Here is a 69,533-nt window from a genome sequence, read left to right as displayed (position 1 = left end):
GGGAGCCCAGGGGCCCCAGGAGGAGCAGGGACACTGTCTGCTCAGGGGCCAGGTGGGAGCAAAGATGCATGAGGTGGCCCCAGCAACAGAGGGGCTGAGAGGGTCGGTGGGAAATGGAACTCTATGCCTGGCCCCAGATCATTCACAGTGAAAACAAAAACAGAGCAGAAGATGAGGCCAGCCCCCAGAGCAGGTGCGGAGCCTATTGCTTCAGAGGAAGAACGGAAAGATCCGGAGGCTGTGCAGCTTGAGCTGAAAGGGTTTTGAGGTGGAGCCTCATTTTACAGATGGGCAAACTGAGGCCCCAGAAGGGGGACTGCCCAGGACACGGTCTCTGGACTCCCAGTCAAGTGCTTTGAAATCTGCCGACAGCCAGAGCTCAGGGGAGGGGGTGGCTCGTTCCCATTTTGGGGGAGTGAGAGGAGCCTGCAGGCCTGGGAGGAGGGGGAGCAGCTGGGGGAGCGGGCTCATCCCCAGGCCGGGCCCTGCCAGGAAGAGCTGAGGGAGGAGGGGGCAGGGCTGGGGGCATTAGGATTCCAGGCAGCTCCCGACACCCAATTTTCCAGCTGGGTGCCCTGGCCTGCTCTCTGAGCATCCTGCCAGAGTCAGTCTAATTGACAGGGAGAGAGGAGGCTGCTGGGGGGAGGTAGGGGTTGAAGGGAGGAGAGGGACAGAGGAAGGGTGGGCAGAGAGAGGGGAGCAGGGAGAGAAGAGAAGGGGGTGGAGGTGAGGGGGGAGGAGATGAGGGGAGAAGTGGGGGGAAGGACAGGAAAGAGGGGGCAGAGGAGGCAGCTGGGCTCCTTGGGGGCAGGCAGGTGGACGCTGGCACTGGTGGCTGCTAGGGAGGAGAGTTTGCAGGAAGATGCAGCCAGAAGGGAGTTGAGAAATGCCCGCCCCTGGTTTAGGAGAGGAGGAAACAGGCCCAGAGAGAAGCAGCGACTTGCCTGGGGTAACACAGCCAACGGGAGGCAGGGGCAGGAGGAGAAGAGCCTCGTTTCCTGCCTCTCAGGCCTCAGGAGAGAGAGAGAGTCCTGAGAGGGGAGGGGAGGGGGCTTTTGGGGCGATTGGAGGTGAGAGGAGGCTGTCTGGGGGCAGACCTGGCCCCAGTCTCATGGGAAAATGCTTGGGCACTGTCCGCCTGCCCCCTGCGTCTGTCCCCACAGGCCCTCTCCGCCGACGGGACGGGACGGCAGGAGTGGCAGGGTGCAGGTATAAGTGGCATTTCTAACAGTGGCTGGATGGCTGGGGCGGGCCCTCTGTCCCCCACGGTGCTGACTGGAGTAATTAGCGCTAATGACAGGACTGGGGGCTCTGTTATCACACAAGCACTCAGCCCCCGCTGGGGTGCCATCCAAGGGAGGGTGGGAGGCAGAAGGCAGGTGGACTTAGGGAGAGGCTTGAGGTGGGAAGGGGGAGGGCAGCTGGAGGGGAAACCCCTCAAGGGAACCTGGGTCTGCCTCAAGGTGCTCCCCAGCAGCGTGGTCGGCAGGGCGCAGGGTCCACGTTCCCCTCCTCTTCCTGCCTCCGCCTGCCCTGAGTGAGGCCGCCGGATCCCCTGCCCCGCCTGGTGCTGTCTGCTCACTGAGCTGCACCCTGCCTGGCAGGAGGGAAATTCTTGAGGTCACAAATTCTGGTGGAATTTACAGGAACTAAACTTCATCTTTTCTGCCTCCCACCTCCTGCTTTTTAATGTGTCTTTTCTGCCTGGCTCCTTCTAGACAAACTCAGCCCAAATGGGGATTTCACTGTGTGAGTTGGTTGGCATCCCCTGGCAGGGGCAGGACGTCACGAGGTCGGCACTGCCAGGCCCCCTCCGGGGCCAAGCAGCCCTCCCTGTCCCACGGGCTGGCAGCACCCGTAACAGGAACACCTGTGGCTTCTGGGTGCTGCCCCTGTGGGAAGAGCTGGGGGCTCCGCCTCATCCTGTGGGATCCCAGAACCCCCAGGGGCATCTCTTGGAAGCAGGAGCCACACAGTCACTTAACTCTCAGCTGCCCTTCCTCCTCCACCCAATCCTGTGTCTCGGAGAAAGTTGGCTTCCCCGGTGTGGCTGGAATAGCCTTCCTTTCAGTGCTGCTCTCGGATCCAAGTTTCAGATTTTTATTTAGGAACTCAAAGCTGAGCCTTAACTTCTGTAGGCACAATCCACCCTGAAGGCAGTGAGCCTGGCATGCTCTGGGCTGGAGGAAGCAGGCAGTGCATGTTGGCTGTGGTGAGAGTGGGGTGCAAGCACAGCCTGGGTTGACACGTGTGCTCTGCAGAGCCCCACGTGCATTAGTGACCCCAAATGCTGGCTGATACTCTGAGAGAGGAGGGGAGGGCGCTGACACATCCGACGCCCGTGGGAGGGAGGAAGGTCTGCGAAGGGGGTCCTAGTGCCGGGGGTTTACCTTGTGCCAAGCTGGGAGTCAGCTGTGTGGGTCTAGGATGGAGTTGAGGCTGGAGGTGGGGATGGGTGTGTCCCCTGGGAGCTTCTGAGGAACCTCCAAGTATCCTTGAGCAGAAGTAGGCCGGCCCGTCAAACTGGGGCAGGTGCAGGGAATCTGGGCCGATGGCCTGGCTGGTCCCTAGGGCTGTGCCTCGTGGCTGGCGCCTCTCTGCTGCCTGCGCCTGCTGGGGGAGTCCCTGGCAGGGCTGCCTGTCCACCCACGGGCTGGTCCCTGCCCTCGACGAGTGCACAGCTCTTTGCGGTCCCTGGCTCCATCATGAAGTAACCGAGGCCCAGGGTGGCAAGGTAGCCCACCTCTGACCCCATGAGAGCTGAGTGGTGGAGCTGGAGGTCCGTGTCCAGGCCTCCTCGACTTAGGGCTTGGCCTTTCCCAGGCCATCACACTGCTGAGGGGAAGCCAGAGACCCAGGACTTCCCACTGGAATCACCAGCATCCCAGGCCAGTGCCTGGCACATAGTAGGTACTCCACAGATATCTGGGGACTGACTGAGTTGTGTAAAGCACTCAGTGTGTAATAAATGCTCAACAAATGGAAAGTAAGCCAGGGGGTAAGTGTGTACCAAGTGTGGACATGAAGGCTCTCAGGAGCGGGGGACCAACTGTGGTCTTCCCTGAGCCCCAGTGCCCTGCCCCCTCCACTCTGGCCTCACCTCCTTCGGGGTCTGACTGCATCCTCTCCTGGTCTCCCCTCCCCAGGACCCCCTTGGTGGAGGAGGGCTGTCCATTCCTCAGACAGCAGGCAGAGGGAGGGCCTAGGAAGGTCTCTGCGGATCTTCCCTGAGGCGGACTGTCCTTAAGGAGAGAGGCCCAGATCATGGGCAGGGGCGCTGAGAAGCAGGGTCCCGCTCCATCCAGCCCTCTGGATCCTCGCTGTCCCCTGCATCGCAGGCTTGGACTGACAGCCCTGTGACTCCCCAGGAAGGCTGCCCCCTCCTCAGTCAGGGCCCTTGTGCTCATCCCAGCCCCCTTCCTCCCCTTCTTGTCTCACGAAGCCCTTCGTCCCTTCCCCCCTCAATACAGGGCCCCAGTCCATCACCTCCGCAAAGACCCCCCATGCGTGTCTCTGCTGAATGTGGAAAGCCCTAGTTAGGACACTTGAGGGCCCGTGTCCTTGTGTCCTTCCTCTTTGCACAATGACCCCAGGGGCTGCCCACCCCCAAGAGGATAGCCCCTGCTCACATTCAGCCTGAAGGCTATACGCTTTGTGTGTGTGTGTGTGTGGCCTAGGGAAGTTTTCTGCCCTTGGCCCATAGGCCTGGAAGAGGAGAGGCACCTCTGCAGGTCCTCTGAGGCTGACAGCAGCCAGAAAAGGAGAGGGTTTGGAGCCCCAGGAGAAGATCCAAGACCCAAGGTGGGGAGAAACCTTGGAGGCCAGAGTCCAGCTCAGCCTAAGGAGAGCCTCAACCTTCACAGGAGATGGGAATGAGCAGGTAGGAGTAAGCTCCCCAGTTCTGGAGGTGTGCAAATACAGACCCAATAGCAGTAGGCAAGGATATTGTAAAGGAAGTCTGAATATCAGAGGGGTTGGACTAGATGGAATTTCGGGTCTCTTCTGGCCCTAGATTTAAGGAATTTGGACGTTCCCGGACTTACAGTATCAGACATTAAGCCTTTCTCAGGAGAATCTGCATCTTCAGAGAGGAACCTTTACAATTTTCCAGATGCAGAAGAATGGGTTGATAATGGTAGGTTAGAGGCCAAGTGTGTGTGTGTGTGTGTGTGTGTGTACTGTGACCTATGAGCTGTGCAACCTTGGGTGAATGCCTCAACCTCTCTGAGCTCAGTGTATTTATCTACAACACTGGAAGCTGCAGTTCCAGGACTGCTTGGTCTGCCAGGGGCTGCCTGGGGAGATGTGATATCGAGTACAGATATGCTTCAGTGGCAGGAGGTGAGGATTATTATGGGCATGGTTTGGTGTGATCTTTGTCTAACTGGGTAATAGGGAGCCCATGAATGTTAATGAATGAGGCAGTGATATCTGATTATGAGTACCTGCCGCTTCAGATCTGGAATGAATCTTTGGAACAGGCAAGGAAACTAACTCCTCCCAGAAATAATGAAGGTGAGGTTGGTCCCTCCCAGAGCAGGATGCACTGGGGTGCTGGGAGATGGATGTGGTCCAGCCATGCCCTGTCTCTGCCCTGCTGAGGGTGACTGGGGATCCCTGAGGAGTGGGTACAGGCTGCACTGAGGGCAGGCTGTGTGTGTTTTTGTGTGCTGTGTGTGACTGTGTGTGGTACATACGTGTGTGTGCACGTGGAGTGTGTGCTGATGTGTACACATGCATGTTGGGTCCCTGTGCCTTCCGGTGTACACCTGTTTTCTGCTGTCACAGAGAGAGATGCGCACAGGCCCTGCAATCTCTGGCCAAGAGCAGAGGATCCTTCTTTATTTCCATGGCCTTCCACGGTCATTAAGCCTCAAACTTCTCCTTTACCATCATGTCTTCAAAATGAAAAACCTAACTGCATCTCCAAGCAGCTTGGAAATCAATTTCTTTCAAAACGAATTTTTGGAGACGCGATTCCAAAGAGAAATAAGAGGAAGAAGGTGGGAGGGGGCATCGGGTGGGGACAGAGCCCCTGGCAGGGCCTTGGAGGCCAGCGGGTGGTGAGAAGGGGCTGGGCACTCTGGGTCCCTGGCTGGGTGACTTGTTCCTCCGCAGCCTCAGCCGGAACCATCTCAGCTGCTTCTGCCCCTCCAGCCCCTCAGTTCCGATCCTTCACAAGCCACCTGGTGCAGGAGGCTGCGGAGAGCATCCACCTCATGCCCTGGCCTGAGGTCTTCCGCGGTGGACTCAGGTCTCAACTACAAACCCAGGAATAACGGCGGCCACTATATTTTCATTTAATCCTCATATCAGTTCTGGGTTCGTATTACCATTCCATTTTTTAAAAATTTATTTTAAATTTTTCTAAAAATTTTTTTTTCTTTTTTTTGGGGGGGGCAGGGGAGTTAATTAGGTTTATTTATTTATTTATTTTTACTTTTTGTTTTTTTTCAATGGAAGTCCCGGGGATTGAATCCAGGAGCTCGTGCTAAGCAGGGGCTCTACCAAGGAGCTAGACCCTCCCTGCTGATTCCATTTCAGTGACAAAGAAACTGGTCCAGAGAGGTTGGTGGGATTTGTTTGAGTGGGTAGTGGAGAGGACTCGGGTGAGAACATATGGGAAGGGCTGCACTAGGATCCATACAGGGTCAACAGGTGTGGGGGGCCCGTGTCATGGGGGAGTTACAGCCAAGTCCAGGAAGGCCCTGCATGGGGGGAAAGGTCAGTGTCTCAGGATTAGTTGAGCACCTACTAACCTAAATGTGTCATTAGCACCATTTTGCACATAAGGAATTCAGGCTCAGACAGGAGGAGCAATTTGCCTGAGGTCACAGAGACAGGGAGAGAACCCAGCTCATCCCTGAGGCCAAAGCCTGTATACCACCCAGAGTCACCTTGAAGAGCATATGGGGAGGGCTTCCTGGAGGAGGTGGCTTATGAGGAGATGGGAGGGAGCAGCAGAGAGGGTGTTCCTGGCAGAGGAAACGTCACAGTGACAGACAAAGAGGGTGGAAAGAGTGGGGATGGCAAGGAGGAGGTGCGGAGTCTGGTGGGGGCAGGGAGGGGGCAGACAGGTCACAGGCCGATTCAACTCCTGTGATGGGGGTACTGCTGAGGTGGAGAGAGGCCCAGAAGAGAGAGGCAGATCCCTGGGGAGATGCACCTGGGCCAGCCCCTGATGGGAGAGTGGTGCTCAGCAGGCAGAGAAAGGGACCAAGGAGGACCACCTGGCAGAGCGCACAGAGGAGGGGGCAAGGGGTGGTAAAGATGGTTCACATTAATTGGGTGCTTACTAGGTGCTAGGTGCCATTCTAAGAGTCTCACATTAAGGAATCCAACAACCTGATGGAGTGGGTACCATGACCTTCCCACTTCACAGATGAGGAAACTGAGGCACAGAGAAGAGAACCCTGCCTGCTGCTGTGCTGCTGGAGAGAGCAGGGTGAGAGCAGGGGTGGGCGGGAGGGCAGGGTGCCTGCTGGCTGAGGGAACAGAGGAAGAAGGCAGCGGAGGCAGGTGTCTGAGGATCCTGGAAGACCATGAAGGAGTTTGAGCTTCCCCTGAAGGCTGGGATATGGGAGTCTTCAGGTAAGGGGTGGGGTGTGTGTGTGTGTGTGTGTGTGTGTGTGTGTGATAATGTGACCAGGGCCATAGTGACATTATTACACCCCCTGTCACCAGCAGAGGCACCAGGGTGAGGAGCAGGGGAGGAAGGTAGCTGGTTTGAGGGCAGCAGAGGTGGGCTGTGAGGCAGAATCTTCTAGGGTGTGACAAGAGGCACACAAGACCAGGCCTTGTCTGCTCCCAGCGCTCTGTCCACCTGGCCCCTGAGAGCCGGGAGTCCCGGGGCTTCTGTGGGGGGTCGGAGCTGCTGGGGGAGTGGTGTGTGTGAGGTTTGTGTGAGTTTGAGTTGTCTGTGGGGTAGTGTGTGTATGTGTGTTGGGGGGCTGTGTGTGTGTCTGTGGCGTTTCATGCCTGTGTGTGTGCGTGTGTGAGGTGGTGGTGGTGGTGGGTGTGGACACGGTACAGCCAGCCCAGTGCAAGAGGGTGTCTGTCACTTTGTATCTAGAGAGGGTGGTGGGCCCTGGTGACTGGGCAGTGGGAGGGGTGGTGGCTGGTGTCACTGCAGTGTAGGAACTGCTGGTCCTGTTGGTCTGGGAGACAGAAAGGCAGGTGCATGAGCGATGCTCAGCCCCTCCACCCTTTCTCCCCGCTCCCCACCGCTCTACCCACCCCAATATTTGACAGGCCCAAGGGATCAAGTGGCAGAGGCAGAGGGGCTTAGGAGATTGGGGGTGACTAGGAGCAGGAGGGTTGGGGCAATCCAGAGGGGTCTGGAGAGGGCTGAGGGATTGGAAGGGTCTAGGGGTGGGAGACTAGAAAGGGTGAGGGGCCAGGGAGCTGGAGGGGCCTGAGGGTTTGGAAGGGGGCTAGGGGCTGGAGGAGACTGGTGACTGGACTGAGTTCAGGGCCAGGAGGGTTCTGGGTGTTTGGAGGGGGCTGGTAGGGATAGAAGAGGGTGGGGTGCTGGAGAGAGGGAGGGAGGGAGAGAGGGAGAGGCTGAGTGGGTAGGGGGCCACGGAGGTCTCTGAGCCAAGATGAAAAGTGCCATCAAGTCTGCTCTCTGCCGCCTCTCCCTCCCTCAACGGTTGGCAGCTGGGGTTTTGATCATCTTCACGGCACTGAGCAGCGGGAGCCCTGGGGAGGGGGCAAGGCGGGTTAGCAGCTGGGAGGGAAGCCCGCCAAGGTGGAGGTGGAGGAGGCAGGAAACACAGCCAGTGGAGCCTTGGGGGCTGAGAGGGAGACAGACAGAAATCTCCGACTGGAGGCGGCCTGCTGGGGGAGAGGCGGGCTGCGGCCGGCCGGGCTTCTCTCTGCGCCAGGCACCTGTCTACTGGTCCTTCCAGCAGACCAAGAAATGGGTTGATGTGGTACCCAGTTTCCCTGGGGAAACTGAGGCTTGGGGAAGGCAGCTAATGGGGCAGCCCTCCAGTAGGAACTGGGATTACAGTGCCCATGGTTTTGTGGAGGGAGGGAGAGCGAAGGGAGAGGGTGGGGGCATATGTGGCCTAGACCTTTGGGCTGGGGACAGCTACTGGCCTCACTACACGGGATTCTTGGACAGAGGAAGGAGGTTGGCCTGAGGGCAGAAGCCTTAGTTCTAGTCTCCGCCCTGCCAGTGCCTCACTGTGTGTCTTTGGCAAGTCCCTGCCCCTCCGTGGGGCTCAGTCTCTCTGTCTGTGAAATGGAGGCCTTGGACCAGACCATCTGCCATATTTCTTTCAGCTTTTGTGACCTGAACCCCACAAGACCCATCTTGCCTGCATTAATGGGGTGTTGAGTGAGCACAGTTAAGCTCCCTAGCCAAGACTGTCCCTTAGCTGCTGTGGGACCTTTGGTAGATCTCTCAAGATCTCTGTGCCTCAGTTTCTCCTTGCTCCAGTGGTGGAGAGGGGCTTGAAACAGACCTGTCCGCTCAGCTAGGCACGGAGTAGGCTGATAAATGTGGCTCCCTTGTCCTCCCCTCCCCACCTCTCCCTCTCCAGCTCTTCAAGCCTCTGCAGGGGCCCAAGGCTGGCTCTGATGAAAGGTTCATTTTCCTTTCATTGTGCAGGTGACAAATTCTGCCGCCAATAATCACTTGTGAAAAATCAACAGTGAAGCCCAACGGCTCCCAGGCCCCCGGAGAAATTTGAGTGGGATTTCCAGAGGAGCAGGGTAGAAAAAAAAACCCCGGGGTGGCTGTGGGATCTGGGAGTAGGGGGGCCTGGGAGGGGCAGCCACACTCAATCGTGTCTCTAGGGTCCCCGCCCTTCTCATCACAACCAGGAGACTTTGCACAGGCCGGTCCCTTCCAGCCAGAATGGAGCGAGTAAACTAGGGTGGTGTGGTGGGTGCTCTCCGAGGGGGATGTGGGGGATGCAGGCCCCGCTGGAGGGGAGGGTGGAGCCAGGGAAGTGATAGTGGCAGAGAAAGACAGAAGGGAAGTGAAATCCCATTCTGAAAGGCCTGGAAGCCCAGACGAGTCTATCTCACTTGGAGGACAATGAGGAGCCACGGAAGGTTTGGGAGGAGGAGCCCGATGTGAAGAAATGTCTGTTTCTCCCATCTTCTCTGCAGCCCTTCAGGATGGGGGCCTTCCTGGGAAGACTCAGCCTCCGAGGACACAAGCCTGCATCCTCTCCGATACAGACAAGCCATGTTATCTCAGGGCTTTCTACAGGGTAACACAAGTGGTACGTGGCCAGCCTGCCTTTGTGCTGAGGTCTGCCAGAAAATAGAGCCCTGGCAGGAAGAGGCTGTCAGCAGTGATCTGAAATTCCCCTCAGTGGTCTCGTTGGTGCCTCTTTCTTGTTCAGAGGGCAGGGCGCTGCCCGCACCAGCCTGTTCTATAGGTGAGGAAACCAAGGTTCAGAACGGTTAAGGGTTAGAGGTCACCAAAGAAACCAGTATTTCAGTATTTCCAGTCTTTCTGGACCAGCACTTGGCACATAGCAGGTGCTTAAGGAATGGACAAGAGTCAGGATTTGAACCCCGTCTCTGGACTCCAGAATCAGTGCTCCCCAGATGGCATCCAATGCCAGACAGCATTTCTCTGAGCTGTTGTCAGATAGCATGAACAACCCCAGAAATAAAATCATCTGGAAAATGTTTCATCATCTTGGAAACGTGGCCCAGGGAGGGAAAGTGACTTACCCAAGGCCACCCAGTAGCAGAGTAGGGATCGAGACCCAGATCTTCGGATTTCTTTCCCCACTCTGGGCCCAGGCGGGTGAGCACCCGGAACTCAGCCCTGAGCTGGGCGGGAAGGCTGGGCACGGCCCAGCTGTGGTGAGCACTCCCTGGCTCGGAAGCAGGACGGGAGGGCCTGGATGGGCAGGGAGGGAGGGCAAGTGTCATGGCAATCAGCCACGAGATGGGCAGTAGGTTACAAAGTGGACAGAAATGGTGGGGGAGGCACTGAGCCCCCTGCAGCTCCTGGGCACCCCCTGGCCAATTCGAGTCCTTCTCTGCCACTCAGCATGTAATTTCCATTTGTATAGTGGCCCCCATGGCTGCTGGTGAGGACAGTGGATTTCTCTCCTCGTGGTCCCTCTCACTTGCTCTTTCCCCCTCTCTCCCTTCCTCCCTCCCTCTCTCCATCTCTCTCTCTCTCTCCATCTGTCCTTGCCTCTTTCAGACTTCAGCTTCAGACAGAGGTGGTTCCCAAGTCCCAGCTAGCATTTTTCAGCTGTGTGACCTTGGTGGAGCCATGCCCATTTGTCCATTGCCTTGCCAGGGCCTCAGTTTTCTCATCTGTACAATGGGTTTAATATCTGTGATGCCAGCTTCTCCAGGTTTACTGTGTCTGCAGAGGCCTCTGAGCATTCAGCAGGTGCCGCCAGACAGTGATGGGGATTTGTGATTGAATTCATTGGACTCCAAGCGCCTCACCGCCTACTCGCCACCTGACACCCGTCTTCCGTCTCTCCATCACTGCGGGGGAGGCTGGGCAAGCTCCCCACTCCCTGCTATTTCTCCTCTGGAGCTTCCCAGGAGGTTAACAGCAGCTTCTCACTGGGATGTTTGGCTGTTTTCGGAGCCTCCTCTGCCTCTTTCTTCTCTTTGAGGATATTCCCAGGGTGGCCACTGGAGAAGGGGAGGAAGGGAGACTGTTGAGGCATTTGCCGACTAAGGGGAACACTTAGGGATGGGAGGGGGATCTGGTTTGAACAGGGCGTGGACCAGGCAGTGCTTATTTCCAAAAATAGCTCCCAGATGCTGGGCTGGGTTTAAATGTAGCAGAAGAGGCTCCAGGGTGGGTTCGCAGTTTCCACCTGCCATAGCCCAGGCTGTTGGATTGTGGGTGGCTTTGAGCCTGTTGGGGCCTCAGTCTCCTCTCCTGGAAAATGGGCCTGATGATCCATGCCCTGCCTTCTACGGAAGGCACAGAGCTTTCCTGAGATGCCAGTAGAGGTGCAGACCAGGTGATGGTGATGGGGTTGGCCAGCAGAGCCTGCAGCATCTCCCTGGCTCATCACTGGGTCCTCGGGCTCCTGCTCTCCACCTACCCTGAGCTCAGGGCTGGTTCCAGGCCCGAGGAGGAAGACAGAGCTCTGGGCTGCCCTTCCATGGCCCCTAGCTCAACACAGTCCCTCAGAGCTCATGCCCCCACACCCATACCTGGTGGGGGCCCAGCCAGCCTTGTGGGGTAAAGGCCGACCACTTCCTTATTTTTTTTGGTATTTTTAAATAACTGTGGTAAAATATACGTAACATAAAACTTACCATCTTAACCATGTTAAAGTGTACAGTTCCGTGGCACTAAGCGCGTTCATGATGCTGCACAAGCATCACCCTTATCCAGCCCCAGAACTTCTTCATCTTCCAAACAGAAACTCTACCCCTTAGACAATACTTCCCATTCTCCCTCCCTCCCTGAGCCCCTGGTAACCTCTGTTCTACTTTCGGTTTGTATGAATTTGCCTATTTGAGGTAACTGACATATGTGGAATTAGGCAATATTTATCCTTTAGTGTCTGGCTTACTTCACTTAGGAGATTCAGATAGCCTCTTTTAACAGATGAGTAAACTGAGGCACAGAGAGACCACAGGGCTTGCCCAAGCTGTGCCCTATCCCATATCCTTTCCGCCTCCTCTTTCCTGTTCCTCTCCATCCTTGTCAGTGTCCCAGTTTGTGTGGCATGCCCGCATTTCACGGAGGAAGAGAAACTATGAGCTCTGAGGGTTGAGAGACTCCAAGTGCAGTGCTCACATAGTCAGGGCAGCCTCCCAGCTCTGCCCAGGGCAGGGTCAGGGGCTGGTTCAGTCCCAGGGTCTGATGGGGGAACATGCCAGGGACTGCCATGTCTCTGTGCAGGTCCCAGCATCTCTTTTCTGAGACCGACCTGGTGACCAGACCCTGTGGATTGCCTTGGGCTGTGCTGACATCACCCCTCCCTGGGGCTCTCTGGGTAAGGGAGGGGACAGGCAAGCAAAGAGACATGGCCTGAGGGGCCACCTGAGGCAAAGAAGAGCCTGATCTGGGGCTCTGGCCTCCTGGTGATCCACACTGCCTGACAGTCCCCTCCTCCTGGCCCTCAAACTCAGCATGTGTGTGCTTGGAGAGAGCCAGGGTGGCTGGAAAGCTTTTAAGAATTGCAAAATATATTTATTGTGCTCTCACTGTGAGCTTGGGGACATAAGCAAGTGAGGCATATGAGGAAAGGGAAGGTAGAAAGACTTTCCCTAGGCCCCATTCACCTCCTTAGTCTAACACTTAAGGCCTTTTGTGATTTGACCCCACCCATGTGTCCATCTACTACTCCTGCTATTCACTGATCATTCCATAGATTCATACATTCGTTCATTCAGCAAGTGGTGACTGATGATGGCTACACCCAGGCACAGCATCAGACCTTGGGGCCATGGCCACAGCTGTGCAGAAGACAACATGCCATTCTCGCCTAGAGTTCCTGAGCATGTGGTCCAATGGCAAAACCCAACATTAAGCAAACAGGTGACATGTAACCTCAGGCAGTGTCCAGGGCTTTGAGGGAGAAGGCAGGGATGCGTGAAGTCTAAGAAACAAGCTGGATTAAGATTGGGAGATGAAAGGGGGCTTCCTTAAGAGGATGCTGAGCAGAGAGATGGATGGACCAGCCAGGCTAAGAGCTTCAGGAAGCGTGTCCTAGGCAGAGGGAACAGCATGTGAAGTGGTCCAGAGGTGCAAAAGCGCTTGATGGGGAACCTAGATGAGGTGATGGAGCAGCAGTCATAGAGAGTGAGAGTGTGTTGGGGGGACAACAAGGCTGGGGCCTGAACACGCAGGACTCACCATGGGGGACAGCTTACACAGGGTGACTAGAAGAGTTAGGAGGGGACAAGGAAAAGAGATTCTGGGTCTCTCCCATTGGCCAAATCCAGCTGGAGGCCAAATGATGTTGGAGCCCAGAAAACAAGGCCTTGTGACCTTGAAAAAGTCTCAATCTCTGAGCCTCGATTGCTTCATCTATTAAAAGGGTCTGTTAAGACCTGCATTGTGGGCAGAGGCCTGGAGGGGGAGTGAGGCCGGAGACTATCCAGGAGGGTCTTTCTAGGGGGTCCTCAGACTGAGTCCCATAGGCTCCCAGCCTGCCTCACACCAGCTTCCTGGGGCTGTTAGGGGATCCATTATCCTTTGCCCCGGAGCCCTGGGAGATGCTGCTGCCTGGATTCTGAAAAGGTTCACAGTTCCTGGGCCAGCCCCATCCTGCTGTGGGTTGAGGCTACACTGCCACACCTCAGACTGGCCCTAGGTACCGATTACTTGTAGTCATTTCTGGGTACATCCTTGCCTATATGTGAAGAGAAGGACCGGAGGAGCCCCCCGAGGGGTGGGGAGGAGGAGACTGCCAGTGAGAAGTGGGCCATGAGCAGCATGAGGGGGTCCTCAGGATGCTGTGACAGGCTAGTGGGGAGGCGCGGCTGCCCCATCCCTTCCTCTGGCTACACTGTCACATACCCCTGCCGCCCCTCCTCCTTGGAGGAAAGAGACTGGGGGGTGGGCGGCCAGGGAGGGGCTTAGGGGAGAAGAAGAGGAGGGGAGGGTGACTGAGAAGAAGCTGGGAGAAGGTGGGGGAGAAAAGAACAGCAATTGAGAGCAGGCAAGAGCGCCAGCGAGCCGGCAGTGACAATCAAAAAAAGGACGGTTCGCTGAAACTTCCGTGTGTCTGTCTGCTTCACACACAAATCTCACAACGCCTCCAGTGCCAGTATTATTCCTGAAGTTCAGTTTTGTAAATGTTTGCGTTTTATTTAACCTATTCGTTGGAATTGCTAATGTATTTATATATTTCAATATTTAAAAGATAAATGTGTGCAGTGCTGGGTCTCAGTCTTTTCGGCTCTCCTACCTTCCCTCCCCCGTCCTCTGTCACGAGACAGCCAGCTACGCCTGCGACTTCCCTTCCCTTCCAGGGTGTCTGTGCAGAGACAAGCAAACATGTAGAGGAAAGCAAATTTATACAAATACATTTGCCCCTTTTTAACTCACTGAAGGGTGGCATTCCATCACTGGGGTCTTCAATATTTTTTTTCTCACTTAAATCTACACCGGAGGCCACTACTAAAGCTCCGAGAGGTTAAGACACTCACCTAGGGTCACACAGCAGAGACACAGAAATGGGCCTCGACAGCGGTAAACGAGCGGGGTGGAGGGGGACAGGAGAGAGGACCAGTTTCCGGAAAGAGACTCGGGAGGCGGAGGGGAGCTCTCCGGGAGGGGCTGGGGGGAGGCGGGCGGAGGCGCGAGGCGGGGGAGGGGTGGACAGCCGAGCGCGGAGGCGCGAGCCGCGGAGGGAGAGGCAGCGGCGGCGGCGCTGGCGCGGGCGAGGCTCCATCTCCTGCCGCCTCCGCTCTGGCGGGTGCGGGGGGTGCGGATGGGGGCGCCTTCCTGGATGTCCTCCTCTGCCCCTTTCCAAGTTTCCCTCCATGTGCCGGTTGGGTCCCCACCCGCTCCCCTCACTCGCTGTCTCTCAATCAGGCCTGGAAACGGGGCGGAGAGCAATCTGGTTCTAGTCTTGCTCCTGACCTAGGACGAACCACCTGTAAAATGGGTGTGTGACGTGGTGGTGGTTGGGGGGGGGGAAGGCAGTAAGGGAATGACGGAAAGCGGACGTTCAAGGGCCACTCTTGGCACCGCCCCCCAAATTCGGTGTCCCCCTCCAGTGCACTCGCGCTCTTGCCACCCCCCCCCACTCCCCTGGCTTGGAGGAGGGGCGGTCCCCGAGTGCAGGGGACCGTGCTGGCTCCCTGCCTCCCACCCCGAGCTCGCTTCCCAGCTGTTCTCTGGTCGATGCTGCGAGTCGGTTCCAGGCGCGCCTGGGCAGGTCGCTGAGCTGAGATTTAATGCGTCGCTGAGCTTTGATGAAGGCCCCCTCGGCATCCGGCTGACAAGCTCCCGGGCTGGGGTGCGCGGCTCCCTGCCGGGCCTTCCGTGCGCCGCCTGGTCCTGGAGCGCTGCCGTCACTGGCACTGGGTTCGAATGCCGACAGACGGTTCACCCTGCTTGATCTGCTGTGAGAGATGCCCCCCTGAGCCTCACTTTGCTACTCTCCAGGGGTTGGCGAGTGCCGGAGGGGGAGGGTTGGAGGGTGGAGTATAAGGGAACTGAACCCCTCTTAGACGGTTGAAAGGATAGAAAAACCCATGCAGTTTGCTTAGCTTGGTGCCTGGACTTAGTAAATGCTCAATAAATGTCTGCCAGGATGGCGAAGATGATGATGATTCCAGCTGGCCTGACTGGAGGATTCTGGAGCCAGAATGGACTTTGGAGAGACCTCATGCGAATCTCCAGCACCCTCTACATTCAGAGGTGGCAGAGTGACTTGCTCAGGGTCACAACATTGGAGAGGAAACGTGGTTCCAAGTGGAAATTTGAGATTTCTCAGCTCTGGACCGCTCTGCAACCCTTCCTCTCCTTGGCAGTGGATGCCACATCCGAGCCCGCCTTCACTCTGTCTTTTCCACCTTCTTTGATGTGTCTGAACTGGAAGGGCTGTTAGGTCATCTGGCCTAACCGGCTAGTTTGCTGTGTGACCCTGAGCTTGACACTTACCCTCTCTGGGCCCACCTTCACATCTGTCAACTGAGGGGGCTGCACTAGCCTGGCAGTTCCCAGATCCCCCAGCAGCACATTAGAGTTGGAGAATTCAAAAAACGTCAGCTCCTAGATAGACCCCTTTTCAGACCTGGTGAGCCAGCACCTCCAGGATCTCAGGTAGCTAATTTGCAGCCAGCTGAGTCCTGGTCCCCAACCTGTGCCTAGGAGGCATAGACCAAAGAAATTTCTTGACTCTGAGTCCCTCCCCAGACCCTCCTTGGGACAGATGAGAATCCTGAGACCCAGAGAGAGGAGGTCAACTGCCTCCTTCCCAGCCTCCTCTCTCACTGGGCCCGGCGTCCCGCCTTCTGTCCATTCTCTTGGGCTGAGTTGAAGCATCTAAGGACCAGACTGACCTGGGGGGAGGGGCGGGAGCACCTTCCTCCCTCTCCTCTCTGCCTGTGGCTGACCCTCCTTGTGCCCTTGTCGTCTGGTTCTGACCTCAGGGCTGGGGGCCCTGCCTCACTTGTTGGAACCCATAATTGTAGGAATCTCCTGGGTGGTACCTAAAAAGGACAGAAGTGGCCCTGGTGGGGGAGGGGGAAGACAGGCCTGCAGGAAGTAGACTCATGTGTCTGCGGCCTTGAGGAGCTTGTGTTTTGGTACTGGCTCCTCTTAGGAGGAATGGTTTGGGAGAGGCACTGATTGAAATGTACTTTTCGTTTCAGGAAATTAAAGTCCTCAATTTGAGAGCATGGCGGCAATTAGCGTTTAATCATAGGAGGGTAGAGCGTAGGGAACCGTTCCTAGCACATGGATGGGTGGGCTGATTATCAGCCCTGCTTCCTCCTAGGGGGTGAGGCTCATTCTTCCCCTTCTCCAGGACAGATTAAAGGTGTAATTTGATGAAATAATTTGTTTTCTGGAGGAGGGAAGAGCAAAGCAGAAATATGATAATAGCCCGAATCAAGTTGCTCCATCTTGTCCTTCCGGAGTCATTAGGAAGAGGGGCAGGGAAGAGAGGCAGACCCAATAGAAGAGGTCCTAGTCTTCCTTCAGGTATTTGCACTGATGTAGGGGCCTTCAAAGTCTCACAGACCTGAGTTCAAATCTTGGTTCTGGAATATATCAGCTGTGTGATCTTGAGAAATCCACTTAACCTCTGTGCCTCTGTTTCCTTTTCTCTAAGAGGGGGACAGCCCAGCAGGGTGGCTGGGCTAACATTTGTAAATGTGCCTCATGCAGTGCCTAGCACATAGTAGGTGCTCAGGAAAGGTGACAGGAGAGAGAATCCTGGGTTTGGAGTCCAGCTGGCAGGGAGGAGAAGGAGGCTGGAGTCAGGCTGGGTGGGCCTGAGACAACGGACCTCTGGCTGGGCTTGAGGTGCTGGGCCAGATGGTTCTCTGTGCAGCACATTTTGGGTCCCAGAAGACAGAACACAGTAATGGAGGACTTCTAGGCAGAGGGCAAAAACTCCAAACAGTGGGCAGCAGGAGCCACTTATGTGATGCCACTCCTAGCCTGAGGAGTGAAAACAAGCTTATCCTTCCTCCCAGAAGTCTCCCCATCACTCTAAACCAGGTCAGGTCCCCCTGCACATCTCAACATCCTCTTGACTCCCTTTCTGTAGCCCTTGAGTTATGGTGGGTGCCTGGTGTGCCAGGCACACAGCAGGTCCTCAAGCAGTGTTGAGCACTGGGGAGAGCTGGGTAGCAGTGGCACAGGTTGAGAGGCTCTGGCTGCAGCTGGACTGGCCAGGAAAGGCTGGGTTCCAGCAGGGAGGGCTCAGGTCTCAATCAGACAGGCCTGGATTCAAATCCTGTCTCTTCCTTATTGTGTCTGCGGGCAAGTTGCTGCCCTTTTCCAAATCTTATCTGTAGCTTATATTTTCCTGGGTTGATTATTCATAATAGTAGCCTTTGCCTTTTGTCTCCTCCTAGCAAGGAAGCCCTAGAGGGCCTTAGCTCAGCTCCAAGGGATGGCTTTGAGCACTGAGAGGGAACACTGGGGATGGAGAGATGGGCCTCTCTCCATTTACTGAGTACAAGCTGCATACCAGGCCCTGTGCTAAGGTCTCTGCACCCTTTGTTTGACTACCACTCCCCTATAAGACAGCGACAATTATTCCCACTTTCCCAACAGAGAAACTGAGGCTCAGAGAGTTTACTTGGCTTGTTCAGGCTCACCAATAAGGAGCTAGTTGTCAAACTTGGGCCCCTCTGACTCAGAGTCTGGGCTCTATCCAATCTGGCTGGCACTGTGGGGAAGATGGGAGATCGGGGCTGGAGGCTGCAGCCGGGTGTGGGTGGGCAGGCCCGTAGATCTTGGCTAATGGTCCCTGGCGGGCCTGGTGCTAACAGGCACTGGAAGTATCAGGCACAGATTTAGTGGGAAGGCAGGTGCTGGCTGTAGTGGGGCCAAGAGCTTCTCTGTCCCCCATTTCCTGCTCCCAATCTTCTGGCCAAGAAGAGGATCAAAGATAGGGCTTCAGGGAGGGAACATGGGCTTAGTCTCATCACTGACTCTCCAGCTGGGTCTCTAGCTTTCCCTTCTGCCCAGTGTGCTAAGATCCTCACCTCTCAGGCCTGTTCTAAGCACTGAGAGCAATAATTCATGTAAAAACTAGGAAGTCAGCTGGAGTGGTGCTTCCCCACCCCATCCCAAGAAAATGCTCTGTCTTTGGGGATCCCAGGGTCTTAAGGATGCAGACAGGTGCCTCCAGATTATGCCAGGGCCCCCTTGTCTCTCCCAGAGTAGTGCTAGGTGAGGGACTTGCACAGCCTGGCCTGAGTGGGTGGGTGGGTGGGTGGCTCTGGCTCAGCCAAGATGTGCCTGCTTCTGATTGGAGGGCTGGTTTCCACGGCGACCAGTTGATTGCCCCAGCTGTAGAAACTCAAGGGGAATGAGCAATGGGGCTTGCTCCCGAGCTGGACAGCTCAGGCTTGGGCCAGAGAGGCCAAGGCAGTGGAGACACCCATGACTCCTTTCAGGGCTGAGGGACCCGCTGGGAACAGGAGGGCACCTTAGCTCGGTCCAGGAGCCACTGCTGGATACATGCTCTGCGTGTGTTCTGAGCTACCAATGGGATGCGGGAGGGGGAGGGGCTAGCATTCATGAAGCACCTACTACATGAAAATGAAGCTGCTGGGACTGGAATTCTGCTTCCCTTTTGCTGGGGCCTCAGGCGAATCCTTGGCTCTCTCTGACTGCATTGGTCCCACCTGCGAAGCAAAGAGATTGGCACAGGTGGGACTGTCCCCAGGACTTAAGTGTCGGTAGCTTCCTCCTCTCCTCTCCCTGCTCATATCCCCTCTCAGATTCCTTTTCTCTCCAACTCTTTCTCAAACTGCTTCCTTCTCTCCCCTGACATGGGATTATTCCTAACTCTCTCACAGTCTCCGTTTCTGCTCTGTCCTGGGAGGGTGTGATTTTGTCCTGATCCCTGTCCCAACTCCATCTCCCTAGTGAACCAGCTCCTGCTCCAGCCATTACTGTTCCTGCTCCAGCCCTGCCTCCTCCTGGCCCCATCCCATGCTTTTGCCAGCCCCTGCCCTGCCCTGCCCTGCTCTGCCTCTCTCTTATGCAGCCTCTGCCCCACCTTCATCTGGAACTCTTACCCTACCCACTGCCCCTCTCCTTCCCCTGTCCCAGTCCTGCCTGCCTCTGCCTTGTATTCATTCTCAGTCCCTTTCCCAGCCTTGAGTTCCCAGATGGGCTTGCCTAGGTCTTGTCCTCATTGTCATTCTGTCCACGGCAGCATCAGTCGCTGGCTGCAGGAGCTGTCAGGGGATGAGGGGAAGAGAGAGGTTAGGGCTGCAGGCTGGGGGGAGCTTTGGGTCTGCTCCCTGAGCCTCCTCTCTAGGCAGGAGGGTTCCAGCCAGGGCTGGAAGAGCTGCTATTAATAGAACACCTACTGTGTGCCAGAAATTTTCAACAACAGCACCTCTAATCTCCCAGCAGCCCTACGTGGCAAATGTTATTCTCCATTGTACTCCGAAAAGTGAAGTGATGTCCCTGTACTAGATGGCAGGATTCACCCTGGACACAGGTACTCCTGGTCAGAGCCCCTGCTGACTGTCTTTTGCTGTGAGATTTAGGGAATGTGAAAGTAGAAGGCTTCCCTACTTCAGGTGCCCCTGGGTCCCTGAAGCCCTGTGAGGTCTCCAAGGATGGCCAGGGCTCCTGTAGGCATAAATAGGGGTGAGTGAAGCGGATGTACAGGGAGGGGGAATTGCAAATGCTTGGAGGCTGGGGCTATTTAGGGAGGACAGGCCTGGGGGATCCAGTCTGAGACAAGGCTGGGAGGTGGATCAGAGCCACTTTATATAGGGCTTGAAAGCTTGAAGACCACACTGAGTGCCTGGCCTTTAGAGAGAACTGGGGAGCCAGTGAAAGTTGTTGAGCAAGGGAGGGACAAGATCCCATATGTATTAATTCCTTCCTTCCTTCATTGATTGATGCATTTATACAAAAATTTACTAAGAGCCTTTTCTGGGCCATGCCTTTGCTGGGACTGGTGATATAGAAATACCAGTCACACTCTTGGTCCTCAGAGGCTCACCAGAGAATGCATATTCATGCATTCATATTAATGCATATTCATAATGGCACTGAAGTCCCACTGACACCAGGATAGCTTTGTGTACTAGGGGCAGTAGAGGTGGGTGAGAGATCTGGAAAGGTTTCAGGAGTTGGGGCCTGAACTGAGTCAAGTAGGGGATGCCCGGCCCATTGGACTACAGATAAGAAGGAAGATTCCAGGCAAGAGGGAAGAGCATGAACCACCACCTGGAGGTTAGATCCAATCTTTTGGATTCAGGGAAATGCTAGTGGTTTGGATGTTTGGTAAAACTGAAGGAGAGCGGTAGCTCAGTGCTTTGTATGCTGCACTGGGGAGCATGGCTTGAACAGAGAGCAGTGAGGAGCCAAGGAGGTAGGGAGGGGTGACATAGGCAGATCACCCCATCTGTAGGGTCAGAAATAGAGTGGAGTGAGCTTGAGGGGGTCAGGGAGACCTGGCAGGAGATGATGGAAGTCAGAGCAGGGGGAATGGGGAACAGGGAAAGTCTCTACTCATCCATTCATCTAGAACATGTTTGCTGAGCACCTACTGTGTGCCAGGGACTGTGCTGGGTGCTGAGGGGGAGCCAGCCAGCCTTGGTCACTGATTGGGTAGGAGGCTGGGGGCTTAGGTGGTGAGGATGGAATGAGGGCAAGCAGGATTAGGTAGTGGGTGGTGGATGCTTTGAGTTCAAGGTGCATTCATCCCAAGTGGCTGTGATTCAGGATAGGAGAGGCAGCAAACGACAGGGGCTGGGAGGAAAAGGAAAGGTATTTCCCAGGGGAACATAGAAAAGCACTAAATGCCTGGTGCTTTGCTGATCTTTTCATATAATTCTCATTTAATGTTATTCCCATTTTTTCAGATGAGGAAACAGGCTCAGAGACAGAGACCTCATCAGTTGTCCTATGAGAGCCAAGGTGGGCAAACTTTCTCTGAAAAAGGGTTAGGTGGTAAACATTTTCGGCTTTGGGGGCCATATCTCTCTGTCAAAATGACTTAACTCTGCCATTGTGATGGAAAGCAGCGGTTTCAGTACCCAGTATTAATGGGTACAGCTGTGTTCTAATAAAACTATATACTGAAATTTGGATTTCATATAATTTTCACATGTCAGGAAATATTATTTTTCTTCTGCTTGTTTTTAATATTAAAAAATTTAAAAATCTTGCTTAGTTCTTGGCAGGTTGGTGGACAGGATTTGGCCTGTGGACTGTAGTTTGCTTATTCCCTGCTTGGCAGGTGGTAGAGCTGGGTTTTGAACTTGGTTCTGCAAGCGTGTGGATTTCTAGATCAGATCAGCTCCGGGTGCTGTGCACAACCTCCGCCTCCTTCCTGTGGGCTCTGCTCGGTCTTCCACCCCGGTGGGGTCATCTTGGGGTGCACACACACACACACACACCCTGCTCCCAGGCTGCCCGCTTTGGGGAGGATGCAGTGAGGTAGGTCATGAGCTCTGGACCTATCAGCCCAGAAAGGTGTCCCTCCCCAGCCACTCATTAGCTGGGAAGAAGTGAAACCTCTCTGGGCCTCAGTTTCGCCGTCTGTAAAGTGGGGTTTAGCAGGGAATCCACTCTCTGGGGCGCTAGGAGGCTGCAGCGAGAACCTACTCGGAGGCGTGCCTCTTCCCTTGGCTGCTTGGTTTTCGCCCCTCTGCTCCTGAGCCTGGTCTACACCCGCGCTGAGGCCTCTCCCCGATCCCCCGCTTCCCACCCTCCTACCCACCGAATTGATGGCCAGAGCGACGTCCCGGGTGTCTCCCAGCTGCCTCCCGCGCCCACGGTTTCTCGAAAGCTTTAAAAAATGAGGCTCCCTCCGGGGCGGCGGGGGTGGTCGGGGAGGGGGGGTGGCGCCTGCCCGCCGGAGCTTCCCCGGTGGGCGGCGGCGGCAGCTCCTGGCCTTTTCGGAAGATCTGCGGCTGATTATTATGGAAATCGGGCCCCAACAGCACGCCCGGTGGCGCGGGAGCTGGGAGGCGCAGGCGGCTCGTCTGCGCGCGCAGCACCCCCGGCGCTCCCGGCACCAGGCGGCCTATCCGAGCCACGGAGCCCGGGGGCTGCCTGCCCGCGCAGGGCTGATGGGCTGAGCTGCAGCTGGAGGGTCTCTGGGGTCGCATTCGGTAGCCTGTACGTGCGAGAGTTTTGAGGCGCTGAGGTCCATTTCCGCTGAGACCTGGGCACTTGGGGCCCACGGGGCTGGGTATTTTCAGTCCAAACAGAGGGAAGGTCTGTGGACTCACATCCCACCCCTTGCCTTGGGAACAGAATTGGGCATAACCACAAAACCCATTTATCGAGCCCCCAACACTTACGTTGCATGGGTTAAGCCCTCTGGTGATCTATTTAAGATTTTCCGCTGATGTGGGCATTATCACTCCCATTCTATAGATGAGAGAATAGAGACTCAGGTGAAGCTCACAGGGCAAACACTTGAGAGATCTGAACAGGAGACTGTCTAAGGCCTTTGGCCAGTTCTTACACCTTTGGTCTTCATGTCTCCAGCTGACAGATGGACCACTTGAATTTCCAGCGGCCCCATCCATCCCTGAATGGCCCCTGCCTCCCTGGAGTGGGGGGGGGGGTCTCTGAAGATAGGAGACAGACAACATGGCTGTGTCTGGGACAGAGCTGAGGGTGTAGAGTGATGGCTAGTGCGGAGAGGCCCTGGGTTCCTTCCTGAATATGCCCTGTACTCTGACCAGAGAGGGTTTGAGGTAAGCCAGGAAGGTATCCTCCCCACCCCCCACTCTCAACTGTCAGAGTGCATAAAATTTCATCATTCGAAATCCAATTCCTTTATATTTTTTACATTCTGGAGAAGGGAGACAATCTCAGCTTAAAAGTGATAGAGGAAATAAAAATGGAAAAGTCAGATGGATTTGGCCACTCTGTAAAATGACCAGAAAAATGATCTCAGTAGAAAGGCAAGTAGCAACCTTGGAAATTTTTTGTAGCAAACAAGATCAGCCATGGGGTCTGTTATCTTTGCTCTGTAATAGGCTCCGGCAGACCATGAGGAAAGACAGAGAAAATCTGCCAGTACGTGGGCAAAGGGCAGGAGCTGACGATTCACACTGAAAGGGAAACAGAAATGCTTTACCACCACATGGAAAAAAAAAATTCATTCCCACTTAAAGACATAAAAGGCAGGAAAACTTTAATAAATGCAATTCTATTCAAATTAACAAATATTTTAAAACATGAAGTTATTTAATCTACTGCTGAATAACTCGATCTGTAACTGAGCTCTTGTGACACGCTTTTAAGAGCTCTCCAAATGGGAGCTGTGCTCATCCTCACAATGGCTCCAGTTCACAGATGAGGAAACTGAGGCCAAGAGAGGTCAGTTACACAATTTGCCCAAGGTTCCACAGCCGGTGAGGAGCTGAGCAGAATGGCTTGTCAGATTTCAAAGCAGGGGTGTTTGACTCCTAGGCCAGTGGTTCTCAAAATGTGATCCTGACCCGGAGTGTCAACTTCACCTGAGAACTTGTTGGAAACACAAATTCTTGGGCCCACCTCCAGCCCCTTGAATTTGAAACTCTGGGGGTGGGGCCCAGCAGTCTGTTTTAACAAGCCCTGAAGGGGATTCTGCAGCTAAGATTGGAGAATGATTGCTCAGGGCTCCAGGGGAGTGTTCAGAAGTGGGCCTTGCTCATGCTGAAGAAGTCCTGTTGTCCCAACTCTTCTGAAATACGAAGGGACTATTCTGAGGCTGCAAAATGGCCAGTAATTACACTTCTGAGAAGCCATGTGGGCCAGGTTTTATTCATGGAGCTATTAAGATAGTGGATTTATAAACGTGTAAAACTGGGAACAATCTGAGTCTCCAACAATAGGGGATTAGGGAGAAAAGCCATGACTCATCTGCTGGATAGACTGTTGTGCAGTCATTGAGAAAGGAGTTTGTGAAGAATATACAAAATGGTACAGGGAGGGTGAACAAGTTGTCCTGGTTTGCCCTGGGCTTTCTCAGCTTTAGCTCCGAGAGTCCTGCATTCCAGGAAACCCCTCAGTCCTGACAAATGAGGACAATTGCTCACTCTAGTTATAATTGGCATTACTGCTGCAGCCCTAGTATTTCCCTTCTCCCTTCTTGATAGGCAGGTGATAGGAGTGTAATTCTCTGGCTCCTTGGAGTTAGATGGTCATGTGACTTGCTTTGGCCAATGAAATGTAAGCAGAAGTTATATATCATGCCCAGACAGTGCTCCTGATGATCTATGTCAGGATGGCACCTCCCCAGTGTGAGTCCTTGAGTGACTGATAAGCAGAAGCCTCTGCCCTGCCCCAAATGAACATAGGCTGTGAGCAAGGCATAAACCCTTGTGTGTGAGCCACTGAGATTTGGGGGGTTATTTGTTACCACAGCATAACCTACCCTGTGCTGACTGGTACATACGTGGAAATATTGATTCCATGGTGTTAAGGACTTGTTAGAAACTTGTCTATGCAGTAGAAGCATTACAGAGAAGTAACACATAAAGCATACAGGTATGCTGGAAATAATCTGAAATGTTTATGATACCAGGTAGAAGAATTCTTGATCTAAGTTTGTTTTTTTTTTCTTCATCACTGTATTTTCCAATGTTCTACCATGAGCATGTTTTATTATTTTTTGATAGGGGACATTTTCTTAAAAAAATAATTTCTTTGGGTCAAAACTGGGTCCTTTCTGGGCTCTTATTTATTAAGTGAAAATCTTTTGAAGGAGACAAGAAGAGAAGAGAGTTAAGCTTTAGTTTCAAAAGATCACGGGGACTGTAAAGGTCATGGAGTCAATCCTCCATTTCTGCTGGAAACTCCTTGCAGATTCCTGGATCCTCCTGACCTCAGCAACTCAATGGAAACAAGTTGATCAGATGCTGCTCCCTGGCAGGTAATTCTGGGCAAGTCACAAACTCACTGAGCTTCCACATTCTCTTCTGTTAAATGGGAATAATTCTGTCCACTTTGTGAGCTACCGAGAGGATCAGATGAGATGAAGAATGCTCAATAAATGCTGGTACCTTCTGCTTCTGTCTTCCTCATGGAGTCTCTGTGGTGGGTGACTCCTATGGACATGTCCCTTTACATCTGTAAGCCTTGGTTTCATCATGAAGAAGGGGAAGGATGATTTTAATAAGCTGAGGCAGAGAGCAGAGAGATGGGGAAAGATAGGGCTTGTGGGTCTTGGAGTCCAGCAGCAGAATCAAATCTTACACCCTCCCTTAAGCCTGGTGCCCCTGGACCACAAAGCTAGCTCTTCAAAAGCCAAAACTGTGAATGCTTAAGATTGGGACAGAAGTAGATGCTGAATGTCTTTTGTCAGTTCTGGGGCCAGCACACCTGATTTCTGAAACCTCTGGGAGTCTTGGTGGAGCCCTAAAGGCTGGTGTGGTCAGGGAGGACTTTCTGCAGGAGGAGGGCTTCAGCTGGTCCTGGAAGGATGGGATGGGAAGCCCCTGGCACCTGTGGTGTTTCTGTGCAGAGCCCTTGCTCTCAGTCTTGCAGGAAAGACCCTAGTATCATACAGTAGTAGCAGCTAATATGTGGAGGGTGTGTGGATGCATTTGTGATCAGTCCACACGACACCCCTTTGGGGAAGGACTTGGGGAGACTCATAAAGGGGAGGCATTCATTGGAATTGGGCAGTGGTAGAAGCTTGGAGCCCTGCCTGCTCTGGATAAAATAGCTGCCCTTCACTTCTCCGTGATTAAGCAACCATGGGTCACATCCCTTCCAGCCCACAGGACCACCTAGTGTCCTCACTTCCTTGCTGGCCTCTTGTAGATCTGTCCAATATCTAGGGCGACCATAGGTCTTGGCATCCTGGGGAAGACCTGGTTGCTCCTGTTGTCCCAGCATCCCCTCTAATCCAGCATTCGAGCCCCTCAGAAGGGATGATTCTGTGGCTACCCTAAGCCTACAGAGGCCTCGAGTCAGATGGCTTTGGTTCCATGCTGGCTCAGATCCTTCTAGCCATGTGGCCATGTGGTCCTGTGACCACAGGTCCCTTATCTGTGAAGTGGGGATAATAGTGCCTACTTTGGAGAGGGTTGGGAGGTTGGAAGGCAGCACGTCGGCAGAGGACGTGCTGGCACGTTGGTGCTCCGCTATTGACAGGCTTGGTCATGACATTCTGATACTGGGCATGGTGGTGGTGATGGTGGGGGGCAGGGGTGTCTGGGTCCAATCTGGAGCATTGGATCTTTGTGGGCTGGGTTTGAGGGTCATTTGCTGCTAAAAACTCACAGGAGAATATAAAGGGAGACCTCCATAAAAACCACCTTGGGGGCAAAGGTGGCAGAGGCCTCTGCCCCTGCCTTGCACAGGTGGGCTTGGGAGGGACAGGGAAATCCGTGACCCATAGAAATTTCCTCCTGCTCTGGGGCTGTCCTAAGGTTTGAGTCGACCCCTGGGCTTCTTTGGTGACAAACTCCCATCCAGTGCCACGTGGCTGGGCCTGGATCTCATCAGATCATCCTGGAGACTCTGGGGACCATGACTGCTGGTGGGGAGCGCCTGGCCTCCAGCTGTAGGAGTTGCTACCCGCAGCTTTGAGTTGAAAAAATGAGGTCCAGAGACTGTGGGGTATCCAGTCCAGAGCCACACAGCTGGGCATGAGGGAGCTGGATTTTGAACCCAGATCTGCAGGCAGCCCACGTGCTTGTCAATATAGGTTGCCCAGGACTGGATGAGCCCGGGCTTGGGGCACCAGCAAGCTGAGGACAGAAGGGGGAGGTGGGAGGACTTTGTTCTGAACCCCAGGCCTGAATCTGTGTCCTGAGGTTCTCCATCTGGAGGTCCTACAGGGCCCCCTGCTCAGTGTGACCTCATTCATTGGCCCTCTCCCCCCAAATCTTCACTCCCACCTGCCTGTGCTGAGCCACTGGGGGGCTGCTCTCACTTTCCCACAAGCCTTAACCTTTGGGGCCCATCAAGCCCATCCCCTCTTCCTCCTCCTCGTAGCCATGTCCAGCCCCTGTCCCGCCCCTTACCCATTTCCTCCTGCCCCCTGTGCCTCCATGTGCCTCCCCACTCCATCCCCACCAGCAGCCAGTGGGACCACCTGCAAACAGCCTCCAGCCCCACGTGTCTCCTGCTGCAGCCCCCTCCCCAACTCCTGGTGCCATCCAGATAGACTCACTGTTCTCTGGTCAGCCTGGGCTCAGTTTCCACGTAATGATGTTCCGGGCACAGGTCCCCCTCTATGCCCAATGAACAGTTCACTGATTTCCAGCTGTGCCACACTGCTGTGCAAGGCTCTGCATTTCCCTGTGGAGTCCGTCACATCAGGAATGTCCCCCCACTGCCTGGCAGATGTCCTTGCTCTCCCCCTAGAGCCCCTCTTCCTTTGGTCCTCCCATGCCCTGCAGGCCCCCTTTCCACACCCTTACTGCAGCCCCCAGCCCTCTGCCCCATGAGGAGGCCATTTCTCCCTCCTCTGTCTGCCCTGCCTACAGCCTCTGACTCTAATTCATTCTTGTTTCTCCCAGAGCCCAGAGCCATTCTGGAACCCGGTACTAGAAGAGTGTGTTCTTCTGAAATGAGGCCCCATGGAATCTGGCTTTTCTCCTGGAGGGAAGTTGGTGGATTTTAGGCAGAGGAGGCTGTGCTCATGGCTGTCTGGAAGAAGCCAAATCGGGTAGGAACGACACTGCCAGACAGGGAGGGGGAGGAAGGACCTTGACTCAGTGGGAATCTGTCCTCCCTGGAGAATGTGGGTCCAGAGAGGGTTAGCCACTTGTCCAAGATCACACAACAATCTGGGGCCAGGCCAGGACTGTGACTGAGATGTGTCTCATTCTGAGGCTTTGCTCTTCAGACATTCTGGGGTGATCTGGGATCAAGGCAGGAGATACGTGCTGGAGTGGTTGGGTCTCCACTTTCCCCCTGAGGACCAGGTTCTCAGGACACTGGGAGTGGTCCTCCTATTGCGGAAGGGCGACTCCAGGCTGGCAGAGCCCAGGCAGGAGGCCTGTCTTTGATTCTTTGATGCTCACACTTTGTGGACCCCCGGGGAATGCCTGAGTCATCGCTGAGCTGGCAAACATATTTAGCTCCTTTCATAGTCTCTAATAAATCAATTTCTCTAGGTCTCTCACACGTGCTGCTCGACTCCTGGCTGCCTGCCCCCCATCTTCTGCCCCCAGGCATCTGGGTGCAGGGGCCCAGAGCCAGCTCAGGGGTGCTCCTACTCCCCAGGTGCTGAAGGGGTCATCCTTGCCCTCTCCTACTCCATCCCAGGGCATCCTGTGCCAAGCCCTTGTTTTGCAATGGCATTGTTCAGCAGCCCCGTTACTGGATCCCTAGGCAGAGCTTCATGACAAGGGGCACAATGGCCTCAGAGACGCAAAAGATGACAGCATTGTGCATACAGTTCAGCCCCTGCCAGGGTCCAGTCCCCCTCAATCTTTCATCCTCTTGGCTCACTGAGGCTTCTTTTGGGAGTTCAAGGGATTCCCAGAAATACATTGTCTTGTCACACAGCCTTGTGTTGGCTCCTCCTGGCTAGAGGAGCCAGGCCTCCACTTAGCTTTCATGAACACCTCTTCCAGTAAGCCTTCTCAGATCTTCGACCCCTCCAGCCCTTCATGAATCTTTCCTCCTCCAATGGCCTAGCTGGTTTTGTATTTCCATGAAAACATATATATATGTTTTCTGAGGCTCAGAATGCTTAGGAAACTTGCTTAAGACACAGGGTAATCACTTTGCTGTTTACCTGAAACATTGTAAATCAACTATACTTCAACTTAGAAAAAAGACAGTAAAATTGGGCCTTGGGTGGCTCTGCTACTGCCCCCTGTGGCCTATTATGGTAAGCGGCTTTTATGGCACCTTTTCACTTGCCACCCACCCCTGCCACACACAATACTCTCAATTCACCCCAGGCAGGGGGCTGCATTGTACCCATGTCTGGGAATCCACAGGGAAGTCCTGGGGCTCACCTGTATGAACCCTTCAGGGAGGAAGGTCACATCTAGAGAGGGTTAGCTACTAGTTTAGGATCCCATAGCCAGAATGCCAGAGCTAGAGTATCCTGACTCCTAGGCTGAGCGGGGCGACTGTGCCCGGCATGAGGGGAGAGGGGACGCCCGTGCTCATCTGTTCCCGTCGGTCTCTGTTGGGCTGTTCAAACCCGAAGGTCCTAGTTGACTAGGAGCATCCCTCTCCAGGATGGCAGGGCCAAGGCTGTACTCTGGGCAGAGGCCTCATCCCTGCAAGGGCAGCCGGTCCTGTCTCCAGGCTGGCTGCGTAGTAGAACCTCTCATCCACGGCTGGTGGGAGCCCCCTGCTGCCCAGAGTGAGGAGTGGTGGAAGGGTGGGAAGGTGGGCAGAGGCCACCCTCGGGAGGAGCAGGGGGGCCTGGGCCGGCAAGTCAGAGCCGGATCACCCTGCGTTCCCAGATTGCGACGTGGCTCTGCCCACCTCTGCAGCCGAGCCGCCACTACCTACCAGCATAATTTTTGGCACAACGCCTTGTGCCTTCAGACATTTACACCTGTTGATACTGAGCCCAGAGGGCCTTTTCAGTTGCCTTTAGTCTAGCCAAGAGGTATTGTGTACCTCCTGTGTGCCAGGCACTGAGCAGTGACTGTCCAGCCTGTGGCGAGTTCACAGTCAGTGTGTGTGTGATGGTGGGGGGAGCAGGCATCAGGTGCCCTCACTGCAGGTGTGTGTCCTTTTCTTCACCTGGCTGCCAACACTCAAGCACAGCTCCTCCGAGAAGCCCCCCAGGGTTGTGCCTCTGCCCAACCCAGCCCAACCCTCCAGTGGCCTGTGTGTTCCGCTATATAACAGCATGGGTCGGCTGGGGCTGTCACTGCATGTTTGCACCTGTCTTCCCCAACAGATTTAAGCTCCCTTTGAGGGCAAGGGCTTTACTTTGATCATCTTTGGATCCCTGGTTCTGTGTGTGGAGCCTGGAATATAGCAGGTGCTCTATAAGTCCGGGTCAAATGAAAGTATGTCTGGAGAAGTCAATCAGTTCAGTGCTTTAAAGTCGTCAAAGTCCTGTCTCCAGTCTGTCTGCGTAGTAGAACAGAGTGATTCAATGGTGGAATTTCAGGCAGGGGGCTGGGTTAGGGTGTGGGGGCCACCTCAGTGCTCTACACATCTGACGGCGCTTTCTGGAGTCCTAGACTTCAGGACCACCAGAACGTAAGCCCTATGTGGGCAGGGATTCTGTCTTGTTCCACCATGCCTGTACTGTAGGTACTTCATAAATAGTGCAAAAAGTACAAATAAATGAAGACGACCAAATGCAAGCCCCTCTGTAACACCTCAAGTGATCATTGGACCTAATTGATACTTGCATCCCTCCCAGACAGGGAGCTCATTACCTGTCTCCTGAGCAGCAATTCTTTTTCTCTTTAGACAGTGCTACCTATCTGGAAGTTCTTTTGTGTTTCCCTGGCCCTGGCAGAACAAATGCATCCCTGCCCCTGCTTCGAGGGATCCCTGAAGCAAATCTAGTGCCCGGGAATGTCTGTCCAGCACAGTGGCCCCCATGCCCGGAGGTGAGGGTCCGGGGCCCTCTGAGTGCCCACTCCTCCCTGTCTGGCCCTCCTGTCCTCCAACTGGGAGAGGGATGAAGGTGAAGGGCCAGGGTAGGGTCAAGGAGGGCAGATGTGCTCACAGAGAGGACAGGGCCCCAATCATGAGTTGAATCATGAGCTTTATTCTTGATTCTGAATAATTCCCAGAACAGCCACTCATGCCCCGAAAATCCCTCATTCCACCCTCTCAAAGATGGGGGAGGAAGCTGAGGACCAGAGAGGGGAAGGGACTGGATTAAGATCATACAGCCAATGTATTCCAGTGGCAGGAGAGGACTTCAGAGCCCATGCCCCCTGGCTGCTCCTTCAGGGGCCAAATGAGGCAGCAGAAGTGGCGCTCAGCTCCCAGGCTGACGAGGGGTCTGGGGAAGACCTCAAAGGTCCTGTCAGTCTTCCTCCTGCAGACACCCAACCAGATCCTCCTCAGTGCAATGTCATCACCAGATACTTGCACACCTGCAGAGACAGGGGTCTCACCACTCGCAAGGCAGCTACTCTATCCTGACCCCATGGAGGGCATGCATATGTGTGTGGGGGTGGAGGCAGAGAAGTTGCCTTTCCTCCCCTGGGGAATCCACCTTGCTCCAGCTCACCCACACAGGCTGGCAGTGGGGCAGAGGTAACCTCATATCCTGTATACCTGCCAGGGAACTTCCCTCCAGGGGCTCCCCCAGGGCCTGTGCCAGGGGGTGAGAAGCACAACTGAGAAGAAACCTGTTTGTGGAATCCTCCTTCAGGCCGGGCCCTCCCAGGAGACAGAGCTGCCCCTGCCTGTAGGCTGGGAAGTCAGCTCCGCTCTTGGTGGTGCTACTGCAGAGGGTCTCACGATGCTGGGACCCAGCTGGGGCAGCTGCTCACCACCACAGTATCCCTGGTCAGTGGTCCAGCAGGGAAGCTGTAGCTGAGACTCTGTTCCAAGCTTCTGGGTCACTCACTTGTGTGGCTGCTGCCTCCAGGCAGCCCTCCTGGTAACCACAGCTCACAAAACTCTCTTCTTGGCTTCTTGGTTGTACCACCAGTCCTGCTTGAGTACATCTGTCTGGGATGCTCTCTGCCATTTTTTTGAAGAGTCCCACCTGCCTCTCCTCTAAAGTGGACATCCTTGAGGATGGAGCCACTCTGCTCTTGTCAACCCAGCAGATTTCAGTCCAGAGCCCCTCTCCCAGCTCTTTAAACAAGTGCAGACATCAGCCAGAAGCTCCTTGGGAGATGGAGTGCAATCCTGGCCTTCTACCGAGACGAAGCAGTCTGAGAGGAGGGAGGTGGCCAGTTCACGCACTGCTGGGACCTGCACTGAGCCATCTCCGGCAGGTTGGAGGTTGGGGGGTGGGGGGCACAGAGCAGAGGGCCAAGACATTCCTATCCAAACACCGCAGTTTTCTAGGCACCAGAGAAGGAGTGTGACTTGGCAGAGGGCACACAGCAAGTTGGAGACAGAGCTGGGACTGAGTCTGTGGCATCTGGGCTCCTGGTCCAGTGCTCTTGGGGTCTCCCAGAGGTCCTGTCTGTGGGTCCTGAGATGCGTACGTGTGTCGCTTGGGCAGGGAGGGCCAAGCCCCAGCTGAGGATGGGGGAGGGGCCGGCCGAGAAATCCCCTGAGGAGAAGGAGGCATCGCCCTGGGGGGACGGTTGGAAGCACTCAGGCCCCTGCTGCTTTGAGGGCTGGCAGCATTTCAGAGTGTGAGGAGACATGTGACAGAAGAGGAAATGGAGGCCCAGAGAGAGGACGGCGTGCCGGATTGGCCGGTTTCTTTCTGCTGCTTTCCTTACCCCTTACTGCGATGGGCTTGGGGTGGAGGCGGAGCCTTTCCTGGGTGCCCAGGGCCCTGGGCCTTGTGGTTGGGCTGTGAGCCCTCAGTGGTTCTGACCCATCCTCCTGAGCCCAGCCTCTCTCTCCTGTCAGCGCCGAGTAAAGGGGGAGAAGGAGGATGTCTGCGGCCAGAAAAAGGGTGCCCTGGGGTGGGCGGTACATCTCCAGGGACCATACGTCATGCGGCTCCCAGGACGCCTGGCACTACCTCCCAGAATCTCACTGCTTGCTGGCAATCTTCTTCTTCCGAGCAGAGACCAGGTCGTAGAAGGGGACGCGGGTGATGCTGGCTCTGGAATAGAGCAGGTGCAAAGATTTCAGGGCTGGGCGGGCTGACAAGGGGCACCCATCTCCCAGGGATTGTAACAGGAGCGTGGGTCTCCCAGGGAAGAGACCCTGTAAGTTCCTGGGACACGGCCCCCAGCCCATCGACCACTCCCGTGTCTTCTTTGGCCAGCAGGACCCACTGTCACCCACGTCTCCCCACTGTCTCAGAGTCAAGGTTGTCACCCTGCCCCTCACCTGGCCCCCCTCCACCTGTCCCTCCACTGCCTACCTTGGCACCTCAGAACCAGCCCCTGTACTGTGACCTTTCTCACCTGGCCACACCCCTTCTCTGTTTACCTTTCAGTGGCTCCCCGGTGCCCCCAGGAGAAATGCAAGCGCACTGCCACGGCCACCAAGGCCTGCCATCCTCTGCAGCCTCATCTCCCGCTGCTCAGCCCCGACACTGCACAGCCAGGCCCCTGCACTGCCCGGCACTGCCCAGCCGCACGCTGCCCAGCACCGGCCACCCAGGACTCTGGGGTGCTGTCCAGGTGGGCCACACACTGACCTGCCTCTGGTCTTTGCCTACACTGCTCCTTCCACCTAGAAAGCCCTTCCCTCCAACTCCACCAGTTCTTCAGGGCTACTTTGGATCCTGATGCTAACAAGAGCACCATTCACGAGCACTTACTAAAAGCCAGACGCTGGGCAAAGAGCTTGACACGCAACATCTCCCGTGAAGTTGGTGCCTTGTTCTCCTGTGTCCCGGGAGCCTGGCACTGAGCCGGCCCGGAGGGGATGCTCACAGCATATGGGGGGAAGGGATTTACATGCCAGAAACAGGAGGGAGATTCTGGAGTTAGCCCCCTTTACAGACTAGGAAACATGGTCCTGAGAGAAGCAGGAGCTTCTGGAAGGTGACAGGAGACCCATCCCCACCGGCCCTGCCACCCGTTACCGTATGGCCTCGATCCATTGGTCCCGCTCCTCGGCACTGGAGGCCGAGATCCGGTAAGACTCATGCTTGCCCTCCACCACTTTGCCGTCGCCGTCTGTCTTGCAGGCCTTTATTTTCTGGCCCCGGGAGCTGGGGTTGTAGAGCTCCAGGCAGAACTGTGGGGAAGCAGCCAGGTGAGGGCAGGGCAGGGGCGGGAGGAGGGCAGCTGTACCGGGCTCTCCGCGAGGCTCAGAGAGGACTAGACACTTGGGTAAGACCAGTGCTTGGACAAGTAGCAGGACACACTCGACCCCCAGGCCTTCCTGTGAGGGGCCGAGGGGCAGGAGCTGCAGCTCCTCATGCTGAGAACTTTCGGTGTGCCAGGCTCCATCTAAATTCATGATTCTTCTTAAAATCCCCAGTTGACAGAAGGGGAAACTGAGGCTCAGAAAGGCGCAGGGACTTACTGAAGGTTCCTGCACCAGTGTCAGAGGCAGGCTCTGAGAGACAGTGAGACCATATTCTCTTGATGCCATTGACCTGCCCCCGGGGTCCCCACCCCCAGGAGGGAGACTGGGGCAACCCTGAGCCTCCCAGAAGGTGTGATGGGCACAGCCTAGCCTCCCCGAGCGCCCATCCCAGCCGCCTTCTCCTCCCACCCTGTTTCGGAAATTTCCCCAGCTGCTCCGGCCTCAGGCCTCCACCCTGACACCTACTGGCTTCTTGGGGTCGTCCACCTTCTGCACTGAAAGGTTCTCAAGGGGTATGATTCCCCGTGGCTCCTTGTCCTGCAGGGGAATGGGAGGGAAGGTTAGGATCAGCAAATGGAGTGACCTTGGGGGCTCCCCAGACCCCAAGATGAGTGTGCCCACCTCCCCAGACTCTTTCCAGCCCTGGAGGGGTAGAGGGAGCAGCATGTGAAGAACCCTGGCTGGGAGTTAGGAAGCCCAACTTTAAGCCTTGGCTCTGCCTTGGACCATGGCCCAGCCCCTCTCCTTTGTAGCTCAGTTTGCCCCATCTGTAAAATGGGTGTGGAGAAAGATTGAATGATCTCAAAGGGGTCCCAAGCTCTGTTAATCGACTGCTTAGTGGGAGTCTGGAAGGGGGCTGAGGGAGGGGCAGGGCAGCGTCAGACTCACAGTGGTGAACTCAAAGTAGTAGAGGCAGCTGTCCGTCAGGATGAACCAGCGCCGTTTCCACGTCTTCACGCGGCCCCCTGCAAGAGGTCCGTGGTGGAGTCAGTCAGCCCTCCTCCCTGGGCCACTGACACTTCCCTCCATGGAAAAGCAGGGCCTTGGGCACTCTCCCCTGGGCTCCCGCCCGAGGCCCCTCATCCCCCACCTGCCACACCTTCCTTTGTATCCATCCCTTCCCCACCGAAAAACCCAGCGGCTCCCATTACCCCTAGGCTTCCCCTGAGCTGCCTGACCCGGCATTCAAGGCTGCTCCATGATCAGGCCCCGGCGCAGGCTGGCCTCTCCCGGCACTTCCCTGCTGCCCTCACCCCTCATTTCATCCCTTGGCCTCCTCCCTGCCTGGTACTGTGCTGTGCGTTTTATATGCCACCCCAGCCCCTCTCTGAAGGCCAGAGGCCCTCCCTGCGCCCTATCATGTTGAGGGGAAGCTCCCTGAGCCACATCCTGTCACACTCCCTCCCCCATCTTTCAGGGACACCCAACCCTCTGCCCACCAAAATCAGCCACTGGCTGGCTGTGTGGCCTTGGGCAGGGGCCCTAACGTCACTGGGCCTGGGTTTCCTCAGCATCACTCCAGGAAGAAAGACAGATCTGCGGTTGAAGTGTTTATCTATGACTCTGTCAGCTTCTGGTCCCCTCTTCCTGCTCATCGTTCCCCTCCCCATCTGTCCCCTCATTCCCGGGACAGACAGATGGAAGGATGCTGTGCTGGGAGTCAGGAGACCTGGGACGACCCGATTCCCCCCCAGAGGCTGCACATCAAGTGTGTGCATGGGTCAGCCGTGTGCTGGTGTGCAGGCACGTTCGCGCGTGTGCGCATGAGTGCGGGTCTCACCCAGCTTGAGCAGCCAGCCCTCGCGGTCAGGGTTGAAGAAGGTATGAGTGAGGTCATTGCCGTCATCCTCGGGGATGGAGAAGGGCTCGCTCTTGATGCTGTCAAAGAGGTTCTGCCCGGGAGAAGGGAGGGAAAGATCCGCTGTAACGTTCATCCCAGTCTAGGGCCTCAGTGGCCGTGGCCAGGCCACTAGCCCTCTGGGAAAACTCTTTCCCCTCCTGTAGCTCCGCGTTGGGCCTTGGCCTTTCTGTCAAACCCCCCGTCCCTCCAGGCCCACTGATGCTCCCCTGCTCTTCTGTCCCCACCCCCACGTCATGTCTCCTCCCCACCCCCCACCACTGTAGAGCAGAGAGGGTGGCGTCAGCGCCACAGAGAGACTGTGTTCCACTGCCTTACACACGGTCCCCATGCTGGCAGTATTTTGATGTCAGTTTGCTTGCTGAGGCTGACCTCCCCAAACAGATGAAGAATTCTTCCAGGACAAGCCTGGGTGTCACAACCCAAGAGCCTCCCCCAGGGCCTGGCCTAAAGCAGGTTGGCAACTGTTTGCTGACCGAGAGGTTCCCATCTCCCACCCTCCCACTGGAATTCCAGCCAGTGGCATGGGAATGCTGCGGTTTGGTGTCAGGCCGCCTGGGTTAAAATCCCAGCTCGGTCACTGGATGGCTGTGTGACCCTGGGCATACCCCTCCACCTCTCTGAGCTGCTGTGTCTTCATCTGAAAAATAGACAGAACAATGCTGAGTTCCAGGGTCCTAGGGGGAGTAAATGGACTACACTGGGGTCAGAGCCCCTCCCCGCCCCCAAGTCAGGGGAAGATGATAAGGAGGAGAAGGCCCTGCCTTCATCCAGACCACCCAGCGCTGCTCTTACAGGTCAGATGAGTGAGTTGGGGCCATCAACCCCATGTCGGAGAGTGGTGGAGACAAGGAGGCTCGGCTAGGATGTGTACACACACGCACATGTTCACCTGTGCGTGCAAGTGTGCACACACACAGACACAAGCACACGCATTCTCTGGGGCACAGCAGTCGGGGGGGGGCCTCCTTGGGCAGCATCCGGGGGGGAGGGGTCTCCTCTTACGTGCAGTAGCTGAGACTTCCAGGTGTACCCTGGCCAAGGGAACACAGAGGAGCTGCTAGGGAGTTGGAGATTGGTTGCTCATGTTGTGACTCAAGGTGGAATGCTGACCTTGGCTCTTAAAGAGCCCTCTCCTAGGCAGAGGGCAGAGCCCTGTTCAGGGGGATGGGAAATCCCCAGGGAGCAGATTCCAGTTCCCCATGGAGGACTTTGTAGCAGTGAGAGCGGCTGAAATAAGGAAGGAGCAACCTTGTAGGGTAATGAGTTCCTTGTCACTAGAGGTATGCAAGCCAGGGCTGAGAACTTCCTGTGGGGGAGTTGTAGATGTTGGCAACAGATCACCCCTGTGTGTTTTGAACCCCCTGCTGTGGGGCACCGTGTTCCGTGGACAATCCTGCCCAGATTTCCAAGTGTTTGGAAAAGCATTCTAAATTGTCTATTAAACCAGAGACAATGCGGGGTCTCCACTGTCCAGATAACTATATTACTTCCTTCTGTTGCATTTGTGTATGCTGCTGTTCAGATGGGTTCTTTGAAATTTTAAATGAAAAATTTCACAAGTACCATTTGATTTCCCAAAGGCGTAGAAATGGTGTGTGCTGGTTTTTAAATGTCTTTTCTGACCCAGGAGCGTAGGGGTGGCCGTGGGTACGAGAGCGGGAGTGGCTGCTGGAAGCAGGTTTCCTTGGGTTTGATGAAGGTATCTATCGACCGGTGGACTCCAATTCTCCGGGCTTAGCTGGCTGTTGGCGGGGGGGAGGGGACTATCTCTCTTTTTAGAGCTCGGGCACCCCTAGAGCAGCCAGGAAGTCTGGCCCCGGGAATTCCCAGGCGGTGCTGGCTGGTTGAATGTGGCCTGTGGCAGCAAGGCCTTGTCAGCAAAGCTGGCAGCCTAGGCAAATCTTCCGAAGGCCCAAGGAGGCCGGCAGTGGGGGCAGACAGGGCCTCATCCTTTGTGGCACCCACAGGGAGCCCCCGGCAGCTTCTGCCGGTGCCCTACAGACCGCAATTCTGCCCCCAGAAAGAAAACAGCTCAGTGCATCCGTGTTTCCTGTAATTTGTAAACACCAGCCTCCTCCCACCACCCCCGCCCCCTGTAAGAACACTCCTGCACCCACTGACACCAAACCACTGGGCCAGCCTACCTTCTCCCGGCTGGCTGGATGTGATCAGAAAGACAATTGCCATCTCCCGGTGGTTCTCTGGCCTTGCATCCACCCCTCCCCACCCACTCCATTCTCCCCTGGGGAATCCTGCCCCCACCCCGCTTTCTGTGACCCACACCAGCCAATAAGCCTTAATTCTGGGACTCTAATTGAAACTGTTAAGCAAGATGGAAGCCGGGAGCTGCCCGGGCCATCTCTGCCACAACCTGGGGAGAGCCTGTTTAAGAGGGAAGTTGGCATGGAGGAGAGGATTGCTCAGAGAGGGAGAGACCAGAATGAGCCCTGACCTCACTGAGCACCTAGATCTAGCTGAGCCTGAAGCTGCCCATCAATTCCAAATCTTTTCCATTTTGAGAGTTGAAATTCCTCCAGCCAGGAAGTAACCAGAAGCTGGGAAACACAGTCAAAACCTCCATCCCTAGAACTTGCCTTCTGGTCTCTGCAGAGGGAAGGGCTCAGGAGTCAGATAGACATGAGTTTGAATCTGGACTCCTCACAAGCTGAGACCCCTGGCCAGCTACCACTGTTGAGCTCAGTTTCCTTTGCTGTAACCTGGAGATGGTACCTACTGCCCAAGGTTGTCAGGATTACTTAATAAAAACAGTCAATGGGCCCAGTAAAAGGTCAGTTCTGATGGAGATGCTTGGACAAGAACCCAGGAGGTCCAGCGCTGGGCATAGCAGAAGATGCCCTGAACTGGGAGATTGTTCCCCTGCCTGGACTGTGGTTACTCCACTTGTGACACCAGAGGTTGGAGAGCCCTCCTTCTGTCCTCTTTCCTTCCCCTCCTCTACCCAAGCTCCCTTTTGGGGCAGCTCTGTCAAGGTGAGTGGTGCCAGGCACCTGAAGTGCATTGTCTGCTTCTCAGGAGAGTAACGTGACATCAGTGTCATCAGCCCACTTTGCAGATGAAGAAACTTGAGGCACACACTCAAAGGCACACAGCCATAAGGGCAGGGCTGGGATTTGATTTCCCATCCTCCAAGTCTACACCCTGAGTCTCTTAGGCACTCTGCCCTGTCCCCATCAGGATGGTCAGGGCAAGACCAGCTCAAGCTGCCTGAGCCCCAGCTCCCATCATGCACCTCTCTGAAGCCTTCCCTTGCTGTGCACCCTTGTGGTCATGGGGTGACCTCTCTTTAGGTAATGTATCTGTGTCAATTTCATTTCGTAAATCAGGCCACTTAAAAATGATGTGTCCTCAGCGGGGACCCGGGCTAGAGAAGCTTCATGGAGAATCCTTCCGCAGAGTTGCAAACTGAATCTCTGAAGGTGCTTAAGACCAAGTCCTTGCTTTACACATGGGGAAGATGAGATCCCGAGAAAAGGTGAGAAGACCCCCAGTCCACAGCAGCTACCTGGGAAAGCCTTGAAGACAAAGACCAGGCCAGTGTGGTTCACTTTGTGCCCAGGGCGAATTCTGGATTAGTTAGTCCAGCGACACTGGTGCTGTGCTAAATACCTTACGTTTCTACACTAATCTTCTAAGCTGGGAGCTCAGAGAGGTCAAGCCACTTACCTGATGTCACACAACTAGCAAATGGGGGAGCCAGGTTTTGGATGTGGCTGTGACTCCAACGCTCTGTTGTCTGCTCCCTACTCCCCACTCTGTTCAGTGCCTGCCTCTCTTGGCTGCCAAGGAGGATAATAAACCCTTTCCAGACCTCACAGGCAGAGTTTGAAGCTAAATTGAGATAATAGACCCGAATGCCCTATGAGAAGAAAGTTACAAGCTCTATACAAATGCAGTGCATTGTTATTAACAAAAGGCTTGAATTGGGAAAAATATCTAAGGAGGGAGATGCTGAAGGAGGCTCTTTGGGGGCTGAAGCAATAAAGTGGCACCTGGGAGATCCAGCAGGACGGGTGCTGGCATGCCATTAACCCATTATCTGCCAGACAAGGTGTGCGCATCTTCCCTCCCTGAGTACCACAGTGAGTTACCAGTTCTCAAATGCCTTTCACATTGCAGGCATTTCACTAAGTGCTGGGGATTTTAAATTATTATTAATTATTCTTAATCATGACGTAAGTCACCATTTAGAGCTTGTGCTATGTACCTGGCACGGACTATGCCCTTTACAGTTTTAAAAATTACTACTCACAGCAGCTCTGTGATGCAGGCATCACTATCCCCGTTCTCCTGGTTGAGGAAATGGTGGCTTGGAGAAGGTGAGTCGTTACCCAAGGTCACCCAGCAGGCAAACAGAGAGATGGGATGTGAGCTCTAACCTACTCTCAAGCCCTCCTTTTATGTTGTCCCTCCACTTCCACGATGAACTTTCTCCTCTGGGGACCAAGGAGGGTGGTGGCCTAAGGGTGTGGCTGTTCTCAAACTCTGAGGGGCACCGGAATCATTCCAGACCCAGGCTCTCCCCTCACCAGGCTTCTGCTGAGGGAGGTTCCCAGGGTGTGGGGGTGGCGTTCACACCCTCTCCTCCCCTCCTGCAGGGCTCTGACCCAGGGGGAACTGAAGCTCTCTGGAGCTCTGAGGCACCTCTAGCCCTGGAAATGAATTGTTACTGCATTTTTGCAGAGCCAAGCTTTGACTCTCACTCCTGTGTTTATAAAACAGCTCCTGGTTTCACTTTCCCCACAGGAAGCAGGCAAACTCCTGTCATTACAAGCCCTGGACACTCTGGCCCCATCCTGCCGCCATCACTATCTATACATACCCAGCTGACTACTCTGGATGTCCTTTCCTTTCCCAACCAGGCCAGGTTCTGACCCCTTCCTCTTTCTGGAATGTCCTTCCCTTACTTTTCCTCTGGGAAAACTCCCATTCAACCATCAAGGCCCAGTTCAAAAGTCACCTCCTCTTTGGAGTCTTCCAGGATAGCACCCTTCCCCTGCCCCCAGGAGAGTGATAGTAGAGCCCTCTGTGTCTCCATAGGTAGGTTACTATGGTCAGCACAGCATGAATCACACAGGGTTATAATTCACACATGTCTCATTGTCCCACCAGACCCTGAACTAGGGTTGATTCATCCCTGGGCACCCCGTGCCAGGCACAGGGCCTGGTGCAGTGTCGGAGGGGTGAGGGCTGTTTGGGGAAGAGATGGGAGGCCTGGGTGCTGCTTGACTTCTCGAGCTGACGTGTGGCAGGTGAAAGATTCATTTCTTCCCCTCTGAAGGGGGGAGGGGCTGAAGCAGAGTGAGAATTTTCAGCTCTGACCCGCTGAGAGTTTAAGAATCTGAGATTCTAAGAAATGATCTAGGCTGCGTGAGGAACTTCCTGGAAGGTGTGAATGATGGGCTTCTAGAGTTCCCCAAAGGTTGTTGTGAGTCTGGTAGGACCTCCTGGATGTCCTTGGACCTCCTTCTTGAGATTGGGGCCACTTGGGAAAGCTCATCTTAGGACCAGTCTCTTTTGTGATGATCCATCTCAAGACAGTTACCAACCTTAGAGGTCCATCTCAGCAGCTCCCCCTCTTGGAGTGGTCTATCTTAGGGGAGGCTCTCTTGGGCCATCCATCCAAGGACAGGTGCCTCTTGGATGCCTGGGGCCAGGGCTGGGTGGGGCCACATCCCTCTTACCCGTAGCTGTTCCTCAGGCAGGTCACTGCCGTCATTGATGCCACGATTCATGGACACAAAGCGCTCGAAGGGCGGCCTGTCCCGGACGTTGGGGTTGTGGAGGCTGGTGTTGAGCATGATGATGGAGAAGGACAGGACGTAGCAGGTGTCTGCAGGATGGGACAGCAGGTCACGGTCCTGGCGCTGGTCACTCTCCCCTCCTCTGCCCTAACCCCTTCTAGGGGCCAAGAGTGCTGTCTGTATACCTTGAAGGTCCACCCTGTCCTTCTGCCTTGGCATTCAAGGTCCGGCCTCACCTCCCACTCCTAGGGGGCTCCCTGCTCCCAACAGGCTTCAGCTGTCAGCTTCTGAGCCCCTCTGAGTCTTCCTGCCGCAGCACTTCTGCTCCTGCTGGGCCCCCTGCCAGGCACGCCCTCCCTTTCCCTTTTCTACTATTTAAACCCTCGTGCTCTTGCGGCTCCAGCTGCAGCCCTCCTCCCCGCCGAGCCCTTCCAGCGCCCCTGCCCACTCTGTTCCCTGCCTCCTCGGAACCCAGAGAAAGCTTATTGTCGGCAACACTGTTCAGGGCTTTGTCACGTGCTGCTTGGTAATCTTGCTGGCGTTGTGGGGCTCCCGGCGCCAAGCTCCTGTTCCATTATTCAGACTTTCATGCGCTTGGGAGGGCGGCTGGGCTGAGCAGTTGGGAGGGAGGTGATCGCTATTCTGTGGTGTTTTAAAGCCCTGAGTCCAGGGCCAGGGAAGTCCAGCTGTGTCCCCAACTCTCTGGTTGACCTTGGAAAGTACCTGGGCTCCCAGAACCTTAGCTTCCCCATCTGGGACATTAGGAGGTTTAACTTTGCCCAGTAATTTTTTTCTTTTTTTTGTGGGTGGGGAGGTAATTAGGTTTACTTATTTATTTATTTAATGGAAGTACTGGGGATTGAACCCAGGACCTTGTGCATGCTCGGCATGCATTCTACCCCTGAACCATACCCTCCCCACTAGGAGGCTTAACTTTGAAGAGTCTTCATGTTCTAGAACGTCGACGATTCTAGCTCTGATGTCAGTGGCACCTAATGTTGTTGGTGTTCGCTCTGTGCTAAGCTCTTTAAGTCCCATGACACTATGAGGTAGGCCCTGCTCCCACCCCCATTTTACAGACTAGGAAACTGAGGCTCAGGGAGGGTCAGTTACACGTCTAAGGTCACAAAAGTAAGTTGAGAGACTGTGATTCACATCTGGTGCTTTAAAATTCCTTTCTTCCTACAAATATTTATTGAATACCTACTAAGGACTGTAGACTGGGGATTCACTGGTGAAAAAATCTGGACGGTTCCCACTGTCGTTGGGACATTTAGACTTGAGGAGCTGACAGATAATAAATAAGCAAATCCCTAATTTGTCTATAACTACAAAGTAAGACAAATGCTCTGTAGGACTTGCCATAGATACACTGCCAAGAAGCCCCCTTCACTTCTCTTGAGTTTGTGTTCAACACGGGAATGAAAATACTGCTGACCTTGCAGAGGGAATGGAAGGATCACATGACTTTGCGTGTGTAAAGCACTTAGCACACAGGGAATGCTCAGTACATGGACTTGATGATTATTATGGTAACTTCAGATCCAGAGAAGAGGCCAGGACAAGCCTGTGGTGATGATTTCTCGCCCACTGTGTTGGGGGATATGGAGGACTGACCTTTTCTGATGTCCTTCTAACTCCCTTTGGTCCCTCCATCCTGCTCAGGCTGTTTTATACTTCTGTGCCTTTGCTCAAACTAGAACTCCTGCCTAAAAGGCCTTTTTTCCCCTTGACCTCCTGGAGAACTCCTATTCATCCTTCAAAATCCCATTCAGACCTCATTACTTCTAGGAAGCCATCCTGGACATGCTGACTCCCCCATCCCTGCCCTCAGATGGGGTTACTGCTGCCATAGCACCGTAGTGACATTATTTCCTGCCTCCTCTCCCAAGGATCATGCCCCGAGGCAGCTCTGCTCAACAGGCACCTAGCAGAAGGCCTGACACAGAGCAGGGGCTCAGTGAGGGTTCATGACGGGAATCTGGGTTCCCAGGGTCTGGGTGCTTGGGAGAAATCTGAGGGAGTAGAGAGGCCATGGTGCCTTGGAAGGCAGACTTGGGCAGGCAGAGTCCCCCCAACCCTGGCACCTGTGGACTGGAAGACACCTGGGTTGCAGAGGCAGTATCGGGTTGCAAAGGTCTCCATCATGCGGTCGATCTTCTGGGCCTCGCCTGGCAGCCGGAAGCTCCACAGGAATTGTCTGGGGGATGAACAGAGCCATGGGCAGTGAGGGCAAGGGGTGGCTTTCAGTGGGGTTATGGGGGCACCTTCCCCCCCATAAGCCCCTCTGCCTCTCCTAGGCTTAAATCTTTATTCTGTCAATGGGAGAGTCTGCACCTGTCATCTAGGCTCATGGGGAGGGGTCCGTGGAATTTGTACTAGTGAGCAACAAGCCCTCAGGAGGGACCCAAGAAATGCCTTTTCTTCCAGAATAAGGAGCTCAGCAGATGCTCCCCTCTGCCCATCTGAGGCCCAGTCCATCTCAGCCCACGAGGGGGGTCTCTGCTGACTCCGTTTCTGAGGCCCTTCCCTGCCTGGCTGTTGGACCCTGAGGGAGTGCCTTCCCCTGGCCGGGCCTCCTTTTCTTGGAGCTGCATGATTTCCACAGCTTCCAACTAAGTTCCCCAAGGGCAAGCGCTGTGCCTGCTCCTCTCACATCTCCTGCTGGTTCTCGCACAGGTCAGGGTACCCGGTGACTAGCTGCTCAGTAAAGGCTTGTTGAATGAGTGAAAGAATGAACAAATGAATAAATGAATGAATGAATGTTGGAGACTCCCAATCACCTACCCCTCTATTTTAAAGAGCATGGGAGTTGGAGGGAAGGCCACATTGCCTGGATGGTGGTGGCTTCTTCCTTCTCTGCCTTGCAAACTCCTATTCATTCGTCACAGCCCAGATCAAATGCCCCCACTCGGGAACTGATTTTCCAGGCATCATCCGCAGCAGCAAGACTTACTAAGCACTCACTAGGGACCAGTTCTAAGCACTTTCTCATTTCATCTTTACAACCCTATCAGGTTGGTACTGTTACTATCCCCATTTTACAGATGAAGAAACTGAGGCACAGGGAGTTTTTTTTTTTTTTTTATGACTTTCCCAAGGGATGAGCAGCAGAGCTAGGAGAAACGGGCAGCCTGGCTCCAGAGTCTGTGCTCCTAACCCATATACTGTGATGCCTCCCATGGCTGTAAAAATGAGTAGCAACGGTAATATCCTAATTAGAAAATGAAAAGTAATAATAAATGCAGCACACACTAAGCTGTATTAATAAAATAAATAAAACAAGCACTAATCCAAAAAGCAGTGGGGATGGCAGTAATAATAGTAATAACAATTACAATGATTAAATATTATTCTAATAATGGGGCAATATAATGATACTAGTAGTATGAATACTAGTAACCAGCCAGGCGCTGGTCCAGGCGGTCCCCACCTGGTACCTCACCTCACCTCGGCTCTATGTGGGGGGGGGGATACTGTCATTAATTAATTTTTGTTCCTGATGCTTTGTTTGTGCTGATAGCCATGGGGATGGTGGTGCTCCCAGTCCCCCAGCCATGCCACCCTCAGGGGTCAGGCCGCTGTCCCCTGGACCACTCACCTGAGGGCCTGGACGAGGTTGAGGTTGGCGAACTCGTGGCAGTCCACGAAGGCCTGGAGGACCTGCAGGTTGATAGGGTCCCTGGAGAGGAGGCAGAAGGGAAGGATTTGTTGGCACTCACCTCCTGGAGGGGGTTGAGGTGGGAGCAAAGGAGGGGAGAGACATCCTCCTTCCATATCCAGCCGCCAACTGGTCGCTCACATCTGTCTGAGCCCACATCACCGTCCCCCTGACTTTCACGTGAACACCCATGTCCTACACACAGCTGGCCCCGCCGACCACGGCACACCAGCACTGTTCTCACCCAGGAGGGGAGCTCTGGCTTCGGAGTGGCTTGCCCCGAGTCAAAGCCTTCCTCTTTTACTTCCTGCCTGTGTGACCCTACTCAAGCCACCTGACCTCCCCCAGCCCCAGTGTCCTCATCTGTAACATGGAGAGAACCATGCCTACTCCCATTTCCTGCCTCTTCCCAGATCTTAAATTGGAAAGCACTGCCCATCTTGCCACCTGCATCCCCTGCTTGCTTAGGAGGAGTGTGTCCTCTGGGGAGCCTGGAAGAAGGGTTGCTGGCTCCCTAGCCCAGCTCCATGCTTGTCCCCTACAGCCTATCCCCAACTCAGCACCCAGAGGGGTCCCCTCAGACGACTCCTCTGCCCAAAACCCTCTCTCGGGTGCCACCTTGTTGCCTACTACTTCCTTCCTCCCTTGCTGTCTTCCAGTCTCACTAGCCCCGCTATTTCTTGAGCAGGCTTCTGCCTCAGGGCCTTTGCACATGCCCTTCCTTCTGCCAGGAATGCTCTTCCCTCAGATGTCTACACTGCTCACCTCCTTTAAGTTTCACTCAAAGGTCACCTTCTTTGTGAGAGCCTTCATGTCCACACTATTGAAAGTCACAGCTTTCGACGCCTGGTTCCCAGAGCTTCTCCTCCCCCTTCCCTGCTTTATTGGTATTCCAAAGCACTTCTAGTATTCTAACTTACTTAACATATTTTGGGATCTGTCTTCCCCACTAGAACGTACCTCCCCGAGGGCAGTCAGCTTTGTTCACTGGTGTAGATCCAGGGCTTAGAACACTGCCTGGTGCACAATAGATCCTAAAAATATCTACTTGTTTTCTAAATGAAGGAAAGAATGAAGGCAGGCAGGCTTTGGCTCAGAATCTGGAGGGAAGTGATCAGCTGGCCCGCTGAAGCCCCAGAAGTTATGACTTGTCTAATAGGATGCATTCCCATAGTTACCTACACCTATCTGTGCACACCTGCACACCCTCATTCCCTGCCTCCCTAAGGCCCTGTCCTCCTTACCTCTCCCCCAAGTAGGTACCGATGGCCGTCTTGTTGAGGCCTTCACCCTTGTACAAGAACTGGGCGATGTCTTGGACGTCATGGGTCAGCAGCTTGTGCTCAATGAGATACTGGATGCCCTGGAGGTAGTACACAGAGGCTGTGAGCAGCCCCACCCAACAGCTGGCCTGGGAGGAGGATGGAAGGGAGTCCCTGTGGCCAGCGCCCTGGGGCCTGGTATTCTGGCATTGGCATAGCTTGTTCTGGGACGTTCCCTTTGTAAGGTGGTGAGTTCCCCATCAGCGGAGGCGTGCAAAGAGAGACAGGGTTCCTGCGATGAAGCAGGTTCATGCCAGGGGCTCCCCAGGGTCCCCTTCAGTCTGGCACATTTTGATTTTATGCTTCAATGATTCTACGAATTGATAATTTTAAGATGGAATGATTCAGCCATTCCTTTTGTCCCCTTAAAATTCATGTTATTTAAAAATAGTATTTCATCTTTTTTTTTCTTACAAGTAATCTATGTCCATTGTATAAAAATTAGCAAAAAGCCAGCTTAATCAAAAGGAGAGGAGATTGCCCGGTCCCACCACTCAGAGGGAGACACTTTCCCGGCGGGTCCTGTCCTCCGCTTTGTGTGTGAAGATGGGAGTGTGCCTCGCCCGATTTCCTGCTCGAAACCTGCTTTTCTGATTTGACAATATCACAGCCATCGCTCCCCACAACCCGGGCACTCCAAGTCTGTCATTCTAATTTTAGGAGTTTGAGGGGCTGGTCTCTGGTTTTCTGTGATGATTCCTTTGTGTCCCTGTTCCTTTTGGAGAAGAGGCTGCTGGAAGATGGGGACAGGCTGTGGAGGGCTCTGAGTGACAGCAGATGGCCCTGGGGACTCCTCAAAGGCCCCTCCCAGGCAGGGGCGTGCGTTAGTGTGTATGTGGGTGTGTTCCACGTGGATGGGGGCATGGGTCCGGTTTCTGTGGCTGTGGGAGGTGGAGGGGTGTGTGAAGTTGCTGGCCTGTGATGGGGAAGAGAGGCAGCCTTCTAAACCAGAGCAGTAAATTTCCAGGGACCCCTTGGCTGCCCTGACCCCACCTCCGTGTGTCAGCTTGTGGCTTCTTCCTGTCTCTGTTTCTCCCGGAAAGGAGCCCAGCTGCCACCTAGCTGGGCGAGGGGGGTTGCTCTGAGGCCAGTAGGGGGCGGGGCGGAGGATGGGGGTTAGAGCACAGCTCAGCCCTGAGCTCCCCGTGCTCGGCTCTCTGTGCCAGCGTCCCAGGGCTGGCTCCCTCTAGCCGAGAGGCTGGAAGACACTTGTGAAGACTGAGCCCCAGAGTCTAAGGGCCCCACTGTGCAAAGTCCTACTCACAGACGGGGAGACAGAGGCCCAGAGCCAAGGGACCTCAAGTCTGCAGACATCACAGACCCCACCCCATCCACCTGGCTCCCACCTCAGGCCCCGGGGCTGCTATGCTGAGGGGTTAGCAGGGCCCCAGCCATGGACAAGATGCTGAGCCCAGCTGGGCCTCCGTTTCCCCATCTGCAGAGTGGGTAGTTGTGTCAGTTGAGGGGAAGAAGAGGGCATTGTGGAGGTGCCCAGCCCACAGCTCCCCCGACCCCCTGACGCGAGCCCCGGCACTGCCCACCTTCACCGGGTCCATGTTGAACTTCTTGCGCCCGATGCACAGTTCCTTCTCCTTCTGGGCCATCCGGCTGTAGACAGGAAGACGTCAGCTTGGGCAGCCCAGGGCCCCAGGGCACCCCGCCAATCCCGGGGATGCTCTCCTCAGCTAGAGCCAATATTCCCTAAGGGCCTGCGCCGGAATCACCTGGGAGAAGGTGAGAAAGGCAGGGTCTGGGCCCCTCCCTGAGCTATGAAACCAGACTTCCAATGGGCCCAGCACCAGCACTTTAACCAGTTCCTGAGCTGTGGCCTCAGGACCCAGAGTTGCTCTGGGGGGAGGATTTTGAGGGGCCCTGTGCTTGGAGTGGGAGCAAGATACTGGGGAGGCTGGGGATGAGGGCACAGGCTCTGCAGCCAGACTCCTGGCGCAAATCCCACTCCAGCGCTTGCTGGCTGAGACACTCAGGGCGAGTTGCTTCACCTCTCTGGGACTCAGTTTCCTCATCTGTAAGATGGAAGTGACTCAGGGGGAGGGTATAGCTCAAGTGGTAGCGATAGAGCGCATGCTTAGCATGCTCGAGGTCCTGGGTTCAATCCCCAGTACCTCCTCCAAATATAAATAAACCTAATTACCTCCCTCCCCCTCCCCCCAAAATAAAATTAATTAATTAAAATAAATAAATAAAATGAGAGGGACTCCATCACCTGCACCCCAGCATTGTTGAGAGGTTAAAGCGTTGAAAAAAGCTGATGGCAGTTGCTCTGTAAACGTTATGTTGTTGTCATCACTGGGGCTGGAGTAGGGGATCTGGAGTCATGTGGGCCATGTATGTACGTGTGTGAGTGTGTGTGCGTGTGCTTTGGTGTGCGGGCTAGAGAGGTGGCAACCAGAAGCATCAGAGAATTGAGGGGTGGCAGGGGCAGGGTGGGGATCTCCTGGGACACCATATGTAGGAGACAGTGCCCTGGGGCCCTAGGGATTATTCGGGGATGAACCTTCTCATTGCACAAAGAGGGAGACTGAGGCCCAGAGAGGCAAGTGGACCAAATCCAGGTCACAGAGTTGGTTGAGTCTTCCCATAGAAGAGGCAGGGTGGATGATACCCTACGGGTAGGGGAAGGTGGACCAACCTCAGCCTTGCCACGGGCCAGGCTCCTGTCTCTGTATGGCCCTTGGCTTCCTCGTCCTTGTCCTTGGGGCTGAGCTTTCCTTCTCCCTGGCCCCTCCCAGGATGCTCCTGGCCAGCTGTTGGTCAGGAGTGGGGTCAGAGTCTCTGGGTGGAGGCAGTGGGAGGATGGGGTTGTTGCTGAAGAGAGGGGCTGTCTGGAAGTAAGGACCAGACCAGACCAGACCACGGGATGGAGTGTCAGGGTCATCCTATTCCTCTCTCACTCCCCTGCCTCACCTTTGGGGACTGGATCTCTGATTTCACCAGGGCCCCAGCCCTGGAGTGGCCTCTGCTCATTCACAGTCACTCATGGCGTGTGGCAACCTTGTGAAACCACTGTGGCAGCTCCCAGGCTCCCCTGCCAGGCCCCTCACCTCTCCTCTGCCGTCTCGAAGCAGTCAATTTGGGCAAACACGTCTGCAATCTCGTCCTTGAGTTTCTGTGGGGTGGCAGGGGCATGACGGGGGAGGGAGAGTCAGAGGGTGGAGGAAAGGGGTCCACCACCCTCCACCCTCCCACACAAGAGCTCCCAACCCTGGGTGTGAATCCCAAACCTGTCTGCCTTGAGCCACTACTGAGGGACCTTCCCCTGGCAGATCCCGTTCCCAGATGTCTTATATCTTCAAAATCCCAAGCCAAACATATAGCCTCTGTTTACACTTAATTCTCCCAGGGCTCCTGTGGGGTGAGGGAGCCCCCAGTCACCACCCTCTTCCCCACTCTATTTCCCGCCCTCCCATCCCTCGCCTCTGCAGCTGAAAAGTGTCCTGCCCTTGAGCCAAACCTTCCTGACAAGCCCTTCTCCACCCAGCTGCCATTTTTCTGAAGCACAGCTTGGTGCCTGCCTTTCTTCTGCTCAAACTCCGTCCATGGCTCCCTCCTGCCTTCCCAGTCAGGAGGCACAAATTCCTGCCTTCTGATCAGGCCCCGCCTCCTCTCTGGTTTCCTTCCATCCAGTCCCTCGCCCTAGATCCAGTGCCCATGATGAGCCAGGTACCATGGGTACATGAGGGTGCAAGACAGCCCAGGCCGTCTTCTCAGGGGCTTTGCAATTCCAGTGGAGTTTACAGGAGAGGACACTGATGTGCAGAGAGGTGAAGTGACGTGTCCAACATCTGACTCCAAGCCTGTGCTTTCCCCCATGCCCCACCCCCCAAGTCTTTATCATCTTGACCTGGCAAGAGGTGCCCAGTGGCAGTGGAGATCCTCAACTCTGCCAACACCAACACCGGGCAGACGGGGAGAAGTGGCAGCTGGCCCAGCATCCCCCCGCAGGGCAGCAACATGAGCATCTGGCCAGAGCCCCCGAAGGCACCCCTCTCCTCCTCCAAGATCTTTGGGATGAGGGTAATCCTGGGGGCTTGTCTTGGGACCCAGGATCAGGATGGGGCCTGGAGCCTCTATCTGAGCCCAGTCAGCTCCTGTCCATGTGATCTTGGCTGAATCCCTGAGTGTCTTCTCCACAAATAAAATGAGGGCTCACTAGCAAGTGTTAATTGAGCACGTACTATGCTCTGGCTATTGGGCTGGGGAATACAGTGGTGGGAAACAGACCCAGGCTCTCCTTATGTGGAGCTCACAGGCCCGTGGGGTTGGGATCATGGTGGTCACGGATCCAGTGAAAGGACCATGCAGAAGCAGTCAGAATAATGGTATAGAAAGAGCCTGGCATGTGGTAGGTGTAAATCACATGCTGAGTGAATGACCTTGTGCCTTTGACTTTCCCTAGAATCTTAGGGGTACATGGGGTGGGATGCGGGGGGGGGCCAGCAACTACAGCCTGGGGGGGGGGTGAGGGCGGCATCTAGGAGGAGAGACATGTGAGCCCAGAATAAAATAAGGAGAAGGCAGAGCCATGAGGAGGGCTTGAGAGAATCCCAGGTGGAGGGAACCAGGAGTGCAAAGGCCCGGGGGCAGGGCTGAGCACAGCACAGTCTGTGAACAGAAGCAGAGCATGTCTCAGACGGTTGCTGGGAATCAGATGAGCTAACCTCTGAGAAACTGGTGAATTGGCAAGTGCTGGGCACACATTGCTGGTGTGATCTAGAACAAATGGCCTACACTTTAGGGGAGATGAAGCTGAGGCCCAGGGTGGCGATGCACCACATAGGTGGCAGGAAAACCTGACATGCCGTGAGGGGGACAGAGCCCCAGGTGCAGCTTGGCACACAGTAGCTGCTTCATCAGTAGCCCCCTTTCCATCCCCCACTCTCCTGGCTGTCTCTGGGCCCTGGCGGCTGAGCCCAGGAGTGGGGAGGCCCCTGGGAGTTCTGTTCTCTACTCCTGGGGGCTGGGGCTGAGGCTACCTGTGGGCTGGAATCCGGCCCCGCTCTCAGCCCAGGCTGGGTCAGGAGTGAGCGCGGAGGTGCTTGAGCATGTCTGAGTGTCGGCTTGTGGGTGAGTGTGGTTTGAGGGCGTGTCGGCGTGAGCCTGTGTGTGGACAAGAGCATGTGTATCTGTGTGTGAGGCGAGCACACCTGGATGTCCTCCAGAAGCTGCTTCCGGTGCCATTTGATCTGCTGCAGCTCCTCCGTCTCCATGCTGCTTAGCTCCCCTGGGTCTGGAGAGAGAAGCACCAGTGGTCACTGGCTCATCCCTGCCCTCCCCCCCATCACTGGGCTCCAGCCACCCCAGCCAGCTCTCACTCCCCCAGGGCCCTCTTCTCTCCAGAAACCCATGCCTTGCTTGCCCTCTTCACTTTGGCCTTGGCCCAGGTGTCACCTCCTCCAAGAGACCTTCCCTGACTGCCCTGTCTAAAGCAATCCCTCCCCCACCCTCCTCTCCTATCAGCTTTATGTCTCCTCTACCCATCTGGGTACAGACCCCCTAAGCCATCTTGTTTACTTGCATCTTTTGTGTTCTACTCACTTCGCTCTCAGCCCCAAGAGAACAAACCCTTCAACAATTTTGCTTGCTGCTGCCTCCTCAGCCCCTAGAAAGAGCCTGACACACAGCAGGTACTCAGTACAACACTTGCTGAAGGCGTTTGTCCTTCCCTGGAACTTTAATTTACTCCTTCACTGGATCACTCATTCATTTGCATGACCAGGAAGTGGCGTCTCATTGTGCTTCACATCCCATTGGCCAGATGCAGTCACATGGCCATGGCTACCTGCAAGGGAGGCTGGGTAATGAGCCTTTAGTGGGGTGGTCCTGACAGCTTTACTCCGTAAGATGGGGAAACTGGAAGGAGGGGGGGACATTTCACAGTTCCTGCCCCAGACACTGAAGCTCAGAGAGGCGAGATGACCTGGCCAGGGTCCCAAAGGGACAAGTTGCTGAGCCAGGGTGGGACTTGGATTCAGCTGCCTACAAAGCCTGGGTTCTTCCCTCTTCGCCTAGAAATGAATTACAGGAGACACGGGGGTGCTGGTGTTCTGTGCGAGGTGGTGTTATAACCATTTCTACAGCTAAGTCAGCTGAGCCACCTCTACCCTACACCAGGCTTCCTGTCCCATCTGTGACATTCTTCTGGTCGAAGTCTCCACAGACCTCTTATTCCTTAGAGGGAAAAGCCCTCATCCTGGTCCTAGGGCCTCTGTAGTCTCCCTGGCTTTTCCAGTGAGCCTCACTCCCCATTCTCAACAAGAGCCGCCATTCCAGCCTGCCCGCCCCACACTGCCCCCAGTGGTCTAACTCTCAGTCGTACTTCCCCACCTTTGCCTCTACAGCTCCTCCACCCTGGGATGCCTTTTCCTGTCTGCCCGCCCAAAACCTCCCGACTCTCAAGTCCTAGCTTTGGGAAGTGCCTAGTCTTGTTTCTTAAAGGTTTTACAAGGACAGATATGATACCTCCCAAATGAAAGCAGAGACACTATTGAGGGCTCCCTTTCCCGACTTCCCCCTCCCATGGACTGAGCAGCCATCCCGGGCTTTGAGGTGGAAGCAGGTGCCAAGCTAGAAGGAGCCCGGGCTCTGAGCAACCATGTGGAGAAGAGTCATCATATTCCCCTGGGCCAGCTACCCACTTGGACTTTTCAATGAGAGAGAAATAAGTTCTGAGAATGTCTCAGTCACTGTTTTTCTGAGTCTCTTAGTTACAGCAGCTATACCTGAAACTCAACAAATACAGTGTCCTTGTCTCTGAAACATGAACCATAACCTAGATGGTGGTTGTCTGGATTGAAAAAGCTGAATTTTGCCAAACACGCAGCAAGGATCTGATATATGGTCAGGGTGCAACACATGTATAATAGACGCCATCCAGGTCTCCCCTTCGGGACCAAGGCACCCACTCCCTCAGCTGCTGGGGGTGAGTGTGTATCACCTGCTGATGGCTCACAGCTGAGTCCCTGCCCAGGAACTTAGCCCAAATGGAGCTGCTTTGCCCAAGGATCTGCCCCTCCCACAGGGCAGTCACTGCATAAAAAGCCAAGACCCCTTGACTGGTTTTTAGATCCAGGCTCTGTTGACTGAAGAAGAGACCAGGTCCCCAAAAGCAAGGCTCCTGAAACATTTTAGCAAGTATATATGGTAATGATTCCCCTGGTCAAGCAAGCAGGGGGGGTCCGTCTGACTCACCAAGTTATAAAGTCAAATGTGCCCAACAGCAGTCCTTTCTAAGTGGTTCACCCAGAAACAGGTGTGAGCAGAGACAGAAGTCTCCAGTAAGCCCCAGGGACGGGTGACCCAGACCCGTATGTCATCTACTGCTGTTGCACCAGATCCCTCAGCTCACACCGTATCTTCATGGATGGGTCCCTTATGACCTTCTGATAAAGGAGAAAAATGCCTGGACTTGGTTCCAGGACGGATGGCTCAGGGTGTGGTTATGAGTTAAACTGGACAGTTACTGAATTACAGTTCTGCTCAAAGTGACCCAGAAAGACAGTGGGGAGAAGTCCTCCCAGTGGGCAGAGCACAGGGCAGGGCACCGAGTCATCTATTTCGTGTGGAAAGGGAAGTGGTGTGAGTAAGAACACATATGCATTCATGGGCAGTGGAGGATGGCTTGCCTTACTGGTCAGAAAGAAGGAAAGAAGGAAGACTGGGAACAGAGAGGTCTGGGGAAGAGGCAAGTGGGTGGCCCGATGGGAGTGGGCACAGAGTGGGAAGATGTTTGTAAAGCACACTGATGTTCCCCAGCAAGCACCCACCACAGGGGAGGCGCTAAACCACCAGGCAGACAGAATGATTCAGCCAGTTGACATCAGCCAGTCTCTGATTGGCCAGCCCAGTGCTGGTGCAGTGGTATCCAAATGAAGTAACCATGTGGCCCCTGTGGAGGTTAGGTGTGAACTCCATCACCCAGGCTGGCCCTGCCACTGGCATTGCCCTGCCACTGCTGAGTATCAGACCTGCCAGCAACAAGGACCCATCGTTTCTCCAGAAGACCTACCAGCAACTTGGTGGCAAATCAGTTGCATTGGGTCCCTTCCCTTCTGCAAAAGTCAGTGATTCATCTCACCAGGAATCCACACATGTTCTGGATATGTGGTGGCCTTTCCTGCCCACAGAGCCTTGGCCACAGAGCAGTACTGTCCAAGGGCTGGACCTGCTGACTCAGAACACTGCAAAACCTCACATTAGACCCAGGGACCCTCTTTCCAGTAAAGGAGGTGTGGGAAGAGCATGTGGCTGTGGGACCTGCTGGTCCTCTCACGCATTTTACCACCAGAAGACACTGGCCTGCTCACTGGCCTGACAGAGTGATGGAGCAGCCTACTGAAGGTGCAGCTGAGGTGTCAGTTTGGAGACGTTATAATACTTGGACAGGGCACCATCCTCCAGGGTGCATCATACACCTTAAGTCAATGACCATTAGATGGTGCTCGGTGCCCAAGAGGCAACCTACACGCATTTAGAAACAAGGAGCAGAAGGGGCTCCACATACCTTCTAGTGACCCCCTTGGGAGTTTTCCTTTCTGTCCCTGTCACTCTGAGCTCTGCAGGTCTAGAGATCCTGGTTTCCAGGAGAGTGAGGGGAGGTGGCACTTACCCCAGGGGACAAAGCAAGAGTCTCATTAATCTCTAAGTGCAAAAGCACCTGCTCCATGCCAGCAGTGCCACATAAATTGTGTCATTTAATCCTCGTAACTCTTTTAAATGGATCTTTTTCAGTTTGAGACATTGAGGCTCAGAGAGGCGAAGTGACTTGCCAAGGGTCCCACAGCAGGGAAGTAGCAGTGCTGGGATCAGAACCCCAATTTGCCAACACCTAAGCCTCTGTCCCAAGAGAGGGGGATTCTGCATGCCGTTGGGGACATGCAGGAACGGAAGGCGTGAGGGGCCATCCTTGTGGAGACAGGAGCAGGGTCATAGCAGGGGAGGCAGCGCCAGAGGTGGGACCTGGAACTCCTCTGTCAGGAGGGGAGGGAGGCTGAGATCCGTGGTGGAAAAATCCAATCACCTCTAGCTGACTTTGGGGTGAAAGATCAGGCTTTTGTGTTTTGTCTGTTTGCTTTTCGTTGTTTTCCTGCTGGCTGGGGCTTGCGTTCCGAAGCCCTGCTTCTGGCCCAGGGCACACCTGCTGGTGGAGTCCAGGCAGGCTGCTTATTGGAGAGAAGCCAGGTGGGAATTTCGTGTTTCTATGGATAATCCCTAATGTGGACAGTCAAGGGGTGAGCTCTGGGGCTCCCCCTGGGTCCCAGGCCGGCTTCTCCTCTCTCCTCATCTCTCCTCATGGGTCATATTAGCTCCCCTTTCCTGTCCCGGGCCCAGGACTCACACGCATACCCTCAGCCTTAACCCCCTCCCAGAGCTTCAGACCCTTCCATCCCCCTGTGTCCTGACCATCATTTCACTTGTCACTGGGACTAAAACGGAACTCCTAGAATTTCCCCCCAAACTGGTCTTCTCCCTGAGTCCTCAAGCTCTGGGAATGGCCCCCCCAGGGACCCCAGGAGGCACCTTGACATGCACCTCTCTCACCCTCGTGTCTCCTCCACCACTAAGCCCTGTCCACCTTCTTTCTGTTTCCATGGCCCCCCCCAGACCCCCGGCTCCTCTCTCTGGTTTACTGAAGGCCTCCTGATGTCCCTGCCTCCACTCTGCCCCTTCCAGCCAGTCTCCTACAGCGTCCCATTGTCCTGACGATAAGACCCACCGGTCCCCGTGGTGCCCCACCCTCATCTCACAAGGCGCCCACTCCTGTCCCCGACTTGAAGCCTCCCGACCGCCCTTCCTTTGCCCCCATGTGCTCTCTTCCTCCACGGGCCTTTGCACCTGCTGTTCCCTGTGTCTGGGATGCCCTTCCCTCTCCTCTCTGCCTAGTGGCTCCTACTCATCCTCTCCATCTCCTCGCAGGGGCCCTCCTGTGCTCCAGCTGGGCTCCCCACCTCCCTCACCCTCTTCCCATCCCTGCAGCAGATCTGGGATCTTGCCTGATGAATAAGCCAAGCTGTTGGCGAAGGAAAGTCTTGCTGGTTGGGCACCTGCTCTGTTTCAGGCCCCGGGGGCTCCAGGCTTTTGCCGCCCACTAGCTCCTTTGAACCCAACCACAGCTCTGAAGGGAGGGGTTTCCAATCAGTCTGCAGATGGTGCGCCAGAGGCTCAGACTGGTTAAGTGACCTGCCCAAGGGGGCACAGCTGGGAGGTGGCAGAATGGGACTCACACCCCGGCCCATCTGGGGCTCTGTGGCCACAACCCTGACACTGATCTTCCGAAGCCAGACATCTCCATGCAAATCATCAAAACCCCATCAAGACACTAACCTTGGATATTCTGACACAGAAATGCCGACCATGGCTGACTGCCACTGAGAATGAAGATGGAGGCAGGATGATTGATGCTTAACGATCCCAGCCCCTTTCTCTTTTGGGGTAAGAAATAAAACGAGGCCCACATCGTAGAGCTGGGGACACAGTTTTCCCAGGAGAGTGGGACGGCGTGAGGGCAGTGAGGGCTCGTTTGCCTTTACTCTTCATGCAGTTCCTTTCGTGATTTGACAAGTGCATTCGTGAACCCTCTCAGCCCACTGTCCCCTTCTGTCAGGTGACAACTGTCCAAGTGCTTTGAACCCATGAGACAGTGCTGACAGCCCCTGGCCTGCTGCACCCATCGCGTGGTACATGGGGGCCTTACGACCCTGCACCCATTTGTTTAAAAGTGGGGATTTCGCCCCATTTCAGAGCTGAGGGCGCTGAGGTTCAGGGAGGGTGACAAGGACACAGTCTGAGGGTGCTCACTTCTGATTCCAAGCCTGGTGATGATGGTGTTTCAGGCATTGGTGCAGGTTGTGTGAGATGGATTTTAATAATAATAAAGTTAATAATAAAAACACAAAGATATTTAAATGATAGTAACAACCGCTGCCACCACAAACTCCATGTACTCTGCCCTGGGCTGCGCTGTCCACCTCGCACAAGGGCCTGACCACTGACACCCCCCCTCCCGCCACCACGACTGCGGCCGGGTGCCCTCCGCACCCAGAGCCCAGGCTGGCTGAGTGTGCCCAGGTACCGCCCCAGCCATCTCCCCAGCTCCTCTCTACTTCCCCTTTGTCCTTCCTCTTTCCCGTTGTATTTTTAGAAATCTGCTCACAGCCCCACTTCCAGGACAGCTGGCTGGCCTCGCTTCCCCTTTCCAGGCCAGGAGGAGGGTGCGATCCTGGGGTCCTGAAGGCAGAGGCCCCTCAGAGTCTGGGTGTGAGGGACACTGGGGCAGGGGGCGGCCCACGGAGCTTGCCCTGCCCCAGCCCCCAAGGCCCTGCGGGGTGCATCGCTGCATGTGGCTTCCTCCCCAAGCCCAGCTGCCTCTATTTTTAACCCGCCGTCTTACTGCACCGGCCCCAGGACTGTCTTTGGTCACGCTGGGGCTTTGTTACCAGGACTTCTCAGCTTTTCAACAGACCCAGGGGGAGGGGACCTGCTTCTGGGTGTGACACCCCCAGATGGAGGAGGGGAGGCAGCTCCCAGGGGCCTTTGCCGCCATCCTGTCCTTTGTACAAGTGGGGAAACTGAAACCCACAGAAGGAAGAGGCCACCAACACTGGTAGGTTGGTGCCAAGCTGGGATCTGAGCTGGGTCAGGCTGACTCCCCATCCCTGTTCTTTTCCTACTTCCCCCCGCTACGGCCAGGGTGATGATGCCACTTAAGAGATGACAAATCTGGGCTCAGAGAGGGGAAGTCACCTGGCCATGGAGGAGTTTTGATTAAGACCGAGTCTGAGGAGCAGAGAAATGACCTTCCCTCCTTCCCTCTACTTCCTCCAGGAAGTCTTCCCAGCTCTCCCCTGCCCCGGGTGGAAAGAGTCGCTCTGTCCCATGCTCCAGGTCTCTGCCAGTTTGCACATCTGCCCTGGGTCATTGTCTTGCAGGGTCTGTCCCTCCCTCCCCAACACCGTGGACCAGCAGTCCCCACAGGGTTGGGCCCACGGCCTCGTCACTGCTGTCCACAGCACTGCACAACTCAGGGCCTGCACACCAGAGGACTGCTTACAGAATAAGTGAAGGAATGAATGAATAGATGAACCTATCAATGGAGTCCTCCAATCTCCCAAGACGCTATCTGCAGCGACTCCATTCAACCCCTGTCCTTCCAGGCCAGCCTGAAGCGATGCAGTGACTCACCCTCTGGCCTCCCTCGGATGCCCCGCCCCTCCCCTCCCACACGGCCCAGGCTAAACTGGGGCTCTCTCTCCTCTTGCCTTCTTGTCCCCATTCTGCCACTTATCAGCTGCCCGACTTTGGGCAATTCCATCCTTTCTTCCAGTTCACCGCCGAGAACCTCAGTTTCCTCATCTGATTATGGGGACAACCATCCTAAGGACTTTAGTATGTGAAGACCCCAAGGAAAGAAGCAGTAATGGTGGAAAGACAGGCAGTCTGTCGGAGGATAACTTCACTGTCTCTTGCCACCCTCGCGTCTGCTGAGTGACCTTGAGCCAGGCACCGCTCCTCGCTGGGTCTCCTCTTACCTCCCAGTTGCCCCCTAAGATGTCTTCACGGAACCCCTGTAGTCCGTGAGCCACCTGCCCCCAAGAGCCCACTGGAGAAGAGCGGGGTTCAGGGAGAGAGCCTGGGACAGGGAGCCAGGGAGCCAGGGACAGGGAGCCAGGAGGTGGGGAGTGGTCTTGCCTCAGAAAGACTGGGTACCTCTCCGGGCTTCCTTTGTTCCATCTGTAAATGGGGGCTGTTAAAATGGATCGGTGGTTCTCTAACTGTGTTCTCCAGAGCCCGTGGGGCGAGGGTGGGGTCAGACTGCTCTGTATTAGGTTTTGCTTTAAGAAAGGGTTCTGTTGCTTACAGGGTTCATGTTATCTGAACCTGGGGAATGGGATGGCTCCTAGCAGCTCTTGTTTTCTGGAATTTCAGGCCATGCTGGAACATTCTTAGATGCAGGGCACAGAGACCTAGCCCCTCTCCTCTCTGCCTCACAGAAACACAACACAGTCCTGTCTGCTCCTGTCCAAACTGTGCAGCCATCTTTCCTTTCCCTGCAGACACACGGTCCTGCTCACCTGGCAGGGTCTCATCCATGGTCCCCTGCTGCTCAGACTTGGGCCTCTCTACTGGCAAGAAGCAGTGTCCTCAGCCACCCCACAGGCCACTGTCACCACCCCCAGAGGCCAAACAGGGGCTGCAGGGCCCTTGTGCCACCCAGGCAGTTACATCCTCTCCGACAGCATCAGCTTCAACACAAGCAACCTTTCTCAGGTCCGCCTCCGGGCCTTTGCACAGGCTGTTCCTTCTCCAAGAATATTCTTTCCCCAGAAACTCACATGAATCACTCCTTCCCTCTTTCAAGTCTCTGCTCAAATGGTGTCTCCTCTTGAAGCCTTCTTGACCACTCCTCCCATCTTCCTTATCATCCTTTACTGTTCTTCATTCTGCTTGTCACCACCTGACATGTTATATTCAGACATTGACTGTCTGTCTCCCTGTCTAGAAGGTAAGCTCATGAGGGCAGGGGCAGTGCCTGCTTTGTTCCCCGGACTCCCAGCCCCTAGAACACAGCTTGGCACCGAGCCTGAGCCCACAATCATTCGTTGCCTGCTTCTGCATGTCCCACCTGTGTTTCATCTAGTTACACACCGATGCCTGTGAGGCAGACACTGTTATCCCCATTCTACAGAACAGGAAACTGAGGCCCAGACAGGTTGGCCCGGGTGCTTACCTGGGTGGTACAGGTCCATTCTGAAGCCCCCGGGGAAGGGTGGCCTGCAGACCAAGCTGCTGCTCAGGCTGCCCGGCCGCGATGTGTCATCTCAGCTACAACAGGCCCCTTCCCGTTGGCCCCGCCCAGCCCAGTGTGGGGAGGAAGTCCTGTCCTGCCGGGGTCTGGTATGTAGGCTCTTGACGCAGCAGCACTTCCTAAAAACCAGCAGAGGTTTGAGTAGCGGGGACTCTTTGCATTTTGGGTGTGGGAAGGGAGGGACAGAGGCAACCAGACAGAGAGAAGGATGGAGGGATTAAAAAAAAGAAAAGACAGTGAGACAGAAACGCACACAGACACACACACAGAGGAAGATGTTTACTGGAGGACAGAACCTTCTCCAGGGGTCAGTGGGGACTTACTCAGCAACCTCACTGCATATAAGCTGAAGAGTCACTCCACCCGGACAGTCCAAGCTGAGTGAGCCCCATTGATTCCACCCCACAAGCTCTCTTTCATCAACTCTCCTTTGACAAAGAAAAATTAGTTCAGTGCAAGGAAAGACTTTGTTTCCCCTCAGTGAAATGCCTGGCTTTTTCCTGTCTAGTGATCACTTGGGCAATATGTTCAGTTTTTTTTTTTCCCCTGGGCTGCTAGGAAGCTCAGTCAAATCTGAAGCTCCTTTTTACAGCTGTTCTGTTGTAGCATTCAGACTTTGAGGCCAGACTCAGCAGTGTGACTCAGGTCTGCCACTCAGAACCTGTGTGAACTTGGGCAAGTCATTTCACTGCCATGAGCCTCAGTTTATTTAACTACAAAAGGGGAATGATAACACCCACCCCCGGAGTTATGGAAAAGATGAAGGGAGACAATAAGATGTAAGATGGAAGAGAAAGATGCTTGGATATTCAATAAACACCCTCTTTTTTCTCCTTGTGGTTTAAATTTTGGTTTTTGGTTAAAATTCACAATTTTATTACTTGTGCTTTTTTAGCAGGCTGATTCAAACACTTTATAGAAAAAAGTACAGTGTAAAGGAATATCTATAAAGTAAATGCTCATTCCTTGTAACTTTGTGGCACACGTCGTTTTATTCATCTCTTTCCCCACAAGTCTCGAGGCCCCATGAAGACAAGGTCAACTTTGTGTCCTGTCTCTGGTAAATGCTGGGGACCTAGAGGGTGTTCAAGTGTGCAATGAATGATGAATGAATGCGGGAAGGGCACACGGGGCAGAAGGCGTGGTTGATGCAAAAGCTGGCTGCAATTTCCACCCTTCCGTGTATCCATGCCCCTTTGTGCTATGAGGCTGCCACTCCTCCCATCAAGAGGTGGAGTCTATTTCTGCTCCTTTTGCATCTGGACTGGGCTGTGTCCTTCTTTGCCCACCAGATTGTGGCAGTAGTGATGTTACATGACTTTCGAGGTGAGACCTTAAGAAGCCTTGTAGCCCAGCTGCTGGGGCTGGCCTGCTGAGGATGGAGACTCATGGAGAAGAGAACAGAGCTTCCTTTCTGGAACACGTTTGACTAATTTGGAACTTGAGTGAGTGGCCAGCTCGGGACCCAGAGGCCAGGCCCACTAACTGCCGGCCTGGTGCTCTCAGGACTCTTCAAACTCACCCCCCATCCCCTGTCCCCCACCTCCCCCAGTTCTTGTCTAACTCAAGGTTATTTTCTAGGAAACCTGTTTAAATATCTTCACGGTAAATTAGATTTTTCTCAACAAATCTGGGCCCAAGGCACAAAAAAGCCATTTCCTGGGTCACTTAAAATAAGAGAAACATGGAGAAAGTTGTTATTCCCTGTGCAGAAAATTGTTAACAGCAGATCTGAGACTGCTATCTTTTTATTTTTTCACAAAGATTTTTTTTTTGAAGTATAGTTGATTTACAGTGTTGTGTTAGTTTCTGGTGTATAGCCTAGTGACTCAGTTATATATAATTATTAGTTTATATTTATTTATTATATATTTATTTATTATTATTAAGTAAATATTTATATTTATTTATAAATATATGTTTAGATTTATATTCTTTATATATAAATATATATATATTTATATTCTTTTTCATTATAGGTTATCATAATCTATTCAGTATAGTTCCCTGTGCTGTACAGTAGGACCTTGTTGTTTATCTATTTTGTATATAGTAGTTTGTATCCGCTAATTCCAAATTCTGAATTTATCCTTCCCCTCTCTTTCCCCTTTGGTAAACTTTGACAAGTTTGTTTTCTATGTCTGTGTGAGACTGCTAGCCTTTAAAAAGCCTGCTTGCAAGTTTGGCCGTCGGCTGGCATCTGGGAACTTGGATTTCGGGCGGATTCCTGCCGTTGCCCAGTATGAGTGGCTCCCGGTGCCCACTCATACTGTGCAGACAACGTGGTTTATGCTGAACACCGCTTTCCTCCTGGGACTCCGGGATTTGGGTATGTGTTAGGCAGAGCGTGCCTACGTGACCAGTCCCCAGCAAGAACCTCAGACGCTGAGTCTCTGCTGAGTTCCCTGGCTGACAACACCTCGCATGTGTTTTCACAATTTGCTGTTGGAGGAATTAAGTGCCTCCTGTGTGACTCCGCTGGGAGAGGACTCTCGGAAGCTTGTGCCTGTATATCCTTTTGCTGTAATAGATCACAGCTGTAGCTAGGACTATGTGCTGAGTTCTGTGAATCTTCCTGATGAATCAGTCACTGAACTTGGGGATGGTCTTGGGGACCCCTGACACACGCTCTAATGCTGCAGCCAGGCCCAACAGGTGTGCCTTGCCCAGGGCCACAGTTTGGCATCTGGGACCTCCCTTTTTGTCTGAAAGACCGGTTGAATGCTTCAGTTATGATTACTATCTCATTCTCTAAGACTCAACTCAAATAATCACCTCCTCTGTGAAGCCTTCGGTGATTACACCTTCCTTTCTTCTTCCCCCACATTCCCGATCATGACTCACAGCTTATACGCAGGCAGCCTGAAAGGGAAGGTACTCTCACTGTAGGTGGCCAGGAGTTTCATAGAATTAACAGTAGGGGAGCTATGGAGACCTGGATTCAGATCCCGACTCAGCGTCTGCTAGTTGCTTGCATGCCTCCCCTTTGAGCCTTGTTTTTTGTCATCTGCAAAATTGGGGCAGATAAGATTAAGTTTGCTTACATGAAACAGAAAACCCAAATAACCATAGCTGAAACAAATTAGAGGTATTTTTATCTCTCATGAGAAAGAAGCCCAAGGTACTTAATACAGGACTGCTTCATAGCAACCTGGTTATCAGGGATCCAGGCTCCTTCTAACTGACACCCTCAAGTTCTCCTCATAGTCCAAAGTGACTGCCTGTTTTCCAGCCATTGCACCTGAATCTGAGGTAGGAAGGATGAAGATGGGAAGGGCTCCCCTTAAAGGGCTCTTCCTGAAGCTCTTTCTGGCCAGGGGTCAGGGCCTCTGCTTCCTTCATGTACACTAGGTGGAGGTCCATAGTTGATTATGGGACAACAGTCCCCAAACTTGGGATCTGGGAGGTCCCCAACAACTACCACTGCCATCTATGGAATGCTTACTACCTGCCAGGTACTGTGCTCAGTGCTCGCACATCATCTCATTTAATCCTTTCCACACCCCAGTGAAGTGTATTACAATCCCTGCTTTATAGACGGGGGAACTGAGTTCAGAAAGGTTAAGTCACTTGCCCAAGGTCACACAGCCAGGAAGAGGCAAAGCTCAGATTCAAGCCCTGCACTGACTTCATTCTCACTCTGAATTGTGCAAACATCATTTCGAACATTTAGAAAGAAATTCAGTGGCCTGCTTACCCCGTAGGGGAGAGATAAAAAAAAAAATCCAGTACTTAAATCAAATTGTAGCAAAAGCACAGGAGCAAAACTTTCTGTTTGTCCCAAAGCTCAGAATTCCTCACCTGGACACAGCTAGCTCGAGAGAAAGAGAACCGGATGGAACTTAGAGGTGACCTTGTTTTATATGCAAGATAACTCAGACCTGGAGAGGGAGGGGACTTAGGGCGCATAAGGGACAGAACCCGCCCTTGAACTCCTTTGGGATGCAAAGTTACAGTACTCCATCCATCCATCCATTCACACATCCATCCATCCATTCACACATCCATCCATCCTTCCATTCACACATCCATCCACACATCCATCCACATATCCAACCATCCATTCATCCATCCAATCAGCCATTCATCCATCCATCCATCCACACATCCATCCATCGGTACATCCGTCCATCCGTCCATCCATCTGTCCATCCACCCATCCATCCATCCACAATCCATCCATCCGTCCATCCATCCATCTATCCATTCATTCAGTTGGTGTTCACTGAAGTCCTACTACATGCCATGTGCTGTTTTTGGCATTGACACATGACAAACAAAAATCCCGACCTTCGTAGGGCACATGGTTAAGTCAGCTGCGTTGGGTGGGACATGGCAGGTGGTGGGCAGGATGAGTGTCTGGGATGAATCATCTCTGAAGTCCTTCCCCTTCATAATTTTCTCTGATTTCTCATTTTTTTTCTCATGACTCGGAACTGGAGGCAGCCTCTGGTGGATGTGGCATCCTTCCGTCTTGGGACTGCTGAGAGTCTGGCCTGTAAGACCTGAGCAACAAGCAGGGCTCCAGAAGCCCAGGGCTTTCCAAACATGCCTGATTTCCACCAGACCTATCACTCCTCATCTGGGTTTGGCCACAGGCCCTTTGGGAGCCTGGAGGACAGAGGGACAGAGGGAAGCCAGATGCAGGGAGGTTCCATGACTCAGCCAAAGACAAGGATGAGGGTCAAGGGCAGTGAAGTACACTTTCATCTTCAAGTTCACATTTAGAAATTGTCCTAATGAGATAATGGCCCACATGTGGGAAGGGGTGAGCACGCGGACGCTCCTCCCAGCATCACTGATAACTGGGAAATTTTGGAAGAGTCAAGTGCACAGCAGAGGCTAAATGGTTAATAAATTATTTTGTGTCCAGATGATGGGCCAGTGAGTCATCAAAGAGAATGATGATAATGCAGAATTCAAACATCTTTTGTTTTTAAGTAAGCATAACTCCACCTAGCTTAAACTGGAATTTACTGGCTCAGTTCCTGGAGAGCCAGGGATGGGGTTGGCCTTGGGCCTTGGGGATATGGATACCAGAGACTCAGAATGTCCTTGTTCTTCTCCTCCCCGCCCCACCCCCATCTCTCTCATTCTCTGTCTGCCTTAGCTATTTCTGTCTCTGGCTTCAGATGGGATTTTCTCCATAGGGCAGCCAACCTAGCCACAGAAAGCTCCCAGCTCATGTCAAGTTACGTTTGATTTCATAAAGAGGGCCTACCCAGAAACATTCTCAGGGAAAGACTTTGATTGGCTAGGCCTAGGCCATGTGCCCAGCTCTGGACCAATCCCTGCCACACCAACTCAGCGAGGGCTTCCCAACAGGGATGCCTGTTTGGAGTCTTGGATATTTGTACAAGAAAGCAAAGAATCCTCTGGAAGTTCAAGCGGGAGTTTGTGCTTCAGAGAAGGTGAGGGAAGGGTGTTCCAGGTTGAAGGAACAGCACAAGCAAAGACTCAGAGGCTTGAGATGAAACGGAGAGTGAGACCTGAGATGAATCCAGGCCTGGATCTGCTTCTGCCTGGGGTCTGTCCCTCCCCTGGTCCTCCTCCTGCTGCCAAGCCTCCGCCCTCCAATCAGTGGCTCTCTGACCCCCACTTCCCCTTTCCAACCCAGGCCACAATAGTTTCGGGACAGTAGTTTCTGCTGGGCACAGCAACACAAGCTTACACATCAATTGCTTGCCACACACACACAGGAGGGGACCCAGGCTCCACCCTCCTCCTAAGTTCACTGGAGTAGGGGGCTTGGAGGAAGCAGAAGGTCTCCAGTGGGACCAGGTGGCTGTGTCACAGGGTGGGGCGGGGCTGAGGTCTGAGACAAGCCAGAGGCTGTGTCTCCCTGTGTCCCGCCTCCCTCATGGTCACCAGATGGCTGCAGCAGTTCCCGGCATCCCACATCTACTTGTCCCTGCCCTCCGGGACTCCGCTCATCCTGTTTGGCCAGGGCGGATCCATGCTCACGCCTGGATGCAAGGGATCCTGGGAAACAGAGCGCCTGGTGTTTGGGGCATCTAGATGGGTGATGAGCTTCCCCAGCCAGGGAGGGGGTTGCTAGTAGGAGCGAGGGAGATTCCACCACGGGAATGGAGGGGGAGTCAGGAGGAAACCTGGGTGTGGCCAGAAGAGGGCCTTTTAAGAGGTGGTCATCAGTGTCTCCAGCGGGGTTGGGGGGCGGGGAGGAGGCGAAGGTCCCTGAGTGTCCACTGTGTTACTGCTGGGCGGCTAGGGTGGGAGGTGGCCAGGCAGGGGCAACAGGCGGGAACTGAGGAAGTGGAGGCAGTGAAGTGGGTGGCGGAGGAGTGAGGGATGAGGTTCGCTGGAGCAGAGCTGGTGGGTGGAGGAGGGCACCTTTAAGAAAGGAGTGGCTTTACTTGAACTGAGCCACCAGAGACCTGGGGCATTTGTGCCTGGTGAGAGTCCCAGGCAGGGGGAGAGGGCGGCCCAGAGTGGAGGGGAAGCCCAAAGGGGAAGGCCAGAGGAGTCCCCTGGCCCGAGGGCACCAGGAAACCGAGGCTCAGAGAGATACCACCGGAGCTTACCGGCGCCGCCAGCAGGCAGGGATTCGAGCCTGGAGTCTGGCTCTGACTTCTGCGTTACTGTGGTTAAGGGCCTGTCATCTTTCTGGAACATCAGTCCTACTTATTTTGGAGCTGCTGCTCTAGAGTTTTTGCCAGCCTGTTGAAAGATGGAAATCTGATACTTCAGTATGTAAACTTGGGTCAGGTTCATTCTACTGTGGAGTCTCCTTTTTGTCTCAAAAGTGTCATTATTAAAAAAAAAAAAGAAGAAGAAGTAATGGCCTATAATAGGGCCTGCAGAGCTTAACATTTCCTTGTTCAGGTCTCATGCTCCAAGGGCTCTCTTTCTTTTAAAAAAAAAAGTGTCATTATAGAACTTTAACAAAATGATCTGTTTACACATGTCCGTGGGGGCTGCCCTCAGTCCCCTTTTCTGCCATCTTGGTCTCATCTATTTGGCTGCCACGTTCACGTTTGTGGGCCCCGTGGCGTGGGAGAAGGCCAGGGCTACCCAGCTGCTCATTCTGAGTTCGAGTCCTGGCCTGGGGGGTTGCCACACCATCTGGAATCACCCCCACCCCAGGGCAGAGGGGGCGCTCCCTGGAATCTCCGGCTTTGAAAACCAACTGGTCAGAATCATTTCTGTGAACTCGGAAGGTGGGGCTGGGTGTTTTAAAATGTTACCTGGGATTTTGGTTTTATTCAGGTATAGTGAGGCCAACAGAACAGGTGATGAAAAGATATTTTTGTCATCTACACAGGTCCCAGGAGGAGGGCACATGGCGGGCCAGGCAGGACCACATGAAGAAGCATCAGGGCCAGTCAGGAGGCAGCAGAGTGAGGGGAAACCATAGACAAGAGCCTTTACTGTGGTTTTTCAGGGAAGAAATGGGCGAGGCCAGGTGAGGACTGAGAGGACTTAGGGTTGGCTACGTGGAATAATTTTGGCAGGCTCTGGGCAGTGAGGGTGGCCCCTACCTTCCTGGTACCTGGCCCTGGGGTGGTTAGGACGGAGGACTCTTGCCTCCTGGAGTATAAAGCCAGACAGAGGAGGCAGATGGGGATATGGACTCAGGATTGGTTGGTTTGCAAGGAGCTGGCAAGGCTGTCATTTACTATCCCTAGAAATTAGCTAACTGTGAGAGGGGCCGTCCCTCCCCAGCAGTGAGGCCCCAGCTGCCAGAGCATCAAGAATGCAGAGAATAAGGAAATGTGATGAGTATATAAGTTCACCCACTGGGTTAGTTTGGTTCTCTGCTGCTTCCGAGGCACTTAGAACAGACTTGGTACATAGTAGGTGTTCAATGGATGCTTTTTGAAGGAATGAATGCCACACTATCCCCAGGGAGGCTCAGGCTGTCTATGAAGGGCTGATGTGTGTTGCAGCTGGGAGTTCTGGCCTCCTCCTGGTGTTAGCCTGTAGCTCAGTGGGCTCTGGCTTTGAACCTCAATGCTTCCGCCTATGAGCTGTGGCAGCATCTTCCTGGCCTCAGTATTCTCATCTGTAAAATGGGGATTCTGCAGAATGTCCTACCAGAGGGTGTGATGGTAAAGTGTCTCGCCTGGAGAGGACCTCAGTGGAGGCAGCCACTGGTCACTTGTCAGTCCCGCTTCAGTCCCTCCAAGGGTTGTCTGGTTTCCAAGGTGATCCTGGGCCCTGGCAGACAGTAGGGCCTTGCTTTATTGCATGTTTTCCCGAGATTTAGGAAAGATTCTCTTAGGCAGGGGACCCCAAACCTGGATGTGCCCCTCTGGGATCCTTTTAGGATACAAACTGCCAGGCCACCGACTCCTGAGTCTATCCTCTGATGGAGGGTCCTGAAATTGTTATTTGAACATATTCTCAGATGTTTGTGACCTCAGCAAGGGAGGTGTGGTCCTCCTGTCCCTGTAATAAAGTCAGGGTACACTCTGGGCATCAGAGCTCTGGGGTCAGCCCTCAGCAAGGAAGTTATTACAAGAAATAAGGAAACCACTTCTGTGTTTGCTGTTGAAGGTATGATGTCACCGAGCACTTCTTAAGTCATGAGCTCAGTGGGTTCTGGAGCTTTATTCTAGTGTGGTTTAGAAAAATGCAATTCACCAGGGGACTGGCCTGTTTCCCCTTTTCCAGTAAGGAGAACTGAGTAACTTGCCTTGTTTCCCTTTTTACTCCAGCTGCCAGGAAACTCAGGCAAATCTAAAGCACAACTGCAGCATCATTTGTCATATTTTCCTTCTCCTTTTCCCTAGTCCTGATTTTCTACTTTCGTATTCCTAGCTTTTTGTATATATGGGAGATAGTCTGGGAGATACAGATTCTCAATATAAAAGAAAAGAAGGAAAGGAAGAAAGAAGGAAGGAAGGAAGGAAAAGAGAATAAAGATCTCAGGCAAAATCCAAGAAGAGTGGTCAGGGAAAACCAGACAAAGTGTTGGCCACCAGCCTGCTGTGTGCCCTGGGGTCGCTCACTCACTCTCTGATTCCTTCTGACCTCCTGACCCCTTCTCAGTCTCCTCTGCAGGCTCCCCTTTCTCTGCATGTCCTTAAGTGCCAGTCTGTTCTGCTATGTAACAACTTCTTAGTTTATCTAAACAATATTTATTTTGCTCACGAATCTGCAGTCTAGGCAAACTCAGTAGGGACAGCTGGTCTCGGTTCTACTTAGCGTCAC

The 69,533-nt window shown here is 54.2% G+C and overlaps 1 protein-coding gene across 2 annotated transcripts; it reads right to left on the bottom strand.

Annotated features, from left to right (window-relative positions):
• Window positions 1-30,777: 30,777 nt before the first annotated feature.
• CYTH4 (cytohesin 4) lies at window positions 30,778-60,404 on the bottom strand. Of its 2 annotated transcripts, XR_012078650.1 has the most exons (14): window positions 60,282-60,404; window positions 51,703-51,785; window positions 49,600-49,664; window positions 48,079-48,145; window positions 46,460-46,578; window positions 45,156-45,236; window positions 43,642-43,754; window positions 41,495-41,643; window positions 35,712-35,823; window positions 34,820-34,896; window positions 34,397-34,468; window positions 33,702-33,856; window positions 31,525-32,768; window positions 30,778-31,122 (listed from the first exon to the last, which is right to left on the bottom strand). XR_012078650.1 is itself a non-coding variant. In XM_006207052.4 (13 exons), exons 1-13 carry the CDS (start codon window positions 60,298-60,300, stop codon window positions 32,696-32,698), a joined length of 1,185 nt encoding a protein of 394 aa, XP_006207114.1. In that variant the 5' UTR covers window positions 60,301-60,404; the 3' UTR covers window positions 30,778-32,695. The 2 variants fall into 2 exon arrangements, 1 of the variants encoding a protein (XP_006207114.1); XM_006207052.4 differs by having other exon boundaries at window positions 30,778-32,768.
• Between the last annotated feature and the right edge of the window lie 9,129 nt (window positions 60,405-69,533).

Source organism: Vicugna pacos, chromosome 12 (assembly GCF_048564905.1).
Source record: "Vicugna pacos chromosome 12, VicPac4, whole genome shotgun sequence".
NCBI classification, from domain to species: domain Eukaryota; kingdom Metazoa; phylum Chordata; class Mammalia; order Artiodactyla; family Camelidae; genus Vicugna; species Vicugna pacos.
This window is presented reverse-complemented; position numbering and strand designations above follow the sequence as displayed.

What these genes read in the sequence shown, in the direction of transcription:
- CYTH4 (XM_006207052.4), bottom strand. An exon ending in AGGTGTCTTCCAGTCCACAG is followed by an intron (nt 41,644 to 43,641) that starts GTGCCAGGGTTG and finishes CCCATCCTGCAG; the next exon opens with ACACCTGCTACGTCCTGTCC. An exon ending in GGGCTGGCTGCTCAAGCTGG is followed by an intron (nt 34,897 to 35,711) that starts GTGAGACCCGCA and finishes GACCTCTTGCAG; the next exon opens with GGGGCCGCGTGAAGACGTGG.